This window comes from Aegilops tauschii, chromosome 6 (genome assembly GCF_002575655.3).
Source record: "Aegilops tauschii subsp. strangulata cultivar AL8/78 chromosome 6, Aet v6.0, whole genome shotgun sequence".
Lineage (NCBI taxonomy): Eukaryota > Viridiplantae > Streptophyta > Magnoliopsida > Poales > Poaceae > Aegilops > Aegilops tauschii.
In genome coordinates, this window is record NC_053040.3 from 2,005,360 (window position 1) to 2,077,448 (window position 72,089).

The window sequence follows — 72,089 nt, forward strand, 5'->3', positions numbered from 1 at the left end:
CCGGTGACCCTCAGGTATAAGTTCTTCGACAGCGGCCTTGCTCTACTGCCCCAGCTCCCCACGTGTCTGCATGTGCATCTTTTTCTACTCCCATCAGCTCTTCCAAAGCCACCTAAATTTTTAGTATTATTAGAGGTAAAGCTACTTCATGCATTCGAATCTAGGGCTTTGTTCAAAGAACGAAGAAAGGGGGGAAAGTTGTAGCATGAATCTAGGACATGATTCAAAGAGGAAATAATATGGTGAAAGTAGTAGAGACCGGATACCCAACCGGTCTCTTGGTTGAAAAGGGAAATAATGGGAAAACGCAGTACAAACTGGATAAGGAACAGATCTATTATTGGTTGAAAAAAGGATAAAAAGGATTAGATTTGCTGCCATCACATAGTAAAAGGTCTCCAGGATTAGATTTGCTGCCCTCACATAATAAAAGGTCTCAGGATTAGATTTGCTGCCCTCACATAGTAAAAGGTCTCAGGATTAGATTTGCTGCCCTCACATAGTAAAAGGTCTCCAGGATTAGATTTGCTGCCCTCACATAGTAAAAGGTCTCCAGGATTAGATTTGCTGCCCTCACATAGTAAAAGGTCTCCAGGATTAGATTTGCTGCCCTCACATAGTAAAAGGTCTCCAGGATTAGGTTTGCTGCCCTCACATAGCATGAACAAACTCGGCATCACCACTTTATGCCTCCTTGTAGGTACATTGTGCTGATGCGTCCACTGTCGCATGTCCTTATACCAACCTTTTGCTGTTGTTAATGTAAGGGCGCATGTAAAATGAAGCGATCACACTGTTACCTTAGGGACATGTCTAACCAGTGTTATTGTTAATCTAATGCCTCCAGTTATAAGATGCAATTAAACTGTGTTACAAATGGCACTCCTGCTGTTTTCCCTAGTATGATAAGTAAGTTGCTCCTTTACTCTGCTGAGTGTCCTGGTGACCCCACGGTCCCATGCCCTTAAACCAACTCTTTAGCTGCTGTTGATATACTGTGTCTGGTAAACAAGCAATGCCACCATTAAAGTAATCACATATTTGAGAAATCTCATTGTCGATCATAATGCTTCTGGTAACATGAAGCATTGCTGACGTTTTAAAATTTCTACTGTCCTTGCGTGATTGCCATGAACATAATTAAGATGCTTCTTTTCATTCTGTATATGTTTCGTATATTCTTATTGACCAGCAACTGTTTACTTTCTATCTTTTTGTGCAGATAGGGATATCCATTTCACCTTGTTGCTATTGTAACCTTTTGGTGAACTGCACAAAACACTTTTTTGGAATGAGTGTCTTGTGCAGTTCAACTAAAATGTTACATGGGCAACATCTCTCAATTTTGGTGGAACTGCACAAAATGGTGATTGGAGTTTCCAAAATCTTCGTCAAATTCTGCTGGCAATCTCGTGCAACATTTTATTAGCCTTTGCAAGATGAGTCGTAGCTGAATGATGCAATCTTTGCTTCATTTCAGGCGTACTGCAGAAAAAGTGGCATGAATTGAATCATCGGGTGGAGCTGCAGGTTGACTTCCATTAGTGCCAGTATTATAGTAATCATGCTCTTTATTATCTGCGTTGTGCAAACAGGAATACTCAACTACAGATGTTGTGACGGTCAAGAGCATTCGCCAAGTTCTTCGATTGTATGACATGGCTAGCCAAGATGGATTTAATCCCGATATTCACTTTATCAAAAGGCTCTAATGGGTTGCTTCTGAATCTTGCAAGCTGGGAATCAGTGAGATGTGTAGGCATCTTTGTTGTACTTATTATTTGAATCTTATTTGTTGGTTCTGAATCTTGCAAGCTGGGAATCAATGAGATGTGTAGGCATATTTGTTGTACTTATTATTTGGATCTTATTTGTTGGTTCTGAATCTTGCAAGCTGGGAATCAATGAGATGTGTAGGCATCTTTGTTGTACTTATTATTTGGATCTTATTTGTTGGTTCTGAATCTTGCAAGCTGGGAAACACGGCATGATGATGCAGAGCACAACAACCATAACAAACAGTTCAAACTTGGTAGTATTATCTTTGTGAAAGTGCAACAAATGTGCTGATCGTGAGCGTCCTGAGAATAATAATTCTAATTGTTGTGCATGTTGATCCTGTGGCACTGATAGAACGAGCGAATGCATTCCTTGTTTTAAGTATAAATTTCTATTAAAGCTAATTAAATTTATGTAAAGTGACCACTAACTCCTGTTATTACAGTACCAATACAGACCCGCTCGTGAACCGACGTGTGGCCGAGGGTGCATCTTCTGTCGGGTGTGCAGCGGACGAGGGAGGGGTAGTAACTGTTGTCGCCTGTACACACTCAGCTTACTGTTGAATCCAGTTCCCCAAGAGCTGAAAAACGAACTGCTGCCGCCGCCTACACACTCGTTCACTCGAAGAGACTCCAATGGCGATCCGAGGGGTGAGCCTGCTGGATATGGACTTCATAAAGGAGTTCCCCTTTGAGTTCGCTGTTCAGTCCTATGGCTGCACCAAGTTGAATGTGATGTACACCAACGATACGGACTCGGTGAAGCTCTGCCTCGCCTCAGTCCTATGGCTGCACCAGGTTCTGGAGCATTCGCCCGTTTCATCGGCAGCGCCGACTGCACCTTTGCTACAGTGGAGAGAAGGAAGAACGCGACGATTCGGCCATCTGGTGCAACAAGCTTGTCGACATCCAGAAGCAATACAAGATCATCAGCAATGGGCAAGAGAAGGACTCCGTGGTTGACCTCGCTGAGACCATCATCGACCCCTGATACGCCAACATGAAAGAAGACGACATGAACACGTGGGAGGTACCTCTGAATCTAGCCTACATAACCTACGCGGCCAAGGACGCATACGCATGCTACGACATGTACAGGCAGATCTTGGACATGAGGGCGTGTCTGCTTCCCGTAACCAACGAGTACACGGACAGCCGCAGCGTCATGATCAAGCGTGCCAGGAAGGTCTGGATGTTGTACTTTATCTGTTTATAAGCACCTTTATCATCTGAGTGTTTCATGCATTAGCCTATGTGTCGTAATTATCTGTTTTGTCCGAAATATTTCTTTTACGAACCCATTAACCTGATTGCTTTTTTTAGTGGCTATTTGCTTATGTATGTAAACTAGTTCACTTGTCCGTAAAAATAAAACTAGTTCACTCGGCTGCCGTGCTTTGAATCTCCTTCCTCCCAACATATTCCCCTCCTCAGGTGGACCCAGCAGGTCTCTGAATTTTCTCCCACTTTCTTTTTCGATGTAAACTGAATTTTCTCCTAGTACTTTCCCCTAGAACCAACTCAACTGTCCCACGTCTAGCCTAAAAAATAATAATACCCCACGTACTATTAACTCATCAAATTAAAATGATATTTTATTTCATAAGTTGAAAGTTCTTACAAAATAATAATAATAATTGTTTATATAGAACTTGGCAAGTTAACTCCTAGTGATTGCGTACATAAGCTTGCAAAGATTTCACTGGCGTGCAATCATGTGTTTATATTTTTATAACATTTCTCCATCTAGCCCAACATGATATTTTCACCCAGCCCAGCAAGTCCGCGGATATCGAGCAAATGCAAATGGGATTTAAACGGGCTGCATAGATGCTACATCATTGTTTCACCCAGCCCACCAAATGGACTAAAAAAACAAATGGACTGGCTGACATGTGGGCCAGTAGGTCGAAGCCTAAGAAGGCGTTGGAGTTACATCCAACGGCCGGCATTCTTCTTCAATCTCTCGTCTTCTTCCCCCAGCGCTGCCGGAACCGCCTGCTCCAGCCTTCGGCGTCCAGCGGCTTTGTTTTGCGCTCCTCAGCGAAACGCTACCCCGCCGACGGCTAGGCCATCCCTCCACTCCGCACCTCCTGTTATTCTCTGCCGAGTGTAGGCCCACCCCGCACCCGAACCAGTCAAGTTTCCCACTCCTCTCTGTCTGCGACTCCACTGCCGCGTCTTCCCCATCTCCGGGTCATTCCAGTCTGGGGCCTCGCCGTCGTCCACCGCCTCGGTGCGCTCGGCGCGGCGTGGTCAACATACGAGAGTCATCGGAAGAGGACTGTACGTGGAGAGTCTGACGGCTGGGACCCACAAGGTCCATGATCGCACGCAAGGAAAGTTCCTCCTTATTACGCACTGTACATGCACTGTACGTGGGAAGGGCTTCTGTATTTCGCGAAAAAAACGTTGCCCCCGCTGACAGGTCAGACCCACCAGCTATATCTTCGCACGCAAGGAAGTGCCTCCTTATTACGCACCAAAAAATGAATACCCCTGCTAGCTGGGACCCACCATAGTGGGTGGCTGACTTGTGGGCCTACTAAGTTGACGAGGACGGAGGGCTTTGTCCACTTAGTCAATATGAACGATTCTAGCTCCAGTGACCGTACGATGTCCATCCAACGGCCATAGTGCTTCTTCAACCTCTGCTCTTCTTGCTCCAGCCACCCAAAGCAGTGTCGGTCGTGCCGCGTGCTCCTGCCTCTCGTGGCCGGCTATGATGCCGCGGAGGCCTCACCGCCCCCTACTACTCCCACCGCTGGCCCAGGGTATCCCTCTACTCACCCACACCCCCTGTTATTCTGCGGCGACGGCAGCCTCACGCCGCAGCCGAACCAGTGAACCCTCGTACTCCTCTCCGCGTGGGCATCCACTGTCGCGTCTTCCCCGGCTCCGCGTCGTCCCCTTCCTAGGCCTCGCCGTCGTCCACCGCCTTGGTGCTCTCGGTGCGGCATGGTCAATGTGGTCAATGCCGACTTCCATCGGAAGAGTACTCTACGTGGAGAGGCTGACAGCTGGGTCCACGGCCATAGCCCAGTTTTTTTGTGATTTGCCAAGTAAGTCGCTTTGTCAGGCCTTTTGGGCTGCAAATCTTTCAAGACAAGGAGAGCTTCATTCGGCTGGCCGAGAAAATGGCCTATCAGTAATGAGAAATGGGCTGTACATTTTTAAAACACATCAAACCGGCAATTAGTTTCAAATATCTTTTTTTCATTTCGAGATTTTAAATTACATTAATTTTTATGCGTGGAGAATTTGTTGGATTTTATGTTGATATACATTTATTTTTAAAATCAGTTTGAATGTGAGTCGAAATTTCGGGTTTAAAAATAGTTCGGACCGCACCGAAATATGCAAAATTTCGTATAATTTTTTAACCGTGGCCACAATATGGGCTGTAATGCTAACAAAAAGAATATGGGCTCCAAAAAACCTTAAGAATTAGCAAATGGGCTGTAAATTATTAGAAATAATGGCAGATGGGTTGTATGTTGTTTTCCACAGATTTGAGGCTTTCCTAACATAAAGGTTGACGCACAAGCAGTGACTGTTGGATGTCCATCGAACGGCCGTCGTGCTTCTTCAATCTCTGCTCTTCCTGCTCCAGCCGCTCAAACAAGCGCCGGCGGGACTGCCTACTCCCTCCTCCCCGCGGCCGGCTGTGCTGCCGCGCAGGCCTCACCGCCCCACCGTACTCCCATCGCTGGCCTAGCCATCCCTCTACTCACCCACACCTGCTGTTATTCTCCGGCGACGGCAGATGAACCAGTAAACCCTCGTATAGTCGTACTCCCCTCCGCGTGGGAAACAACTGCCGAGTCTTCCCTGCCTCCGTGTCGTACCCTTCCTAGGCCTCGTCGTCGTCCACCGCCCTGGTGCTCTCGGCGCGGCCTGGTCAACGTGGTCAACGACCGACATCCATCTGAAGTGGACTGTACGTGGAGAGGCCGACAGCTGGGTCCACGGCCGCACGCAAGGAAATACCTCCTTATTACGCGCAAAATAATGATTCCTCCACCTGACATCAGGGACCCACCGAAAGGGCCTCTGTATTTCACGAAAAAAACGTTACCGCCGCTGACAGCTCGGACCCACCAGCTATATCTTCGCACGCAAGGAAGTGCCTCCTTATTACGCACAAAAAAATGAATACTCCCCCTGCTAGCTAGGACCCACCATGGTGGGAGGCTGACTTGTGGGCCTACTAAGTTGACTGGGACGGGGGCCTTTGTCAACTTTAGTCAATATGAACGATTCTAGCTCCAGTGACCGTACAATGTCCATCCAACGGCCGTAGTGCTTCTTCAACCTCTGGTCTTCTTGCTCCAGCCGCCCAAAGCAGCACCGGTCGTGCCGCATGCTCCTGCCTCCCGTGGCCGGCTGTGCTGCCGCGGAGGCCTCACCGCCCCCTACTATTCCCACCGCTGACCAGGCCTTGCAGCGACGGCAGCCTCACACCGCAGCCGAACCAGTGAACCCTCGTACTCCTCTCCGTGCGGGCTTTCACTGCCGCGTCTTCCCCGGCTCCCCGTCGTCCCCTTCCTAGGCCTCACCGTTTTCCACCGCTCTGGTGCTCTCAGAGCGGCGTGGTCAACATGGTCAAGGAACGACTTCCATCGGACGTGGACTGTACGTGGAGAGGCTGACAGATTGGTCCACGGCCGCAGCAAGGAAGTGCCTCCTTATTACGCGGAAAATAATGATTCCTCCACCTGACAGCTGGGACCCACCGGACGGGCCAATGTATTTGGGAAAAAAACGTTTCCCCCTGACTGTTGGGACCCACCAGCTACATCTTCGCACGCAAGGAAGTGCGTCCGGGCAAAAAAAATGATTCGCCCCCTGACTGTTGGGACCCACCAGCTACATCTTCGCAGGCAAGGAAGTGCCTGACAGTCGGGACCCACCTGGTCGAAGCGTACGTAGCGTTGTCATTCTGGTCGCGAACGTGTACGTACATATATACTGGTGGATGTAGAGGCGCGCACGTGTCGTAGTAGAGGCGCGTACGTGTCGTAGTAGAGGCGTGCACGTAGCATGTACACGTACGTATAGCGGCCAGGGTGCAAGAAAGAAAATACGGCCACGTATGTGTACATACGGGCGGGGTCTCGAATGCCTACTCGCGCATACGTACGGCGAGGGCTCGTGTACATGGCTGGGTCGGAACGGAGAAACAGCATCGTCGTCGTGTTCATGGAGAGGCAACGGAATGCGCCGTGTTCATGGGGAGGCAACGGAATGCGTCGTGTTCATCGGGAGGCAACAGAACGCGTGGGAGCCAACCGGCTGGGTCGGAACGGAATGCGTCGTCGTGTTCATCGGGAGGGCTTGGACGGAACAGCCGATGGAAACGAGGCCTGGCGTACCGCAGAACGGAGGAAACGGCCTTGTGTTCAATCGGCCACGTTTGAAACGGGATCCTGTTCATCGGGAGGGGTCTGGCATACCGCAAAACGGAGGAAACGGACCTCCTACGGTCGAAACGGGGTCCTGTTGATCGGGAGGGGTGTGGCGTACCGCAAAAGGAAGGAAACGGACTTGTGTTGGAGCCCTACGGTCGAAACGGGGCTCCTGTTCATTGGGAGGGGTGTGGCGTACCGCAAAACGGGACTCCACGGGATACTGTTCATCTCCACCGTCGACACCCTCCAGCCTCCACGGTCTACTGTTCATCCACCGTCGACCTCCTCCAGCCTCCACCTGCGACTGTTCATCCACGGGCTCCTGTTCATCCAGTCTCCACCATGCGCTACTCCACCGGCTACTGTTCAACCAGCCCTCTCCACGGGCTCCTATTCAACCACCCCTCCACGGGCTACTGTTCATCCAGCCCTCCACCATCTACGGTTCATTCTGCCCTCCACGGGGTGGTCCTGTTCATCCTGCCCTCCACGGGGTCCTGTTCATCCAGCCCCAACCGGCTCGATCGATCGGGGTCATGTTCATCCAGAGGCAACACCACGGGGTCCTGTTCATCCACCCCCACCGGGAACTGTTCATCCAAACCCCCCCCCCCCAGCAACGCTCACTGTTCATCCAGAGGCAGCATCAATCGGCTTCAGTTAGGAGCAGTAGCGAAGGAATCGCTCGATCGGTTTCAGTTAACAGCCATCGATCGATCACTCGGGTTCAGTAATGCGTAGCCTGCAGTGCAATCGCTCGGGTTCAGTTAGAGCCCAACGCCTCACTCGGGTTCAGTTAGAGCCAACGCCTCGCACACACGCACGTACGTGTACGAGAGAAACGCGCATCGCTCGGCCCCCGACCTCCCACCGTAACCGGGAACTCCCCGAAATTTTCCTCGCCCTCGCTTCTACCACGGTTTTTTCCGTCATGGACGGCCCAAAGAATGTCATGCAGCTGCGTCTCCGGCCCGCCCAGGACGAAAAGCCCATTTTCTGTCATGATTTTTTGTCATAGAAGTAGGAGCCCACCACATCTATGATGATACCGGGTTTTGTCACAATTATCATCATAGAAGTGTCATATGTATGACAGAAAAAAAAATTGTTCGGCCCAAAATGTCACGGATGTGTCTTTTTTTTGTAGTGTGTGCGCCTTGAAACGTGAAATACTTACCGCATTGGCGGGACGGGCCAGGGCGTGCCCGAGGTCCTCGGTTATCTCCGACGGCATCTCGTTGCCCTTGAAGAGCAACTTCCAGATATCCTCGTGCGTGGTTCCGAAGAACTGTTGCAAGATCTGGTGCTTGGCCGGATTGAACTCCCATAAATGGCAGGTCCGGCTCTGGCATGGAAGGATCCGGCGAACTAGCATCACCTGGATCACATTGACAAGCTTAATGTTCTTGTCCACCATGCTCTGGATGCGCGTCTGCAGCGCTATCAGCTCGTCCGACGAAGACCAATTCAGTCCCTTCTCTAGCCAGGAGGTGAGCCGCATTAGAGCTCCGAACTTGAATTCGGGAGCCGTGGCCCAGGTGGCGTCGCGGGGCTCTGTGATATAGAACCATAGTTTCTGCCACTCTTTGACAGTCTCCACAAAAGTACCTTTGGGCCATGTGATATTGGGCATCTTGCTCACCATGGCACCTCCGCACTCTGCGTGTTGGCCGTCTGCCACCTTCGGCTTCACGTTGAAGACTTAAGCCACAGTCCGAAGTGGGGTGGAATGCGGAGGAAGGCCTCGCACATGACAATGAATGCCAAGATGTTAAGGAAGGAGTTTGGGGCTAGATCATGGAAATCTAGCCCATAATAGAACATGAGTCCACGGACGAAAGGGTGGAGAGGAAACACTAACCCGCGGACAAAATGGGGGATGAACACCACCCTCTCATTGGGCTTCGGGGTGGGGACGATTTGCCCCTTGGCCGGAAGCCGGTGGGCGATTTCTTGCGCCAGGTACCCGGCCTCCCGAAGCTTGGTGATGTCCTTCTCCTTGACGGAGGAGGCCATCCACTTGCCTTGCGCTCCAAATCCGGACATGGTTGAGTGCTTTCTTGAGGCGGAAAAGATGAGGACTTGGGAGCTGGAGCTCGAGAATGGGAGGGCAGAGAAAGAGAGAAGGTGTGGGTGAAAGAAGGGAATCCTTATCTCCTTATAAAGGCAGTGAATATCAAGCGCCTCCCCACTCGCCTTAAAACTCGCCTATTCCCAAGGGTTGTGCAAATGGCATGGTTGGATTACCCACTCCCGTATTGATGAGAATCCCGCAATAAGGGGACACGATCTCTGCTTTGACAAGACGTGCCAATGAGACCGCATCTCAAAGCGGCAGGCCGAAAAACGGTTCGAAATAATGACCGGGTGATGACATGGTGTCACATTACCAAAAGTTGTCAGCGGATTGGACTGGTGAAATATTATACTCTCTGCGGTTGTGTGTGGAATTTGTTTTGCAGAGCCGGACACGTTCGTTGCTTCCGAAGACTGCGTTGGAGTATTCGGAGAAGGAACCCGCCTTGCAATGCCGAAGACAATTTGTGCGCCGGACACCTCGTCATTGAAGCCTGGTTTAGGGGCTACTTGGGGAGTCCTGGATTAGGGGGTCCTCGGGCGTCCGGACTATGGTACGTGGGCCGGACTGATGGGCTGTAAAGATACAAGACCGAAGACTATCTCCCGTGTCCGGATGGGACTCTCCTTGGCGTGGAAGGCAAGCTTGGCGTCCCAATATGAAGATTCCTTTCTCTGTAACCGACTTTGTACAGCCCTAGTCCCCTCTGGTGTCTATATAAGCCGGAGGGCTTAGTCCGTAGGGGCAAGAATCATAATCATAGTCATACAGGCTAGACTTCTAGGGTTTTAGCCATTACGATCTCGAGGTAGATCAACTCATACTCATATTTATCAAGAACAATCAAGCAGGAAGTAGGGTATTACCTCCATAGAGAGGGCCCGAACCTGGGTAAACATCGTGTCCTCCGTCTCCTGTTACCATCGACCTTAGATGCACAGTTCGGGACCCCCTACCCGAGATCCGCCGGTTTTGACGCCGACAATGACATCTTCAAAAGCTTATAAAAAAGAGTTGAAAGAGAGAGAGAGAGAGAGAGAGAGAGAGAGAGAGAGAGAGAGAGAGAGAGAGAGAGAGAGAGAGAGAGCATGTTTTATGTCAGAACTATAACATCCCAATTTTCAATTTGGATGTTATCACTAAGTGTCATTCATATGCATCCATATTCTTCATGCATTTTGAGCTTTATTTGATTTCCCTTGTGAATTGATTCAATACTTTGTGCAACTAAATGACCACTTGAGAGAAGATAACATGACATCTTCAAAAGCTTATAAAAAAGAGTTGAAAGAGAGAGAGAGAGAGAGAGAGAGAGAGAGAGAGAGAGAGAGAGCATGTTTTATGTAAGAACTTCAACATCCCAATTTTCAATTTGGATGTTATCACTAAGTGTCATTCAGATAACATGACATCTTCAAAAGCTTATAAAAAAGAGTTGAGAGAGAGGGAGAGAGAGAGAATCCTGCAATAAGGGGACATGACCTCTGCTTTGACAAGACGTGCCAATGAGACCGCATCTCAAAGCGGCAGGCCGAAAAACGGTTCGAAGTAATGACCGGGTGATGACATGGTCTCACATTACCAAAAGTTGTCAGCGGATTGGACTTGTGATATATTATACTCTCTGCGGTTGTGTGTGGAATTTGTTTTTGCAGAGCCGGACACGTTCGTTGCGTCTGAAGACTGTGTTGGAGTATTCGGAGAAGGAACCCGCCTTGCAATGCCAAAGACAATTTGCGCGATGGACACCTCGTCATTGAAGCCTGGTTCAGGGGCTACTGAGGGAGTCCTGGATTAGGGGGTCCTCGGGCGTCTAGACTATGGTACGTGGGCCGGACTGATGGGCTGTAAAGATACAAGACCGAAGACTATCTCCCGTGTCCGGATGGGACTCTCCTTGGCATGGAAGGCAAGCTTGGCGTCCCAATATGAAAATTCCTTTCTCTGTAACCGACTTTGTACAGCCCTAGTCCCCTCCGGTGTCTATATAAACCAGAGGGCTTAGTCCGTAGGGGCAAGAATCATAATCATAGTCATACAGGCTAGACTTCTAGGGTTTTAGCCATTACGATCTCGAGGTAGATCAACTCTTGTAATACTCATATTCATCAAGATCAGTCACGCACAGTTCGGGACCCCCTACCCGAGAGTCACGCCATACAACTGATCAAACTTGAGAAGGCATGGGCGTAGTGGCGGCGGGGGTTCTGGCGGTCTCACTATCGCCTCAGAGCCTTGGAAGGTTCAAGAATATTCATATGTCTTTATGTGTGGGGTATGTCCTTATGTAGCTTGATGCAACAATAAAAAAGTCTTTGCTTTACTATTTGACACCGTGCACACAAGAAGTGTGAACCAAAACCCATAACTATTGCGCACCGACTATTTGGGAAAGAAAACAAAGGATATCCAGACAGTGTGACATGGTTTCTTCCATGCCGACAAGGGAGCAATCTGAATTAGGCATCTCCCTCCATGGAGCGGAAACGGTACATGGATCCGAGTGACGTGTCATGTGCCTTGTGTCGAGAAAAGACGAGGAATAACGAGGACAATAGAAATGAGTAAAGTAAAGTGAAAAGGATGGGGAGATCATAGGTGGGACCATGGTTGGCGGAAAGCGCATATACGTGCTCGTGTCCAAATAATGAAAAGGGGGGGGGGAGTGCAGAAGGGTCTATGTCGCGACATGGGTGACCGTTGCGTATTAAGGTTGAGTTTTTTGTTCCCCTAAGAAAAAGGTTGAGTTTTTTGTACAATCTGATATGTGTAGTTTCAAAGTCAGAACGAAGAATCTTTGCGCGCCAATTTTTCGCGGAAGGATGCAAAGGATACCGAGCTTGTCGATGACAAGTCATATGGTTTCTTTGGTACCAAATTAAGGAGCAATAAAGGTTTGGGAGAGGATATGAAGGACACCGAGCTAGGCGATGATGTCATCAAATGGTTTCTTTGGTACCAAATTAATCAATACCAAGAAAAGAAAAGGTACGCCATGTATTTAGCAGGATACAATGTATTGCGCTGCATCCAAAGCGGTTAATTACATTAATATATTTTAGGATGTAAAACCAACTACAAACAAAAAAGGATGTAAAACCAACCAATGAACGAAGAGCAACTACGTTCGAACCTGATCCAACAAGAGCAATTTTTGGCACCTCATTAAACATTGACCAGACCAGCAGCTACAAATGCCCATCCATTCCCCGTTGATTCTTCATCCCAGTCTCGCTCCGGACGGTCATCCATCCATCACCAAGCTAGCTAGCTTTCTCCGGCCGCCCGCGGTGCGAGCAAGCATGGAGGGGTCAGACACTATGACCGTGCGCGAGGTGCTGTACATGTACAGCATCGCCCGGGAGGCGTACGAGCGGTTCATCTCCGTGGGCGGCAACCCGGAGCAGGCCCAGAACGCGGTGGCGCTGCTGGTGTGGCTTGACCAGGGCACCATCTCCGCCATCCACCATGTCCCTGCTCTTGAAACTGGCGCCGTGTCCATCGTCGCCGAGGAGGCCAACGCCGTCCTCGAGTGCCTCCGCTACCCGGTGCCTGTGCTCCCGCCCATCCCGCTCATCTCCACGCTCTGTTTGCAAGGCGGCGTCTACATCGAGCCCGGCTTCTTCGCCTTCCACCAGGACTTAGTGGTCCGTGGGGTTGCCCACTTCCTTGATGGCGCCGGTAAGTTGGTCTTCAACGACCGCTTGAATGTATTGCTCAAGAGGTATGAGACTGGACTGGTTGGCAACCCGCCGGAGCTCATGGCGCCCTACAGCCCCCTTCCGGTGGTGGTGCCGGAGGACTGCCGCTCCATGTTCATCACCTTCTCCAAGGACATGCATCTCCATCGCGAAGAGATCTTCGACTACTTCAGGGAGTAAGTGCACTACCAAGATACTACTAGATCTACTCATTAAGTTTTGACTTGTACTTGAATCTACTAAGATCTGCATGATGCATGCATGCATGATTTGGATTGAATCTTGGTATCATTGATGTCTGATGATCGGCAATTTGTCATGGGTGGATGCAGGAAATGGGGTGACTGCGTGGTGAGGGTGCTCATGGAGAAGACGATAGGAGGTAACGTGCCCATGTATGGCCGGATCATCTTCAAGACAGAGGCGGCCGTGAAGCTGATGCTCAATGGTGAGAGGCTCGTCAAGATCTCCATCGACCACCGTGAGATGTGGATGCGCAAATACATTCCCAGGCCAACCAACGTCACCGCCTAGACCGATCCATCCAGGAATCAATCATCGTCTTGTCTCATTGTTCGTGTTGCTTGTTAGCCAGATCTACCGGATTTGTGACATGCCATTTCAAAAAAGATTTGTAACACAATGTTATGTTGGAGCCAAATTTGGAGAAATTTAAAACTGCTTGAGAAAAAGTTTGTTGCTCCTTCGTTTGGTACTAAATAAACCATATGAGGACATCATTGCCTACCTCGGTATCCTTCCCTTCCTTCTCCCAAACCTTGGCGCGCAGAAGTTCTTGATTTTGATTTTAAAATTGTGCTTGTTAGACAGAACAAACAGGCACGCAAAAGTTCTTGGTTTATTTTTGAAATTGCGCAAACGTTAGACAACGGCCACCAATGTCGCAACATAGCCCCCCTACCCCTCTCCCCACTCCATTATTTGGATTTTGATCTCCTTCATGCACTTTCCCAAACCGTGGTCCCATCACCGATTATTTTCCCTACCATTTTAATTCATTTGTAGTCCTCTCTACAATCCATATATTTCTTGTCTTTTCTTGCATTCACTATCCTTCTGTTTCTTTCCCTAGTTGTTGGTTCATGAAAATTCTAGGTTTTGATTTCACAATGAATATTCACAAACACCCTTATTTTCACTTCTTGCATACACTACTTCAAATACTAACCGAAGTTCTTTTTTCGTTTTCATTGGGTCAAGCCTCGTATGGACATACGGACATACCCCACATGCATTGCATGTTTTCAATACTTGCATATGCTTTCTCTTACGAAAATGTTAAAAATCTGACGTCAGATTTTTAAAGTTCCCAGCGAACAACCTTATGCGCATTGGATCCCGCGCACGAATCATATTTCGCTCCAAACACATCCTCTAAGCGAATTACAAGAAGACAAGAGTGATTCGTTCATTTAGGATGACAATCTGAGCGAACACATTCGGGGATGGAAATTTCTGTTTTTAGGGCATGGCAATTCTCACAATTTAACATTGATGTAACATGAAAATTCCCTTCAGCTGGCATGGCAGTCCTCGGCATGGTAATTTTCAACATTTTTGTTTTTTAGTCTACCAATTCTCCATGCTACAATCATGGCAGTCTCCAAAAAATGTATGGCAAGTACTCTTCTCCAGCATGGCAATTTTCTGACAATCTTTTTTATACAACATGCTTTTTTTTACTTTAGAACATGGCAAATTTATCTATCTCGCATGGCAATTCTGGAGCATTTGCTGAGAATTTTTTGTTTTGGAACAAAAAAGTTCGCTCATTTTCGGCTTGCTAGGAGAACGATAGTTCACTTGGGTGACCTCCCTGAGGGAACGTCAATGAGTTATTGGAGTCATTATCTTATGTAAGTCTATACTCGCATACACCTTCCCTAAAAGTTCATCTACCACCAGGGACCTCGTCCGGGGCGACACCAACTTCGTTGACTGCGATGACAAGTTCGTCTTCCATGACCACCTCCACGTCCTTCTCAGGAAGTCCGAGACCAGGCTGATGGGCATATCAGGCTCAAGAAAAAGGCATGGAAATGTTCTTGGTTTTGATTTTTAATTGTGCATTTGTCATGGACGGATGCAGTAAGAGGGGCGACTGCATCCTGAGATGCTCATGGAGAAGACGGTGGGAGGAAACATTATGATGTACGACCAGATCATCTTCAAAGTTGAGGTGATCGTGAAATGGGTGCTCAATAGCAAAAGGCTTGTCAATATCTCCATTGACCATCGTTAGATCTGGTTCCACAATTATATCACCAGGCCAAGTAACACCACTGGTTGATCCATCCATACAGGATCTCCATCCTTTCAGTCCTCATGCTAGATAGCCAGATCTACAAACCAATCGATTTGTAACACAATGTGGTGCCCTAAACAAGGTGAGATAAAGAATTTCTTGAGAAAAAAGTTTGTTGCCCTTTAATTGGTATTAATAAAACAATATAATGACATTGTTGTTATTTGGACACTGACCACTTTCTTGCACCTTCACCCAGACATGGTCCATCTCTACATATTTTCCCCATCCATTTCAAATTTAATTTAACCCTCCCTACAATCCTTGTTATTCATTATCTTTTCATGGTGTATGACACCATGTACTGTATCCTCTCTGTAGAGGGAGACATGCCTAATTAAGGTTATTGTTCCCTTGCCGGTACGGAAGAAACCGTCTGTCCTCGCCTCAATATCCCTCGATTTGTTTCCCAGGTTGTTAGCACATGAAAGTTCTATATTTTCATTTGACATTTCATATATGCAAGCTCCCCTAATTTACACTTCTTGGATACACTACTTCAAATAGTAACAATAGAACTGTTTTTGTTGTTGGGTCAATCCATGTAAGGACATCCACATTTACTATGTTTGCATGTGCTTTTCTTATGTTCTATACTCACATACACCTTCCCCAAAAGTTGTGCCAAATATAATTACAAGGACTTTTAAATGTTTGGGCTTTGGGAAATTTAATGGAAATTAAAATATACATGAGGCTATACAAAAAGATTGTTGCTCCTAACATTTGGTGGCACTGGTAAGTCATTGCCAGGCTTGGTATCAGTCGCTTCCTTTCCCAAAAAACCTTGGCTTGCAAAAGTTTTTTGTTTTGATTTGAAACTGCATATTTCCCAAAAATATTGGCTCGCAAAAGTTTTTGGTTTTTATTTGAAACTACATATTGGACCGGACAAAAAGCACAACCGTTATACAACGGTCAACCATGTCGTTGGTAGATCACCAGCTTTCACTATTTGGATATTGACCACCCGTGTGCATACACCTCCCTTCAATATTCCACTACCTAATTAAGCTTGTTGTTCCTTTAATGACATGGAAGAAACCGCACTTTAGTTTATTTACCAAATGGTTGGTGCACGAAAGTTCTAGATTTGTTAGCCACCCTTCTTTGTGTATATTGTTGCTCCCTTGCCGCCACTACAGAAACTACATGTCCTTGGCTTGATGTTATTTGCTTCCTCACCCAAACACTTTGTGCGCAAAAGTTATTATTATTTATTGAAACTACATACCAAACTGAACAAGAAGCACGATCATTACATAATGGCGGGCCCATGTTTGGACACTGACCACATCTACATACCTTCCACAACGTCAACCGTTCAAATCACCCCCACCACCACAACCACCATTAATTTTCGCTTATTCTTATCCTCTCAATAGTCCATGTTCTTCCTTGTTTTTTCTTGACGCATCACACCTCATTCGAAGCCATGTACTACATATGCAAAATCACATAGAGATCTTTCGGTGGTCATCGCAATCCATAGAGAGGTTGACACCTCAGGCTAGAGTGGTCACCAGAATGACCAACACCGACGGTGGAGCATGCCAGTGCCGACTACCACCTCGCTGGAGAGAGCCTTCCCAGGCCTATCGGCCCAATGTCCAACATGACCAGAACTACAATACGAATGGAAGATCACCACCACTGACATGTGACAGCATAGAGCTCAACTGCTGCTAGATCAAGAGAACACAACCACCAGATCGGTGTCGCGCCTCTTAGCCTGAGCACTGTGACTGCCTCGAGCATGCCTACCATCGCGCCTTAACCGTGCCATCACATCATCATCTCACATCAGTGCCACCGCCGGAAGCTCACGATCAAACAATTGTGCGCCATGGCGAGGCCCACACCCACGCAAAGCCGAGACGTACCCCGCGAGAGGATGAGCATCCTCGCCGTAACTGACACCGCGCGGGCTTCGCCGGTGATGCCTTTAGGCAACCACGAGGGAGAGGAGGGTATGTGACGTGGTCTTGCTTTGGCGGCACTAGGAGTAGATTGGTCTTAACTATTATGATTCAGTATTCCGCAAATTGTCCTATGTGATTTAGTAAAAAAATGTGACTACAAGTAGATTGATTAATTTTCGCAAAAAAAAGTAGATTGATCAATTACTTGTTTGGAAATGTGTCATGAATTTTCATGTTTTTTAACATGGTTGCCTTGTTTGACCCAATGAAAACAACTTGTGACATTAGTAAATGGCTTGATTGTATTTGATATGTTTTCTTGATGACTAATGAAATAACGGTTGTTTTCTGCAACATATTTACAAAAGTGTGCCATACTTCCCTCTCAAAATGTTTAGTTTGGATGTTCATGTGTAATGCTTAGTTTCAACTGATATCATGTGATGTTAAAGAACTAATACTAGAGGCATGTCCACAGGTTGATATATCTCAATCATTTTGCTAGCATCTTTGGTACACAACTCTTCCTGCAAGTTATGATGCTTAGTTTCAGCTATGATAGTTTTTATGTCATTAGATCATGCCCGCAAGTTGTTTCACCTGTTATAACTCTAAACCGGTGGGCACGAGGATGGTAGACTAGGTTATCGGTGGGGAGGACTTAGATTTAGGATCACATGTATTGAACAGATTTTAATGCCTTCTCCGATGGTTTCACAGGAGAACGATCAAATTACCCATAATTACCTAATTATGATGTAAGGTTCCTAGACATGTTGGAATAGGAGAATCGATGAAGGAGCCCCATTATGGATCTTCCAACTACATACAGAACCCATTCCTACAAAAGTAAAAGAGCTTAAACTTAGGATATTAGCTTGTCTAGATGAGCACTTTGTCGTGAGTGATATCGTCAATGCGGTGTTGCAATATCCACTACCAAGCCTGCTCATTTAATATTAATAGCTTTCTTCACTACTTGTTACTTGCAACTATCAGGTAATTCAACTCTCATTTACTTTACTTACAACTATCACCGCTGACAAAACTCCCTTATAGTTACTACTAGCTAAATACTTGCGTGTTGCTATGGAACAAAAAACATCTTGAGAGATCGAGTGGAGGTACTTTTGTTATCAGCATGTGTGTGAAGCTAAATATTTTTACCACGTCACAACAAGTGGCCATGTCCTCATCTCTATCGACCATGTCTCACCTCTCTGCATTTGTTTTTCTAGGCCTACATCTTATTCCTAGCTATAGCAAAACTAATTGGTATTTAGGTTTTACCACTGACTAAGCCAATATACATAACACTATCATTGCATATGTCATATTCATCCACTCATCATCACTCTGTTGGCATTTTGTACTAGCTAAGAGCATCAACTCATAGAGTTAGTTCCACATTTCATGTTTGCCTCATGTCCACATGAAACTACTTAGAGTCCCACTCCCCTTAATACTGATGCTTACTTTAGGTACCCTCTTGTCTACCCACTCACTACATGAAACCATTGCTTCTTGCTCCTTGAAACTTATGAGAAATAGTATGGTAAAACATGTTGGGGTGTGTTGGATTATTTATGTTCAAAGATGCTTATGTGTGAATAGCCTAACATCTGAGGGCTGAATTAGAAATTATGAAGTTTCCATAAACCCAAGTGTAAGATTTAGGGACTAATACATTAATGTGGTAAGTCGTAGGATTTAAATGCCAAATGGCAAAATTATAAGGCTATCTAGAATGGATGGTTGCCACTTTTTGTGAAATGGAATGAATAAAGAAATTTCATTAATTATCATTGTTATTTCATACTTGTTATCATGCATGAATTATGTATCAGTTTTGTTCCTCGTTTGTGCGAGGCAACAATTATATAATTAATATCCTTACTTAGTCATGTTATTTCCTTACTTATCATCAAGCATTAATTGTGTATTATTTCTTCCTTATTTGTTGGATTTATTACTAGCTTATGTACCTATGCTACTTTGGGCCAACTATTGTATGGGCCATGAGAGAGAGAGGGGGGGAGGGAGAGAGAGAGAGCATGTGAGTTGGAGAACTAACCATCACAACATGGAACATCAATTCCCCTTTAATACTAAATATTGTGTAAGATTTTCTTCCACATTTGTTGAACTTATTACATGATTCTTTGTTTGGGCTAGCTAGGATGACAAAACAATTGTATGAGCCATGCAATTGGAGGAAGAAGAACAAGTGAGGTGGAGAACAGACTATCATGACGATGACCACAAACTCCCCTTTAATAGTAAAGACTAAGAAAATCCATCTAGCTACTGTTATAGGTGTTCTTGCGAGTACACCTAAAGCTAAACTCTTATCAATATTTTGTCGCTCATATCGTGTTGTACCTAAATTTGGGTCAAATGCTTCCCAACAAAGACTACCTTGGTCCCCTTCACTTACATGTATCAAGCTTCCACATTATCCCAAATATGTTCCTCAAAAAGTCCACTATATCTACCTAATTCCATAGCAATTTGTGTTGTACTGCAATGCTTGAAGATGAATAGATCGAAAGTTTTCTCGCAAAAAAGAAAAAGAAAGAAGACACTACCTATTACATTCCATGCCTAGCATATTTCGTTTGGTTTCATCTTGGTTCGTATTGACTTGATTGCCATTTGCGTGACATTACTTTGATAAAAGAGTTATTGCTTTTGATCTCATAAATTTGACCATTATACTATACGCCTTAGGCATTGAAGACAGAGATATAATAGAATGATCACCTAGAATGCCATGGTTACTTGTCTATGTATCTATGTACCTGTATTGAACAACTACAAATGATTAGAGATAATTGTCCGTGTATACAATATTATTAATTGAGTTCTTCTGGTGAGGCATGAGAGAGAGAAAGAGAGAGAGAGAGAGAGAGAGAGAGAGAGAGAGAGAGCATGTTTTATGTAAGAACTGTAACATCCTAATTTTCAATTTGGATGTTATCACTAAGTATCATTCATATGCATCCATATTCTTCATGCATTTTGAGCTTTATTTGATTTCCCTTGTGAACCGATTCAATACTTTGTGCAACTCAATGACCACTTGAGAGAAGATACCATGACTTCTTCAAAAGTTTATAAGAAAAGAGTTGAAAGTCTCTTGAATCAATTTTGAAAGTTAGCCAAAGTGAGGTTCCAAATTTCCTTTTCCATTTATTAAAATAAAGATAAAAGAGAAGAAAATATGATTTCTTCAAAGTGGCATTAAAAGTATGGATAAAGGGTTTTGGACAAACTTTGATGCATTTGAAATTTATTTGCAAATAATTTTATTGCATATTTAGAAAGCCTAGTAAAAAGTTTATTTTAAAAAACTTTCATTTTTAGGCCAAGAAAAAGTTCACATGATTCCATATCAATAGAGAGATTTTTTTGAATTTTTGTGGAATTTTTATAGTCTATTTGCTATTTTATTTTAAACCTAAACTGTCTATTTTTATTAAATAGAAAAACTTCTGTAAAAAAGGAACTCTAGCAAACCGATCCAGGGACTAGCACAACAAGCACAGAGACTCCGATAAATTTGGGTCGGGTCGATACAAGAGCTGTGGTGAGCCCGCCAGTGGTGAACCGATGGCTATTGTCATTGTTTTGTAGTACTATACTTTGATCCTCTCTATAGTCCTTGTTCTTCTTTGTCTTTTCTTTGCACAGGACATCTCAGTGGGAACCTCACCACTCCATGAAAGGGGACATGTCTAATTATACTTGTTGCTCCCTTTCTAGCACGGAAGAAACCACACGCCATTGCCTCAATATCCTTCGGTTTATCCCGCACCATTGGCGAACAAAGTTCTAGGTTTTAATTTCACACTGAAGACATATCCCACATGCATCATATCTTCTCCATATTTGCACCCACCTTACTTGTACTTCAGTTACCCTAAGACTATTCCTAAAGCTCAACTGTTAAATAGCCGCTGCAAAATGGCCACCCATGTTCTACGTAGATCCCCGGTCAACTGATTCCATTATTTGGACAATGGTCATCTGCATACACCTTCCTGCAACCCTTGTCCTGCCCCCTCATTATTCCACGCAATTATATTTCCATTTGTTTTAATCCTCCCTATATAGCCGGCACCAAAGAAACCATGTGGCACTGCCTTAACTTTCTTTTGCATTTACATGTTATTACTCAAAATCAGCATCCAACCGTCACCATACACACCTCACTCTAAATATAATTAATCTAGAGACAAATAAAGGTTCTAGTTGCATGTTGGCAAAATTACACTCTCAATATAGATTGATGAAAAATTCAAGTAGTCGGTAATTAGCTAGCCGAACTGGGACTTTATACTGATAAAGATCCATCAACACACAAATTTAACAATAATAATGCAAAGTTATCGGGGTTGCCACAAATTTAACAGCAATACAAATTTAATCATACAACATTTATATATCGATGGACATAATTCATTGTTCGGCAAAATTTGAATCCTCCACTCTCGCTCATACATATGCTTAATTATATGTATAATAACGCGGTTGAACGAGCAATCTTCTCAATTATGTATGTAGGGAGAATCAGGTTGCGTAGTTCTGGACAATCCCGGAGAGGGATGAGTATGTCCCCACGCAGGCGCAGGTAACCCCTACGGCGATGATGAATGAGCATGTCGCAGTCTGTAAAATAGTTTTTAGTTAGGCTCCTCACCATAAATAGGTGCTTTACATAAATTTGATTGGCAATGCATCGCAATATGACTTCAGAACCTTCTCCGTTCTGCTAGATACAAGTATAGTTATAACAAAGAAATGTGACGTTGGAAATATTTGTGTACCTGATACCAAGTCGCTTTTGCCTTGAGGATGGCCAGAAAGCAGGCGCAAGGAAGAATGTAGGTCTGCAATGAAAACATATTTTAGCCTCTCACGAATAGCTTACCAAGTTGTTATCATCTGATGAAATAATCAGCGAAAACTTACCACAAGCATCGCGAATAAAGAACCAATCAGAGCCATCACAAGCGCTGTCAATTTACATGTAAAATGAACAATGGTCACTGAATGATTCAATCTATTACTAATGCTGGCATATGCTGACTAAAGAGAGCAAACTAACTTACCAAAGAAGGGAACTGACAGAGCAATGATGAGGGTTGACACCACCAGGGCTGATCTAAGCAAAATTATGTTGGAGTACTTCTGCTGGCTTCGCGGCAGCAACTCTTCCAGACTCATGGCCAGTGGGGTTATGGTCAATGCATATGTGATTCTTTGTTAAAGACATTGCACAATAATCATGAGCATCAACAAATAATTTCAGAACGTTATTAAGCGTGTAATAAAAAGATCGGCGTATATTCTAGAGAAGCATTGACAAGAAACAGAATTTCTCTATGTCTCAGTTTGGAGATTAATATCCCCTTTCAAGAGAAATAATTGACAAGCCAAGGATATTTGGTTATTGGATTTGCCACCTGCAACAAATGCCAAGAGATAAGTCAACATGATTGAGAATGAAGTTACATAAAACATACTTGCTACAGAACAAATGGATCTGAAATAATTTAGGCAAAAGCAGCTTACCGTAGCCCAGACGGCAATCTTGGAAACAACCAAATTCTCTGGTAAGTTGAGGGTGAACTGAGACTCGGTGGCTTCGCCGAACATTTTGTATCCCATCACCGCGGCGGCAGTAAACAAAATGGTAGAGAACCCAATGCTGAAATTACAGAAGCATCAAACCAAGAGTGAGTGCTGAACTTCCCAAAAAAATATATGATATGGGGCATGGATGGACTGCATATAGGTTGTCTCAAAGTGGCCAATTTACCAGGTGAAAAGAATGGAAGGAAACTGGTTGCGATTCTTCAGAGAAGAGTATATGTTTGGGAACACCCCATGTCCCGAGTAGCAGTAACCGTACAGTCCAATCGCGATAGGAATTCCCGGGAGGTTTAACGCCGTCCCTTTGTTCTCAAAGCCGACATGATCGACAACCCCAATCCAGCATAAGCAGATGACCACAAGGATTGATGCAACCACACCTCCAGCTACAAAGCACAAACAGAACAACATCGTGAGAAATGGTGTGTGCTACATGGACATGGCACTGGATGTAGCTGAACTTGATGCAGAGCATATGCACAAGCAGGATGAAAATAAAAGCAACAAGTGAATAGATTGATACCTGAAATATAGCTCAGACAGGTGAGGTCACGGAGCCAGGTGGTCGGCATGACAACAAGCGTCGTCAAGATTGCGAAGAACACATGCGAGTTTATCGTCAAGCCCCCAATGCTCAGGTGTACATTGGGAAACAACTTGGATAAATTGTCGCTTTCCAGTATCAAATACTCGATGCAGCAGGCCTGCAACAACAGATCAAGGACCGGTTAATTCGTTGCAGATTCTTTCAGATGTTGTGATGACTCTTTGGATTTAAATGGCTGGCTGGTACGGAGTACTTACATACAGTTCCACATACAGAATTATCTGCAGATAGTGAAGCCACACACAAGAAGCAGAAATAAGTTAAGTTAGCACAACAACTTTCCCTGACAGAAATCTGCCCAAACTGAAGAACTTAATCTTACCGAGATGGCTATGCGACCCGTGGTTCCAAAGGCAGCATGGCCGATATCCGGGTACGTCTGAAGGCCCTCCTTGCTGTCTAGGCAACGGCGCAGCAGCACACCGGTGTACCATGCGAGCAGAGCAAATACAACTAGTATCACGAGTCCCAGCCACCCCCCTTGCTTGATGGCATAAGGCGTCGACAGGATTCCGACACCACACAGAACATTTATTCCTGCATATATTAGAAACAAGAGCATTTTATCATAGGAATCATCAATGATGAGTAACTATTCTTCAGGTTCAATAAAATTTATCGCAGGAAAGTTGAGACATTCAGAATATAGATCCAATTAAAATAGATTACACACAGAAAAGCTTCATTGTTAACTCAGGTCAACTCCTTGGTTTGATATTTCCACATTTTCTTGAAAGGGATCATTTCTGTATAATTCCATGGCAAATGGTTTTGTCTTGAAGCAGTGGGACAGCCTGCAGATCTCGATGCGACAACATGTCACATGGTTTGGTTGTGCTGACTCATCAACCATGTGATGTCCCTATTAATACGGAAGAACAAGAAGAAAAATCGAAATGTGTGATGCGGCGCCTCAACGACGCGAATAGACAGTGCTCAATCATGCATAATTGACCACTTGGTGTACTTGATGGCCTGATTCTCTGTGCTTAAGTTAACTGCCAGCAACTCATTTTGTTAAGTAGATCTGATCAGAACATTCTAGGAGCTAATTAATAATTTCTGTCAACCTTGGGTGCTTGCTAAACTGTAAGAATGGCACAAAAAACAGTGTGATTTGTATGCAGATCCTTCAAAAATTTATGCTCTTAACTTACGGTTTGATGTTTTGGGCTAGTGTAAATTGTGTATCAGTAACCGTCAGCACGGTGCTACGGCGCGTGAAAACTCCTAACTGGGGCATCGGTACACTGAACTTGGACATCGGTCTGCTATGAACGTGTCTAGGTTCACCAAGTCTGATGTTCAGCAATGGTACATCACAAGAATATGCTGCAGTGCCAATAATTGAGGGGCCCTAGAAACACCATACGTACGAGCATTGACAATTTGTAGTCGGATTTTACCTATCGATTTACTTGTATCAACCAGCCAAATCTAGCATTTCATTTCACATTCAGAATGGGAAATTCATTCATAGCCATGTTGCAGGTGCTTACCGTTCATAGCTCCCTGGGTGTAAGAGCACTGCTGGTAGGGAGAAACCTCATGACCAACCACCAGCGGCTTCTGATCCTCGGGGATCTGCTGCAGCGACGGCTTCCTCGACGGCAGGAGGTACTGCGAGCTCTTCCGGATATCCTCATGCTGCTGTTGCTGTTGCTGTTGCTCGTCGCTTGTCGTGGGGCGTATGAGCGGCTTGACGAGGTTGGAGACGATCTCGGGGGTTTTGCCTCGGAACGAGTTGTTGAGGAAGGAGCTGTTGAGGAAGGAGTTGGACAGCCGGCTCAGCGTCGGGGTCCCCAGGAACCCCAGGCTCGGCGACTGCACGTTGCTCAGAATGTCGATCGATTGCCTGTGAAAACACAAGAGAGGAAAAAGAAAGTATTGTTAGTGACATGAGAATAAGCAGAGCAAATTGTGTGATTTTTGAGCATTGTAACAGAAGATATAGTAAGATTCAGTCCATTTATACTTGACAAAATACAGTAAGATTCAGACAGAAATGATGACTTTGAACAAAACAAAAACGCAGGGCGATGTGAACTCTTCCTGCGAAACAAAACCGTCCGAGTGAAAAGAAATCGCAATTTGGAGGGAAAAATCCAAGGAAAAGAAACAGCTGGGGAGATGATGAAGATGTGACAGGCAGGTGCTGGTCCACAGGCCTGAGCTGTATCGCCCCACCCCACCATGGGGTAACATCCTTCCAAAATAAATAATAATAATAATAGTAGTGCTTGTTTGGAGACAGGCAATGGATTGGGACTGGTTGGCAAACACAATTCCAACTTTCCCACTCTGAGGATGTATATTCACTAATTGCCACATCAGCACCATACAGATCCAGAGATGCAGAGGGGGGAACATAACAGAGCAGAACATGATGAGCATGCAGGTTGGTTTGTGCTGTCTGTCTCTCTGTCTGTCAGAAAGGTACTATTACTTGTTTCCCCGCGGAAGGCGGCGGATCGGAGCAAGCGTTTGCTTGGTAAGACTTGCGTGAACAAGACATGGTGGTGGTGCTGAAGAAACTACTGGGTAGAAGGAATGGAACGCCATGTGATTGTTGTAGCAAGGGGGGCCAAAGAAAGAAGCAGCGGCAAGTCTGAATTCTGAATCCTTGTCTTTTAACTGAATTCTGAAGGGAATTTTCAAGAAGCAGGCAGGGAATCTGAATGCTGAATTGGATCGAGTTGAAAGAAAGACATAGAGAAAGGGAGTTGAAGGAGATGGATGGAGATGGGATGATTACCTGTAGCTCTGCGGCCATTGGTTGGTGTAGGAGTTGGGCTGGCTGTCCCCGCCGCCGCCGCCGCCGCCGCGCGGGGTGGCGCACGACGACGAGTCCGACGACGACCCATCATCCCCATGGCCAACGCCGTCGCCCCTGTGGGCGGGATCCTCCTCGTCGTCGTCGTCGCTCTCGATGATGAAGCTGCGCTCCTCCCCCAGCAGGCTCCTCATCCTGCTTCTTGTCGCCTCACCGCAGCAGAGCAGAGCAGGGGAGAAGACAGGGATGGGTCTGCCTGATTGCTTTGGCCTCAAGTGTTTATATAGCCTACAATTCAAACAAAAAACAAATCCAACTTTCGCCCTAGTAATAAGGAAACCAGTAAAAAAAACCTTGGCTGTAAAAACCCTAACAATCTCAAAAAAAAAGAAAGAAATTGTAGCTCTGCCTTTTCGGTCTTGATTAAAAAGGAAAAACATTTTTGCCTCGCTGGACGGCGAGCTGTCGACGTATAAAAACATTAATTGTTGCAGTTTTAAGGAAAATACTTAAAGGCATTGGCATTGTGATTTTGTTTTAATATTTTTTGCGGGTGAAATGGCATTGTGATTTGTTAGAGAAATGCTGCTCGCACTGGTTTAGGTTGCTAGTTTTTCTCTTTTTTGATAAACACGGATGATTTCGTATAAAAATTTGCCGACCGAACGTCTCCCTCCCGTGAGATCTCTCATGTGCAGTCTCCTCCCCATCTTTTGTGTTGTGCCGTTCCGTCTCCCCTTACAGGCATTGTGAATCTCTCTTGCCCCCCTTTTCCCGCCACCCGTGGACGGTAGCAAGATACGCTGCTGACTGGCCCAGGACCCACCTACCGTCACCGATTTGGCATACTCCACCTCATGGGGGAAAGGAGAAGTGTGGAATAAAGAAAAGGCGTGAACGATACCAGAAAAGGAAGAAGAAATGTCATGTTCTGCCATCATTTTCATGTCGCCCAGGGCCGTCGACGCACTCCTGCGGAGACCTCCCTGCAAAACAAGGAGGTGAGCCTGCCACAACTGTTCATTTGGAAAGCTTTGTTTGTCGGCCTCCACTGACAGCGACAAGGAGTCCAGTAGGGGGAGAAGTCGAGGGAGGCGGCGGCTAGGGTTTGCATGAGCCCCTGGTGGCGGTTGGACCTTATACGCAAACAAAAAGGACCGGATGGGGTATAAGAGTACATTTTACACCAGGACCCTCGAAGAATCCAAATTATAGGCCACTACAGGCATTAAGGAGAAGTCGAGATCATGAAGCAAGATTATAATTCCGTCCTTATAACAGTCTGCACCACTGACTCAAGCCCATCAGCGACGGGGATGAAACCACTTGGTAAGATGGGTTGGCTACTGCTCCGTCACGTGCGGCTAACTGGATGGCAGAGAAGTAGATGGTAAGTTGCATGGAAACTGCCTCCCGTGTGGCACGACGACGGGAGGAATGAACAAAGGTGGCTTTAGAGGAGGTCGACGCTCTAGTTGGTCGTCATTCTACTAGAAGATACAACAGTGGGTCATTAGAGACCGGTTGTCGGCCACAAGAGCAAGATTCTCCCCAAAGGGAAGGGTGGTCCTATTGGCACCAGATCCTGGTAACATGTGAGCTTATTGACGATATTACAATTGGACCCCCCCCCCCCCCCCGCCCCCTTCCGCAACCGCCAGACCTGAGCTCTAACACGACATTACGGTAGCCATATCAAAGGGGAAAACACAACCTACTCCTACCATATATACATGGCAGCCTTGCACACCTCTCCTTCCTCTACTCCAACGAAGGACACCACTAGTGAAGAAAGTCAATTGGGCAAGGCGGATCTTAGGGGGGAGGGCTCACTCTCAAGGGACCTAGAGCGGTGGGGGAGAAAGAGAATTGAAAATGCAACCGCCCATTCGGCCGATATTTGTCTTCCTTGGATCCGGTTTTCGTTCGTGTGCATGTGTGTGTCTGCAAATTGGATCCTTTCGATCTACGCTTCTCTTTATCGGCAACGCTTGTTCTTCTGGTGCGTTGGTCCTGTGGGGCCTTAGCATGACAATTTCCCGACTATCTACTGCAACAAGGTTTGCCCGGCTTCGGTGGTGGGGGGTGATGACGGGGGCTCGCCTTCAGCCCGCTCTAGTGATTGTAGTCGTCACGAAGTGGTCTACAGACCTGGATATAACTTTTACTTTTGGTGTTCTTTTTACTACCTTTACAATTGACGAATAGATCAGAAGTTTTCTTGCAAAGAAATAAAACAAATATAAGACGTTTTAGGTCAATAAAGTAGTGATGTAAGATGTCTTATAAAAGTTTACAAAAGGAGTAGTTTATAGATCACTATGTTTGTCTTCTTTTTATCCTTTTGGGGCCACCCTTGTTTAAAAAAAATTTCCCCATGAATCCATCTACCCACCGTTGTTAAATACAAGTCTTTTTAAAGATTTCAATAAAGACCACATACAGATGTATGTAGACATATTTTAGAGTGTAGACTCACTCATTTTGCTCCATACGTAGTCCGCATTAGAATTTATAAAAAGACTTATATTTAGGAATCGAAGGGAGTAGTTCATTTTGGATTTATCAAACTTTACAAAAATGGTTGGAAAGCAAAGAGCTTCCAGGGTGCTTGGATCCAAAAATGCCCACTCAACAACAACCAGCAAGGCACTAGCTAGATGAAACGAGAGGCGCTCGTGGGCCAGTTAAGCATGCATCCACTTGCTTGGGATACGTACAAGATAGATAGCGCCTTTCAAGTTTGTGTGGCATCTTGCAGGGGAGGCTGGATGGGTTCTTATTAGCAGCAAGAATCCAAAGCAAGCAGAGCAGAGCAGAGCAGGGGAAACATTATGATTATGATTAGTAGCAAGCTTAATTAATCATCATCATTATTGATTGATGTCGTTGTTGCTGTTCGGAATTACTTGTCACGAAAATGGATGTATCTAGAACTAAAATACATCTAGATACATCCATTTCTGCGACGAGTAATTTCGAACGGAGGGAGTACTAATGATGATGATGATCGCATGCATGGAGACAAATACAGTAAGTAATGTTGGTGGGGGGCATTTCGTTTCTGGCCGCAGATGAGACGACAGCAGTAAGGAAGAGAAGAAACAGGGGCATGGCTGTCACTGATATATTTTCTTGGCAGTTGTGTTGGCATCATCGATCGGATCTGAGTATCTGCTGACAGGATCTGCTCAGAGCTAGCTGGGCTAGCGACGATTATAGTACTGGTGTGCGTTCGCGTTGCCTGAATGATTGACTGATTGCCATCCGTGGAAATTTATTTGTTTATAATCGTCGTCGTCAGCGGCCGATCGGATCCCATGGATGCATGCAAGGTTTATTTATTCATTCAGATAAGCTAAACTGAACTCAGCCTACATGAGCAAAAGTGAGAAAAGTGTGGGACAACCTACCTACATGAGCAAAAGTGGGAAAACACTTGACACTTCCATAAGAAAATTCCGGACAAAAAACTGCAAAAGCAAAATCTAATGGTTGAGGATGTGGTTTATTCTAATAGAACATTGTGCCATGTGAATGAATAATGATTAAAAAAACGACTGTAATTTTTTAGATTTTTTGTTTTGGTTGAAAAAATATTTTCTTATTGCCAAACAAAATTATTTTTAAAAGAACCACCAATTTTTTTGGTTTATAATATTGAATTTCCCTCTGTTTAATGAAGTTTTTTTAGGGGTCTCTGCTTAATGAAGTTGGATTTTTCTTCAAAGGTTTAAGTTTTTCATATTTAGATGGGCCCTTACTAGACCAGGAAACCGAGTGTTTTCTAATTTTATTTCCTTGAAATGAGGTTTTTCTAACAATTTGAGATGACATTATCTCATCAATTCCAGTCCACATGGCGAGTGAAGAAAACTTCTTTTTAGGGAAAGAAGTAAAATTTATGTCTTAAAATTCTCAGGGTTTATAGGACCGAACAAGGCTTGTTGGTTGGAATGAATTTCAAAAATTCCAAAAGATTTTTTTCTCATGATCTTTTGTCCTACAGGTTCGTAAGATTAGAAAACCAACCATATGACTCCTATGGTCAACTGTACTTTGTATGCAAAATCCAAAGGGGGTTATTTAGTTAATTCAAACTCCTATAAGAAAGAGAAATCAGGGGTTGACAAAATGTCCTGAAAACTATGCAGAGAGGGCACCAAGACATAGAAAAAATACAAGAACGTCCATAGGGGTTCCCGCACGCACCGAAACTAACGATTGTAGCCAATACCCAATGCCGGCAAGGCGTTCACCGGAGAAGAGGCACAAACATCCACTATCTTCAGATCCAAGGGACACCATCGCCATAAAGGATTTTAGAGTCGATGATTAGGCTTGTTGCAAGCAGCAAGGCACATGTCACTGTGGCACGCGGGGTACTTTTCCATGTTAACCTAGTCCCGGATCTGCCGCATCCTACTAACGCAGTCGGGAAGAACGCCAGATCCGCCATGGACAGGGTTGTCGTGATTAGGAAGAAGCCAATGCTACTTTATTTGACGTGGCACTGTTCTCATCCCTCTGCGCCACCTCCTCTTGAAAGACTAACTCCACCGTGTAAAAAAGCACATGAGACAAAGAGGACCCCTTCCCCTCCCCCACCCGTCATAGGAGCAACAAGCAGAGGAGGCTGAAAACCACGGTATCGCCAGCTTTTGCCAAGAGGAGGAACCGTCGCCTAGAATCGCCATTTTCCTGGAGAGGGAGGGAGTGAATATGGCTATTGGCATCTGAGTTAGTCGTTCATACGATTCTGATGTAGTGCAACCAAACAATTTCCATTGCACACATATTCTTGAGTTTTGGTTTCATAATGTAGGATTCATTATACCTTGAAATTTGAGATCCATATATTTGCCTATAATTATGCAAAAAAACAAAACGAATGTGTATCTCAAAAAAAGATTTTTGTTTAGAGAGAGAGAGAGAGAGGGGAGAAACGAGAGTGAAATGGGCTTCGCCAGTGGGCTTAGCTTAACTTTCACTCGCTCATTAGTGTAGCCTCCGCCTCATGGGCTGCTGATCCGGCCCTCGGCGTGGAGGTTTCTCCCTCGGCCGAGTCCCCTTCCTCGCCGATCTCCGCCGCCGCCGCCGCCGCCGCCGAGGGGAAGCCATCCATGGCTCTCCGCCGCGCCATCGGGTCCCTCGCCGTCCGCTCGCAGGCATCATACTGCCTCCGCCGCGCCGCCGCCTCGCCCCCCACCCTCACGCCTCCTCCGCCCCCGCCTCCGTCCTTCCGCCGCCCGGTCATCGTCCCACGCCGCTCCTTCGCCGCCCCGCCCCAGCACGTAAGTCCCCATCGCTCCCTCCCCCATCCCTCTACCCCCCTAGCTCCTCCTCCTCTCAACGCCTGTGGGTTCTTGTGCTCGGAAGGTCAAGAAGGTGGCCAAGCACGACGACGACGACGCCGGGCCCCGGCTCAACAACGACATCACCGCTCCCTTCCTCCGGCTCGTCACCGACCAAGGTGCCGACGACGCGCCCACCCACCCCCCACTCCTCCATTCACCATTCCGATGCTGAAGATCCGATTTTTTTCCCGATTTTTGCAGGGCATGATGTTGTCCCCAGGCACGAGGCCCTTCAGATGGCTGCCAGGATGGGGCTGGACCTGGTTGAGGTACTACCTCATTTCCATTTCTTTTTCAGCTCTGCCCGAGCGTCGGCATCTTCGTATACTTCTTCAGTTGTGCCCATTTCTCATGGTTACCTCGTCGCAGGTTGACCGGAAATCGGACCCTCCGGTTTGCAAGATCATCGACTTCCACAAGGAGAAGTACATCAAGGATGTCAAGGACAAAGAGCGCCTAAAAGCCAAGGTATGTATCCGCGATAAAATCATCCTCGGTGAATCTGTTGTCCCATCGCTGCTGGAGTTGAGTTGAAATGCTTGGAGCAGAGCATGTTTGTAAACGTGTTCAGATCGTAGGATTGTGAACTAACTAGTGGTTCATTGGTCCGTGTTAAGAAAACCGTTTGTTACACAGCAATTAGTCTTGCCTACAGAAACTATCGCTCACTCTAGTGCTAGTATCTTTGTCTTGTACACAAACATATTATGTTCATATCAATAGGATGTGCTAAATGTAGCCTTATAAACTGAGCAAGGGAAAACAGTTTTAACCATTGTATCTCCTTCCATGTTTATATTACTTCTGCATAAGTCATGATAACGTGCACCTTCAATGGGCTTTGATCTCACATCTTCATGAAAATAGCTAATCTCTCTCCTTATTTTGCATCTGATTTTCGGCAGTCTGCTATTACTTTGCGTTGTGGAGATATCAAAGAAGTGCGGTTTAAGGCGAAAACAGTAAGTTTTCTTGCTTGTTTTAGCCTTTCGTTAATAATTGCAGATTATCATCTTTCATGATTCTTTATTTTTATATGGAATGCATGCTTGACTACTACTACTCCCTCTGTCTCAAAATGTAAGACGTATTTTGGGAGTATTTCAAAGGAAAACATTGGTAGTTGCTTTCTGGCAGTAATAATGAATGTTCTGTTGTTCTACATAACGTTTTTGTTCAGATGTGCAATGCATGATTGATTGCCACCTTTTAGCTGTAGTAACAGCTCGATTGGACTGCTACACCCTTTTTTCATGTTCGTTTGGGCCTATACCTAGTTGAGCTCACTCATTTCCAAAGTCATAGATATATTGTATTCAATATGGAGGCCTTGTGCCATGGGGTGTTGTTGAGGCACATAAATTATTGTTCGCAGGAAATTAAAGACTTGAAGGTGAAAGCAGATGCAATTACCAGGCTGATGGACCGTGGTTACAGGGTGAAGGTAAGAGCGCTCACATGCTTTTTAGTTTTATTTTATTGTATGGTTCTGCAAATCTTTGGTGACAACCCAAGCAACCGCAACACGAATATTAATACATCTTATCTGTGGGTTTTGCTTTTTAACTTCTTTTTATACTAATGTTTACTGGGCAATCCCCAAGGAAACCTTATATCTGGACAAGGGGAACCAAACAGTGTGCAATGATTAGGGGGGCTTTTGTCGCTCCGAAAGTTATGGATATATAGGAACCAATGATTATGATCGGGAACCAATCATGGGTTTCAATTCAGTTATGTAAGTAGCTTAAGTGTAGCAAACTCTTATTGTGCCTATATAATGGTAAGAGGGATGAAGTAGTTTATTATCCAGGAGGAACTTTCTGGGAATAAACCTGTCTGTCATATATCTTGTTTCTGGAGAATCACAATAACATGTTGTCCCTTTCTCTTCACCTGAAGCAATAAAATTTTCTGTTCGGTCTGAACTGTTCATGGAGAATCACAATAACATGTTGTCCCTTTGTCTTCACCTGAAGCAATAATTACCTGATGGACTTGGTTTTCATTTTTACCTAAGACGATAGTATTTGGCACAATCTTTTGAACTGCTAACCAACATCTTGAACTGGATTTTCGTTTTCGGACTATTAAAACCTTCATATCTATATATTGGATCTGTTGATGTTCATATGCATGTGTTTACCTTATTATATTCTTGGGTACAACAAGCTGTGAAGAACTGAGTGATGCTCCTGTTTGGCAGTGCATGGCGATGCCCGCAGGTAACGAAGCCGAAGATTTAGGCGGACCGCTATCTCGCTTATTAGGACTGGTGAGTACTCCCTTCTGTACTGTACTGTACTGTTCCCGGCCCCTTTTTTATCCTTGACTACAAAATTGACACTAAGAATTGCTGCCTATGAAAGTTTATCTCTTTCTATGATTTCACTGATTCAACAGATTCAAGATGTCTGTACCGTGGAAAGCGGGCCGCATTTGGACTCCAAGCATGCATATGTTATTGTCAGGCACGTGAAGTTTGCAACCAAGAAAGGTGGAAAGAAAGCAAGCAAGGCCATGGAAGACGCAAGCAAAGGCAGCCCCCGCACCGCTACCTCCGAATCGCCACCCGCTGCTACTGATAGCGGGGACGACACAAGTGAACATGGTCTGGAAGCTGAGGATGTTGACAAAGCTCCCGCCTATACCCCCCGTGAATCTTCACCGCAAAAGAAAGGGCAAGATAGAGGGTTTAGAGGCAGCAACCGCGGTAACTTGGACAAGAGCACTGGTGCTGGAGGAAACAGGATTAACCCTGGTCAGGGTGGACCACAACCATCGCAATATGGACTTGGTTCCAGGAATGGTAGTCCTGAAATGGAAAAGCTAAAGCAGGCTAAGGCTAATGAAGGCATGACACCCGAGCAGACAAACAGGTATGCCAGCCGTAGGCAGCAGCCCGGAGGCGTAGACAGCCAAGGCAGACCACCACAGCAGGACCCTAGGAGAGGTGAACATGAAGGCCGCTATCAAAGGCCTCCTTTGGAACAGCCGAGCCCACCACCGCCAAGGTTCAACCAAGGAAGACCCCCGCAGCAAGACCTGAGAAGAAACGAGAACAACGAAGACAGGTATTGCCGTCCCCAGGACAACCAAAGGCCACCTCTGCAACAGCCTGGCCCGCCGCCCCCAAGGTTCAGCCAAGGCAGCAGACCCCCGCAGCAGGACCCGAGGGGAAACGAGAGAGGAGGCCATGTCCCGCCGTATAGCAGCCAGCGGCCGCAGTTCCAGCAATCGAATCCGAACGCCGAGCCATCAGCAGGGAACCCTGCTTCGACAGCAGCCAGAAGCGTGGGCGTATTCAGCAGCCGAAAGCCAGGCACGGCATCCGAGCCGAAGAAGACGGCGGACGGCGGTCTGTCTGGTGGTGCCGGTAAGCCTGCCGATACCGGCCCGGCCAAAAGCTTCGGGATATTCAGTAAACCTAAAAAGGGAAGCTCATGAGAAAGAACGAGGTTGGCGGCGACGCTTGCGAAGAACGATACTAGGTTTTTGTGGCGAAAGCCGCGATACAAGAGAGGAAATAACTAATATTCTGCCTTTGAGGATGTGTTTTTCGCGGTGGCTGTCTATTTGACACGGGACGGTTGGAAATTGACTAGCAAGCAATGTACTACCATTTTGTTGTTATTATTCATTTGGCCTAAATAAATAATTGATGAACATCATTATTGGTTGATCTTTATGCAAACACAAGATGAACCCATGCAGTGTCTGTGGTGTGTGTCACAGCTATTTTTGACAGCAGCAAGCAATACTTGTTGAATATGTCTGTGTTTGTGTCATGTGCTAACTGGTTTTGTGTCATGTACTAACTGGTGAATTAATTGGCAGGGAGCCCAGAGGACATTAATTATCTTTGTCTTCCCTAAGAGCATGATTTATAATACAATCAATAATCGGCTATAAGGCGTTGCCACGTCATTTAGAGCCAATCTAATAGTCGGCTTGTACAATTGTAAGTTTTAAATATGTATTATTTTATTAATAGTTGGCCCACCTTACAATCTCACAAAGTGTCTTGTGTCTCGTGCTATAGCCGGCTCTTATTCAACAGCCCGCTTTCCTTCTCTCTCCTCTTCTCTCTTTTCCAACTAAATAAAAATATAATATTTTAATCTTTATAGACAGTTTATGTCACCTTATTGTAACTGCTCCTCCTCTCTGAATGTGCGTGCTACGTCTTTTCTCCTAGATTCTTTCTCAAACCAATAAGTCAAGTGAAATTTCAAGACTCTAGCTGCAAATTCGTGGGGTTGGCGATTTATTTTTCTAAGCTGGGAGCATCAACCCTAAAATCCACTGTAACTAGATATGCCACATGTGATTTTATTTTTTGCAGTTGGTTGTATCTTGCCATTTAAGATTCAGAGATATATAAAAGATAAAAGAAGGAAATGATTTTTTTGAGTCTAAGAAGATAATTGATGCGACAACCCAATTTTCCTTAAGGCGTGCCTATAGCTCATCGCGGCGAGTGTAAGCGTCGCCTCACCTCAGTGTGACACGTTAATGGGCCGGCACATTAGTTGCTAAGAATATTAGTTAATTCGTTCCCTTTGTTTCTTTAGTTTTGTTTGTATTTTCAAAAAATTGATTATATATATATATATATATATATCAAAACTACTTTACTTCAATTTTAAAAAGCTTTTGCATAATTTAGAAAAAAAGTTTCTTACCGTTCAAAAAATGTTCACACACTTCATAAAATGTTCATACAATGTAAAATAAATGCAAAGTTATTTTAAAAAATGTCTTACCATTCAAAAAAGGCACTTGACATTACAAAATGTTCACACGTCCGAACAGAAAATGTTTGTGACATTTTTTTATCCCGTGTAAAGAAATGTCCGGCTAATACGAAAAAAATGTTTCATGATATCATCCAATCCTGGCGGTGCCCACGTCCCTCATGTCGCAGAGGCGATCTCGGGCTGTGAGCCGACTGGACTGTATCCGCCACCATAGACCAGCTGTGGATCCTGTTGCGGGACTGAGAAATTGCTATGTTCTGCTCACCTGCCGCCCGGAGCAGCGCTCGAATCTGCATCAGACCTCTTCCAGCCTCTGTTTGGGATGGCTGGATCGACTCTGCTATATGGGCTGCAGCGGTAAGATTCTGAATCAGAGTGCGGTATACCTGAGGTTCAGGCGGGAACAATTGTCGCTGACGTCGACTGGATTCGGGGATCTGTCGCCGAGCGCGCTCATCGAGTGAATGCTCAAGGTTCCCCAGCCGTGCGCGCTCAGCCAAAGTGGCCAGGCGCGCAGCCTCCAAGGCCCGAGCCTCGGAGGTCTCCCCAACGATGGGAGTGTGGAGTGCCTCCATTTTGCGACAGTGTAGTTCCTCCCTCTGCTGCGAAGTGAGGGCTTCGGGTCGGTATTCCTCGTGAACACGCGACGGATCGCCGCCACCATCGCCGCCGTCGCTGCGACGGAAACCAGGCGGGCTGCGCGGCGTGTCAACCATCAGGACTTCTGCCGCGGGGTCGCTGCTGTCGCACTCGGACAGGGTCTCGACAGAGCCACTCGACAGGTCGAATAGCCAGTAGAGAGATTCGTCGGGCTCGATTGCCGCGACTTGAGGGGTGGCCGACTGACGAGCCACCATATGCTTCACCCACCGCTGAAGCCGCGATCGACCAGATCGCTTATGACGACGAGCAGCGGGGAGCGAAGACGCCGTGGGAGCCAATCGATACTGAGTCGACGGCTGCCGTAGAAGGACGCCGCAGACGCACGCGCGAAAGTGTGTCACCTCGCGGACGGGGAGCGTCTCGACGTTGAGGGGGGCCTCCTGGAGCCAGGCGGAGTCGTCGACGACGAAAACGAGCGCGCCGAGACGGATCTCGCGGCCCTCAGCCAAACCGCCACCGGAAACCATGATGAAGGAGATCGAAAAAATTGCAACCTCACCGGAAATCGCTAAGACACCTGCCCCACAATGGGCGCCAACTGTCGTGGGAGTAAGTCTGATAGTAGAATAGGGGGTACGTAGGAGGCAAAATCCTAGCTACGATGAGGTTGTGCACGCAAGATTTACGAGTTCAGGCCCTTCGCGGAGGAAGTAACAGCCCTACGTCTCGGTGCCCAGAGGCTTGGTCGACTGGATTATGCGTGAAGTTACAGGGGGTGCGAACCCCTGTGCCAGTGGAGGGGGGTGGCTTATATAGAGTGCGCCAGGACCCCAGCCAGCCCACGTTACAAGGAGTTCAATGTACATTAAGGTGAGACGTTACTGGTAACGCCAATAATAAAGACATATAAATGATCATTAAGACTACGGAGTGAACGCCTAACTGTTGCCATCCTGAGTGACTTTAGAACTTCTGTACTCCGAGTGGTTTCTGGTATGGTCGAATGACTATATCCTTGTCCAATGGAATTGGGTTATCCGAGTGGAATTGTTGGTCGAGTGGGTTGCACTCTGAGGTGATTTCAGTTGGTAGATGCTGCTGTACTTTGAATGCCTTTGACTCTAGGGCAGCGTCCTTGGAAAGGGTGTCTAGCTCAGGCCTATTACCCTACCCTAGGTACATGTCATCGTAAGTCGATGCTATGTAGGTCCGTCGGATCTTACATCAAGATCCGTGCAAAACTTTCTTTTCAGATTTTCATTTTTCTCTCTTAATTCTCAGTCTAGTGAGACATATAGCCACGCCGTAGAATAGGGGCTCGAGCGTCATTAATGAAGACGTTGGGAGGGAGGTGCGCGGCGGGTAGAGGTCAAAGGGCTCTCCTCCCGATGAGCACGCGCAGGGGTCTGATCGCACGCCTCCCGTACTCAAATAGCTACCCCGCATGGCACCTCCTAGCCAATAAAAAAAGGGACGCGTGGCGCACGTAATTGGTAAGTAGAACATCCACGGTTTCAATAATACTTGTCTTTCAGATTTGTAACGTGACATCATTTGTTCCAAAATGACTTTGTTGATTGTTAATGTGTGCGCCTTCGCAAATCGGACAGAAAAATTACCACAGCATGTTGGTGCTATGTCATGACACCAAGCCAAGTTGGTGCGGGAGAAGGCAATGTACGTATGTCATTTCGCACACGGGGGTGACACGTTCCCTCTCGGAATCACGAGTCTTCTTGAGGGAACCTCCGGTTTGCAAGAAGTTTACATCAAAGCTTGTCCCAATTCGGCCAAAAAAATTAAGGTGCCATGTCATGAGACCATCCCAAGTTTCATGATTTTCAGGCTTGTTTTGGATTTACATGAATTAAAAAACCAAGTTTCTCAATTTTTACGGCGGAGCCACGACGCCCAGATGTTTGAATTTCATTCCCATTTCTTGCATGGGACCTAAAAATTCATCCAAGGACACACATGTGATTTTTCAACCAACTTTGATGCACTGTAGCATGTGCTTGTAGTTTAAATTTGAATTATGCATATTAAATGCCCAGAAACTCAATTAATATATAAAAAAGGCCAAACGAACCCGGAATAATTCTAAAATTTAGCACGATACTTCTATTTGGTCTAATCTGCCTGTGTAAAAAAATTAAGGCGGAAGAAGGCAGCGTACGTATGTCGTTTCGCACACGGAGGTGACACGTTCCCTCTCGGAACCACGAGCCTTCTTGAGGGAAGCTCCGGTTTGCAAGGAGCTTACACCAAAGCTTGTCCCAATTCGGCCAAAAAATTTACTGCAGCATGTTGGTGCCATGTCATGTCATGAGACCATACCAAGTTTCATGATTTTCAGGCGTGTTTTGGATTTACACGAATTAAAAAACCAAGTTTCTCAATCTTTCCGGCCGAGCCACGATGTCCAGATGTTTGAATTTAATTCTCATTTCTTACATGGGACCTATAAATTCACCCAAAGACACAAATGTGATTTTTCAACAAACTTTGGTGCACTGGAGCGTGTGCTTGTAGTTCAAATTTGAATTATGCACATTAAATACCCAGAAACTCAATTAATGCATAAAAACGCCAAACTAACCCGGAATAATTCCAAATTTAAACACGACACTCATGTACTAGTTGCATATTCACTGTACGTAAATGTTCTAGCAATTCAAACACCATCCTTTCCCTCCGTAACACCATTTTGTCTTTCAAAACATAATGAAAAAAAGCAGGTGTACCACAAACAGTTTGCTAGAAAGAATCGTGTGGGATGTGATATAAAATATCTTGGCGCACCGTCTTGTCTGGCTTACGCAAGAAGCTTCGTCGTCTACAGTCCACCGCCCCCGCTTGAACCACACTTGCGCGCCAGTTTCTCGCGGCACCGAGCGAAATGTTTTTGCCACCGCGGAAATATCTATCTCCCCGCCCCCTCCTTCCACCAAAAGCCACATTTCCACTATTCCTCCTTACTTTCCAAGTTCAAACCTTCACTGCTGCTTACTGGCAGCTCAGCCTCCTCGCCGGCGACCCTTCTTCTTGCAGCGCCGCCTCCTCGCCGGCTACCATTCTTCTTGCAGCGCCGCCTCCTGACCGGCGACCCTTCTTCTTGCAGCGCCGCCTCCTCGCCGCCGACCCTTCTTCTTGCTGCGCGGCCTCGTCGATATGGTCAGGTAATCCACACTCCACCCACACCATCCTCCTCCTTTCCCGTCCCACATGCCCCGACCGACGGCGCTACACCTTCCGCCGAAATCACTGCCCCCTCCTCCAATTAAGCGCCGCCTGCTACCTCTTGAGCACTGCATTGGTTTTTCCCTTGAAGAGGAAAGGGTGATGCAGTAAAGTAGCGTAAGTATTTCCCTCACTTTTGAGAACCAAGGTATCAATCCAGTAGGAGGCTACGCTCGAGTCCCACACACCTACACAAAACAAATAAGAACCTCGCAACCAACGCGATAAAGGGGTTGTCAATCCCTTCACGGTCACTTACGAGAGTGAGATCTGGTAGATATGATAAGATAATATTTTTGGTATTTTTATAATAAAGACTAAAAGTAAAGAAAGCAAAATAAACGGCGCCAGAAATAGCTTGTTGACGGGAAATTAATATGATGGAAAATAGACTCGGGGGCCATAGGTTTCACTAGTGGCTTCTCTCAAGAGCATAAGTATTACGGTGGGTGAACAAATTACTGTCGAGCAATTGATAGAATTGAGCATAGTTATGAGAATATCTAGGTATGATCATGTATATAGGCATCACGTCCGTGACAAGTAGACCAACTCCTGCCTGCATCTACTACTATTACTACACACATCGACCGCTATCCAGCATGCATCTAGAGTATTAAGTTCATAAGAACGGAGTAACGCTTTAAGCAAGATGACATGATGTAGAGGGAAAAACTCATGCAATATGATATACACCCGATCTTGTTATCCTCGATGGCAACAATACAATACGTGCCTTGCTGCCCCTGTTGTCACTGGGAAAGGACACCGCGAGATTGAACCCAAAGCTAAGCACTTCTCCCATTGCAAGAAAGATCAATCTAGTAGGCCAAACCAAACTGATAATTCGAAGAGACTTGCAAAGATAACCAATCATACATAAAAGAATTCAGAGAAGATTCAAATATTGTTCATAGATAAACTTGATTATAAACCCACAATTCATCGGTCCCGACAAACACACCTTAAAATAAGATTACATCGAATAGATCTCCACGAGAACCGTGGAGAACTTTGTATTGAGATCCAAAGAGAGAGAAGAAGCCATCTAGTTAATAACCATGGACCCGAAGGTCTGAGGTAAACTACTCACACATCATCGGGACACATCAATAACTTTTGGATCTTCATCTTTATTCTCATAAAAATTAGAAGAACACGCTTTCACAAAGCAATCTTTTTAGCACGCATCCTAGCGGTTCTTTCTTTGCACTCATCAATGGAAATTCTCATAGCCTTGAGAGACTCATTGATATCATGCTTAGGAGGAATAGATCTAAGTTTCAAAGAATCAACATCAAGAGAAATTCTATCAACGTTCCTAGCAAATTCATCAATCTTAGGCAACTTTTCTTCAAGCAAAGCATTGAAATTCTTTTGCGAATTCATAAATTTTTTAACACTAGTCTCAAATTCAGAGGGCATCTTATTAAAATTTCCATAAGAGTTGTTGAAGGAATTACCATAATTATTAGATGAATTACTAGGATACGACCTAGGATAAAGTTTCCTCTATACGTGTTGTTACCAAAATTATTCCTACCAACAAAATTCACATCCATAGATTCATTATTATTCTCAACCAAAGTGGACAAAGGCATATCATTAGGATCAGAAGGAACACTTTTATTGGCAAATAATTTTATAATTTCATCCATCTTTCCACTGAAAACATTAATTTCTTCTATTGCATGCACCTTTTTACTAGTAGATCTTTCAGTATGCCATTGAGAATAATTAACCATAATATTATCTAGGAGTTTAGTAGCTTCTCCTAAAGTGATTTCCATAAAAGTGCCTCCCGCGGCCGAATCTAAAAGATTTCTAGAAGCAAAATTCAATCCGGCATAAATTTTTTGTATAATCATCCACAAATTCAAACCATGAGTAGGGCAATTACGTATCATTAATTTCATTCTCTCCAAAGATTGTGCAACATGTTCATGATCAAGTTGTTTAAAATTCATAATATCGTTTCTAAGAGAGATGATCTTAGCGGGAGGAAAATACTTAGATATAAAAGCATCTTTGCACTTATTCCAAGAATCAATACTATTTTTAGGCAAAGATGAAAACCAAGCTTTAGCACGATCTCTAAGCGAAAAAGGAAATAGCTTCAATTTAACAATATCATTGTACACATCTTTCTTCTTTTGCATATCACACAAATCAACAAAGCTATTTAAATGGGTAGCGGCATCTTCACTAGGAAGGCCGGCGAATTGATCTTTCATGACAAGATTCAACAAAGTAGTGTTAATTTCACAAGATTCAGTATCGGTAAGAGGAGCAATCAGAGTGCTAAGAAAATCATTGTTGTTGGTATTGGCAAAGTCACACAATTTAGTATTGTCTTGAGCATAAGTGGCAAGCAAGCAATCCAACACACGAGCAAACAAGAAGCGAGCGAAAAAGAGGCGGAAGGAGAAGAGAGGGCGAATAAAATGGCAAGGGTGAATTGCGGGAGAGGAAAACGAGAGGCAAATGACAAATAATGTAGTGCGAGGGATAAAGGTTTGTGATGGGTACTTGGTATGTTGACTTTTGCGTAGACTCCCCGGCAACGGCGCCAGAAATGGCTCGTTGCTGGGAGTCAAATCTTGACTTGACTTGGCGCGAATCTCCCCGGCAACGGCGCCAGAAATCCTTATTGCTACCTCTTGAGCACTGCATTGGTTTTTTCTTTGAAGAGGAAAGGGTGATGCAGTAAAGTAGCGTAAGTATTTCCCTCAGTTTTGAGAACCAAGGTATCAATCCAGTAGGAGGCTACGTTCGAGTCCCACGCACCTACACAAAACAAATAAGAACCTCGCAACCAACACGATAAAGGGGTTGTCTATCCCTTCACGGTCACTTACGAGAGTGAGATCTGATAGATATGATAAGATAATATTTTTGGTATTTTTATAATAAAGACTAAAAGTAAAGAAAGCAAAATAAACGGCGCCAAAAATAGCTTGTTGACGGGAAATTAATATGATGGAAAATAGACCCGGGGCCATAGGTTTCACTAGTGGCTTCTCTCAAGAGCATAAGTATTACGGTGGGTGAACAAATTACTGTCGAGCAATTGATAGAATTGAGCATAGTTATGAGAATATCTAGGTATGATCATGTATAGGCATCACGTCCGTGACAAGTAGACCGACTCCTGCCTGCATCTACTACTATTACTCCGCACATCGACCGCTATCCAGCATGCATCTAGAGTATTAAGTTCATAAGAACGGAGTAACGCTTTAAGCAAGATGACATGATGTAGAGGGAAAAACTCATGCAATATGATATAAACCCCATCTAGTTATCCTCGATGCCAACAATACAATACGTGCCTTGCTGCCCCTGCTGTCACTGGGAAAGGACACCGCAAGATTGAACCCAAAGCTAAGCACTTCTCCCATTGCAAGAAAGATCAATCTAGTAGGCCAAACCAAACTGATAAGTCGAAGAGACTTGCAAAGATAACCAATCATACATAAAAGAATTCAGAGAAGATTCAAATATTGTTCATAGATAAACTTGATCATAAACCCACAATTCATCGGTCCCGACAAACACACCACAAAAGAAGATTACATCGAATAGATCTCCACGAGAACCGTGGAGAACTTTTTATTGAGATCCAAAGAGAGAGAAGAAGCCATCTAGCTAATAACAATGGACCCGAAGGTCTGAGGTAAACTACTCACACATCATCGGAGAGGCTATGGTGTTGATGTAGAAGCCCTCCGTGGTCAATGCCCCCTCCGGCAGGACGCCGGAAAAGGCCACAAGATGGGATCTCACGGGTACAGAAGGTTGCGGCGGTGGAATTAGGTTTTTGTGGATGCCTCTGATGGTTTGGGGGTACGTAGGTATATATAGGAGGAAGAAGTACGTCGGTGGAGCAACGTGGGCCCCACGAGGGTGGAGGGCGCGCTTGGGGGGGGGGGGGGGGGGTAGGCGCGCCCCCTGCCTCGTGCTCCCCTCATTGACTTGACGTGGACTCCCAGTCCTCTAGATCACATTTGTTCCAAAACTCACGTTCCCGAAGGTTTCATTCTGTTTGGACTCCGTTTGATATTCTTTTTCTGTGAAACACTGAAATAGGCAAAAAACAGCAATTTGGGCTGGGCCTCCGGTTAATAGGTTAGTCCCAAAAAAAATATAAAAGTGTATAATAAAGCCCATTAAACATCCAAAACAGAATATAATATAGCATGGAACAATCAAAAATTATAGATACGTTGGAGACGTATCACCACCCACAACCATTTTGCACGAAGTATAACGTGGAGCTTAGTAGCATGAGGCCGCACGCGCGCACGAGGTGGCTATGGCTGCCATGCATGCCGACCGCCAGATTTTGGATGATCACCTCGTCTTCGAGGCCACCATCGACACCGCCACATAGTTGTCTACTTTAAAATACAGTTCGTGATGTTTTCTCGATGCCACCACCAGTGCCTTCTAGTGATTTGTCCTCTGTAATGTTAATATGCAATCTGATGTTCAGTTAACAGTTTGGTCCTCTGAAATGTAATGTTCAGTTAACACTTTGGTCCAACAATTGCTACATTTCATAATACTGTTCTCAAGCATTCTTTGTTTTGTTAATTGTCTAATCTTCTAGTACATGTTTCTATTCTGCAATGTCATGCTCAGTTAACTATTTTGGTTCATTTGGTCTGCTGTCCATTTAACTGTTTGGTTCAGTTCTGCAATTTGATTTTCATTTTTTGTGGGTACAATTTTGTATTGTTATGCATGTGAAATAAATCGAATTTGGCTGTACTCAATACATATTTTTACTGATAGTATGGCAACTCTCAGTTAACCTGATCAAGATCTTCCTTATGTGTGTTGCAGGGAAACAATGGGAGACACTGCCGTTTAACATCGATGTTTGTTCAAGCATGGTCTTTTGGCTAATAGCACATTATTGTGCAGTTGCAGGAATCATTCTAATATTTAGGTTTCTTACAATTTGGTCTTGCACATGTAGGTCCTGTTGTCAGAGGCTTAGACCCACTGTTCGACCCATTTTGCATATGGGGAAATGAGATGTCCATGAATATCAGTCAAGTCAAGAAACTCAGAAAGATTGTTAGAATGAAGAAACTTGCGACGAATAACAGCAAGATCTTTGTTTGCCCAATGAAGAAGACATCAGTCAACTATAGGATGTTACTAACTCTTTTACCTTGTTTTTACCCCTTGCGCCATTTCAAAATTTATAACAACGATTTATGCATATCTTTGTTTTCAGTACTTTTCAAAGCAGTTCATGGATGATTACCTCTCAAACCACCTGCATGGTCAAGAGGCGAGGAAAGTATTCATTCAACACTCACAGTACAATATTGAAGTCTTGCTGAAGAGGACGAAGGTTGGGCGGGCAATTATCCATAGCCACTGGCCTAAAGTTGTGAGGATATTCAACATCACTGAAGGCTCAATATTTGCCTTCCGCTTCTGTAGTTTCCCAGATGAGATTCATATGTCTATTTACCATGTATGATGCTACTTTCCAAAGGTTTTTGATGTTGCATGTGAAACTTGGTGCTGTTGTGTAATGGCGTAATTGAGTGCCGAAGCTATCTGATGTAATTCGATCATGAAATCCTGGTTGCTGTTATACGGATATGAAATAGCTGCTGTGTTTTATAAGAAATATCAATTTGATTAGTACATGGATTATCAATAATAGGCTAATTACCCTGCTTATTGGGTTTTCTATTGCAGACGGTTACTCAGACAACACCGTGGGCGATGAATTCAAACAACCCGCACGATTTCTAGAAAGTAGGCGTGTTCGATCAACTAACAATCACACACGGTTTCCGGCAGTGAACTGTTCGCGTTAGGCCACCTTGCACAAACGTTTCCACACAAAGAACTGTGTATGATATATATATACGAACGGAAATGATTTTCTGGGATTCACCGTGTGGGATGTACATACGAACGAAAACAATTGGGTTTCGATGCCCCGCCACAGATCGCACACGAGCTCATTTTGCCCCAGCTAGTGAGCCAGGGGGGCCTATCCCCGACGGTTTCTGGGTCGTGTGGGAAGGACCCCCCTATCGCCCACACTCACTTGGCGATGGTTCCAAACGCCGTCGCGGCAAGGGGTTAAAAACCGTTTGTATAACACGTCGCTGTACCAGTGCATGTAAGGACATCTTGAATGCATGACGAGCTTAGAACAGGGAGAGTATATGGCCAGCAAACATTCGATGTGCTTGATGTAATTACATCTCTTAAGTACCGTTCAAGCATTGAGACCTAATAAGCAGTGATTCCCTATATTAGCATCTCACTTGTCCTACATGGCAAGAGACCAGTTTTCAACATCTGAAAACCCTTCAAGCATCAGCACTGGAGATGGCCTTAGCGTTCGATGTTTGGCATGAGCTTCGTGCATGCAAATACATTGATAAATCAATGCTTCAACCCAGGCAATTATTGAGTTCATTTGCAAAGGACCTGCACATGTGTGCTTCCGGTGTTTTCAATTAGATTTCTACGTGGTCTGTATTACTGCCATTTCTTTTACTGACCAGGTATGTACGCAGAAAAAAAAGGCTGTGTGCATCGCTCAATGCAGAGGCCGGGAGTCATTCTCCTTTTTGAAAAATATGTATGAAGAAAAAAGCTCTATAAAGCTCTTATCAGCGATATACACACGTAGTGGCTGCTCTCGCTGAATTTAAACACACCTTCCACATATCCGATAATTTTCAGAAAACCATGGTAAGTACTCCCTCCAATCAAAATTAATTGACGCAGCTTTAGTACAATTTTGTAGTAACGATGTACTAAAGCTGCGTCAATTAATTTGGATCGGAGGGAGTACATAGTTTTTATTATGAGAACCACCATGGTACAAAGTTGTGATTAGAAAGTTTCAGGTGCAAAAGAAAATCAGAATTCCAGATGGGGCACGTAGCCAAACCACCGCCGAGTGGGGGAACACACACCGCAATTCTTCAAGCCGGCTGTATCCTGAAGCTTCAAGCACACCGTCGTAGCCATGAAACATCGCCTCCGCTAACCGGATTCTGGCCTTTCGCCGGCAAGCAGAAGGTCCAGTTACCACCAGCAGGGAGCCGCGGGCAGCAAAGCTCCACCTTGCCGGCTGTGCTTCTTGTTCAGTTTGGTCTGCGGTTTCAATAAATAATAATAACTTTTGCCCAGCAAGGTTTTTGGAGAGGAAGTAAAGAACATCGAGGCAAGGACATGTAGTTTATTTAGTGGCGGCAAGGGAGCAGCAATGTACGCAAAGAAGGAATGTGGAATAAAAACCTAGAATTTTTTTAGCACCAACCATTTGGTAAAGACACCGAAGTGCGGTTTCTACCATGTCAATAAAGGAGCAACAAGCTTAATTAGGTAGTGGTATGTTGGAGGGAGCTGTATGCACGCAGCTGGTCAATATTTAAATAGTGGAAGTTGGTGATCTACCGACGACATAGTTAACGTTTTATAATGGTTGTGCTTTTTGTTCAGTGCAATATGCAGTTTCAAACCAAAACCAAAAATTTATGAGCCAAGGTATTGGGGAAAAGAAGCGAAGGATACAGAGCCTGGCAATGACGTTATACGGTTTCTTCAATAGCAGTGCCATGAAATATTAGTATCAACAAGCTTTTTGTTAAGCCTCATGTATTTCTTTATTTCCATTAAATTTCCTAAAGCTAAAACAATTAAATGGCTTTGTGATTAAATTTGGCACAAATTTTGGGGAGGTGTATGTAAGTATAGAACATAAGACAAAGCACATGCAAGCATAGAAAACATGGATATCCTTAGATGGATTGACCCAACATTAAAACAAATTATGTCGTTACTATTTGAACTTTTGAAGTACTGTATGCAGGAAGTGGGGATATGGGGAGCTTGCATATATGCAATGTGAAATCAAAATCTAGAACTTTCATGCTCTAACAACCTGGGAAAGAAACTGAGGGATATTGAGGCAACGACAAAAAGTTCTTCCGTACCGGCAAGGGAGCAATAACCTTAATTAGGCATATCTCCCTCTGCGGATCGGAGAGAGTACATGGTGTCATGGACCCTGAAAAGACAGTGAATAACAAAGATTGTAAGGAGGGTTAAATTAAAGCTGAAATGGATGGGGAAAATATGTAGAGATGAACCACGTCTGGAGAAGGTGCATGGAGGTGGTCAGTGTCCAAATAACATAACGGGGGCAGGGGGTATGCGGTATGTCGGAACATGGGATGATGTCATTACATTTATTTAGGATTTATTTATTAGTACTCCCTCCTTAAAGAAATATAAGTGTTTAGATCACTGCTTCAGTGATCTAAACGCTCTTATATTTCTTTATAGAGGGAGCACTAATTAAAGGAGCAATACTTTCTCAATAAATTCTTTATCTCACCTTTTTAGAGCGCAACATTGTGTTACAAATCGATTGGTTAGTAGATCTGGCTATCTAGTATGAGGTTTGAGAGTATGGAGATCCTAGCAGGATGGATCAGACGGTGGCGCTGGTTGGCTTGGGGTATGTAATTGCAGAACCAGATCTAGCGATGATCGTTGGAGATATTAACGAGCCTGTTGAGCACCAACTTCATGATCGCCTCGATCTTGAAGATGATCCGGTCGTACATGAGCATATTTCCTCCCATTGTCTTCTCCATGAGCACCTCACGACGCATTCATCCCATTTATTGCACCCATCCATGACAAATGTACAATTCAAATTCAAAACCAATAACTTTCCCAGCAAGCCTTGAACGAACAACGAACGAATGTTTTCGATGGCTAAGAAAAATAACTCCCAGCAAACACTCCAGAATTGCCATGCCAAAACAGATAAATTTGACTATGTTGTTGTATATGGATTTGCCATGTTATAAAGTAAAAAAATTCATGATGTATAAAAAGATTGTCATAAAATTGCCAAGCTGCAGAAGAGTACTTGCCATGCATTTTTTTGGTGATTGCCATGATTGCAACATGGAGAATTGCCAGACTAAAAAAACAAAATGATGATAGAGGGAATTCCACGCTATATCAACGTTAAAAGGTGAGAATTGGCATGCTTTAAAAACAGAAATTTCCATCCCTGAATGTGTTTGCTCAGATTGCCATCCTGAGCGAACCAATCACTGCTGTCATCTCATAGTTTGCTCAGAGGGTGCGTTTGGAGCGAACGCTAAGGGTGTTCGCTGGGACTCCTTAAAACTCTTACATCAGATTTTTAACATTTTGGCAAGAAAAAGCATATGTATTGTAAATGTGCGATGCATGTGGGGTATGTCCATATGTGGCTTAATCCAATAGTAAAAAGTTAAGGAAAAAATATCTTAGGTTACTATTTGAAGTAGTGTATGCAAGAAGTGAAAATCAAGGGTGTTTGTTAATATTCAATGTGAAATCAAAACCTAGAATTTTCATGGACCAAAAACTTGAGAAAGAAACCGAAGGATAGTGAGGCACCGACACATAGTTTCTTGCAGGCCGGCATGGGAGCATGAAGCTCAATTAGGCATATCACCAAGAAAAGACAAGAAATATAAGGATTGTAGGGAGGATTACAAATAAAATTGAAATGGACATGGAAAATAATCGGTGATGTTAACACGGTTTGGGAAACGTGCCTGAAGGTGATCAATATCCAAATAACGTAGTGGCTATATGTTGCGACATGGGTGGCCGTTGTCTAATGTTTGAGCAGTTTTAAAATAAATGAAAATGTTTTGCGCACCCTTTTGTTCTGTCTGATATGCACAATTTTAAAATCAAAACCAAGAACTTTTGCGCCCCAAGGTTTGGGAAAATGAAGATCTAAACCAAGAACTTTTGCGCGCCAAGGTTTTGGCAGAAGGAAGGGAAGGATACCGAGGTAGGAAATGACATTATCATATTGTTTATTTACTACCAAACCGAGGAGCAACATTTTTTTTTCAAACAGTTTTTTTATTCTCTCTTAATTTGGCCGCAATATAATATTGGGTTACACATCTTTTTTGAAATGGTACATGACAAATCTGGTAGATTTGGCTAACAAGCAGAACAAGCATCAAGCATGGAGAAGATGATGATGGATTCCTGGATGGATTAGGCTCAGGCGTCGACGTCGATTACCCTGGGAATGTATTTGCGCAGCCAGATCTCACGGTGGCCGATGGAGATCTTGACGAGCCTCTCACCGTTGAGCACCAGGTTCACGATCGCCTCTGTCTTGAAGATGATTCGGCCGTACGTGGGCATGTTTCCTCCAGTCGTCTTCTCCATGAGCACCCTCACCACACAATCACCCCATTTCCTGCATCCATCCATGACAAATTGCCAATCATCAGACATCTATTATATGAAGATCCAATCCCAATCATGCATGCATGCATGTAGATCTTAGTACATTCAAGTATAAGTATAAACTTAGTGAGTAGATCTAGTAGTATATCTCGGTAATGAACTTACTCCCTGAAGTAGTCAAAGACCTCTTCACGATGGAGAGGCATGGTCTTGGAAAAGGTGACAAACATGGAGCGGCAGTCCTCCGGTACCGCCATTGGAAGGGGGCTGTAGGGAGCCATGAGCTCCGGCGGGTTCCCAACCAGGCCAGTCTCAGACCTCCTGAGCAATACATTCAAGCGGTCGTCGAAGACGAACTTACCGGCGCCTTCGAGGAAGTGGGCGACGCCGCGGACGACAAGGTCCTGGTGGAAGGCGAAGAAGCCTGGCTCGATGTAGACGCCACCATGCATGCAAAGCGTGGAGATGAGCGGGATGGGCGGAAGCACAGGCATCGGGTAGCGCAGGCACTCGAGGACGGCGTTGGCCTCCTCCGCGACGATGGCCACAGCGCCGGCATCAATGCCTGGGACGTGGTGGATGGCCGAGATGGTGCCCTGGTCCAGCCACACCAGCAAGGCCACCGTGTTTTGGGCCTGCTCCGGGTTGCCGCACACGGACATGAACTGCTCGTATGCCTGCCGTGCCACACTGTACATGTACAGCACGTCCCGCACAGTCATAGTGGCGGCCGGCCCCTCCATGCCTGCTCTCGTTAACTGGTTTGTTGCACCAAGCGCCGCCGGCTGGCCAGAGAAAGGTAGCTAGCGAGGTGATGGATGGATGGTACCCGGAGAAGTTAGCAAGAGAGGAGCAAGAATGGATGATGGGTCGATGGGGAATGGATGGGTATTTGTAGCTGCTGGTCCGGCGACGGGCTGCGCTCTGGTGGACGGTGGTTTAATGCTGCAGTTCACACTGCTAAAAAATGGAAGGAAACATTATTCTTCTTTTCAAACGCTGTTCTTATCCATATTAACTGCCAAATTTATTTGGTGCTTTGTATTTGTATCTTTTCTTGGAACTGTTTAATGTTATACCATATATCCATGCTCCAGCTGTGTGCTCTGCATACCTTTCTGATTTCATATAGATATATAGAACATTGATCATGCCACATAGCCACCTCCTTTCCACGGTCAATGGAGCACGCAACAATTTCCACTAAAAATTGGTATTGAGTTGATAATGGCTGTCACCAGAAAGAAACACATGGGGATGCCGCATGTGGAATGATGTGATCGGAATAACATTCCCACACTAGTATAAAAACGGGCATTAGCAGCAGCCCTTGGAAATAGTTGTGACCAAACAGAATGTAGGCGTCTGTAATAACCCTACTGGAGGCTGTCAGAACTCCAAAACTGCCTACATAAAATATTGCAGGCGGTTGGTACTATGGAACCGCCTCTAATTTCACACGAGTGCAAACGGCTTTACTCTAGAAATCACGGCAGGGGGGGGGGGGGGGGGGGGGTGGGTGGGTACCTCGGGGCGCAACCTTTGCCTCTCTTTCTCTACGGGTACTCAAGCACCACAACTTCATTTTCCGTCCATTTCTTCTCTTCTTAGTGGCAGACCTGCCCAACCTTGGTGGCGGCGTGGTGGTAGATCCTGTCGCACTACGAATTCCGCACCACTCACCTCCATGGAGGCCTCCCCATTGAGACTCCAACACGATGAGCTCCCATATTTTTGCAATAATTTGAAATTTAGAAGGATCAAATTGAGTTGATAGTTTTCGATAGAGCTTCACTACGACTTACATTGGTTGAACTACTAATTAATGAAAACTAACTTGCCTAACTAATTTCATCCACGACCGTGACCACCACGGCGGCGGTGCCTAGATTACTTGACAGGGTGGGGGCGGGGTTGGCGAGGAATGCAGCAATGCCGGCCCCACTGGTCTAAAAATGGGCATCGACGCGCTCATTCTAGGTCGGCCATGCATCGACAGCTGGGCCTGGGACGGGGCGGGTGCGTGGTCCCCAATAACCAGTTCTGTTTCCATGTCTTACTGAGTGAGCTCCTCCAGGGTTAAGTTCACCAGTTAACAATAGGGGCAGAGGGGATCTACCGAGTTCTTCTCCTTCTCATCATCTCCAAAATCGAAGATGAGCGGGAGCTTCTCCCGTGTATCCATTCAAGAGGAAGAGTTCAACTAGATTTGGAACCTAAATAATGTCATTAAAAGTAAGCATTTCATTAATATCCCCTGGCTCTTTTTGATTATCAAGTGATCGAAATATTGTAGGAGTAACTACTTATCATTGTCACCAACATAATATTATATAACCAGGAAACAATATTAACTCGTGCCTCATCCGCACATGGTCGATATATATTAGCAGATGTCTACTCGTCTAATGAATGCATCAATTTGAATGTGATTACTTTGGCCCATTGTTGGCTTTCAATCAGCATACCTGAAAATATGGAGCTATTGCAAATTATAATGAGGGCAGGAAAATTACAAAGCCACGGAGATTTTTTTTAATCAAACTGATGTGTGCAAAACATACGGATATACGAGTGATCAAGATGCGTACACTTAGATTCGTGAAGACAGTCGTGAATAGATCATTGTTGCGGTGGAGTAAAAGACTGATAATTAGGTCAGTGATCAGGGTTATAAATGGAGATTGCGGGGAAAAGAGAAGGTCAGGGGCACCTAGCGGGTCCCATGCAGCCTGGAGAAGGGGCCACAAAATGCTACCCAAGTGGGTCTCATAGGCCTCCTCCGTGTCCCATTGTTAACGCAACTTATATATATTTTTTGAAGTGTGGGGGTTCGTGTACTTACAGATACAAAAACATGCAACTGGCCTTCTGGCACTTGGTCGATATGATAGTCTAGATAAAGTTGTAGCTTTACATATTTTTATAAAAAAATGGCATAATGTTCCAAAAGTTATAGATAATGCATCTTGGATACATCAGGCTCGTGCAAGCAAGTGACACAATTAGGGAACCGGGATACTTCCTACTCCAAGTAATTACCGTGTAGGAAATTTTTGGGGCAACAAGTGCTAGGGTATGCAGCAAACGGCAAGATTTCCCGTTGGTCAAGAAATTAAGGTATCAATCCATAGATGCAACACCCATAGCCTCAGTAAACCAATGTCGCAACAAAAATTAAGTACTGACTTGTGCCCCAAATAATTCTAGTGACATTATCAATTTCACTAGCCTTCCGTGTTGCAGCTATTTAAGAGCGTATATAGTGGATGGAAATATTTTTGTATTTCTAGAATAAACATTTTTTGAAAATAAAGTGCACTTAAAAGTTAACGGTTGAGTTTTATTTGAGGAATACTGAATGTTCATAGGTTCACTAGTACCATCTCTGAAAGCAGCGGTGACATACATACAAGTGTGTGTGTGTGTGTGTGTGTGTGTGTGTGTGTGTGTGACGAGGAATAAAAAATGCATTAAAATAATATCATATGTTTTTGTAATATTATACATGCATTTTGTCCATAAATCCATAGAATGAAATCCCTTTGCATCTAGGACCATCACATCCACCTAGTACTAAGTAATAAAAGAGAGTAGGGAATGGCAGGGCAAGAAGGTCATAAAAGAAATACTTGTAGAAACGGTAGATGTGAGGGCGCGCCCAAACTAAATGTTTTGGCCCTCTTGTTCGTCCCTTCTTCTCATCACCTTATTTCTCCCATTCAACCTTTAATAACATGAACTCCATAACTTTTTTACCATGTGCATGAAATGTTTGTCCTCCTACGTCATAATGATCCAAGCTTAAGATTTCGGTCTAGAAATTCATATTGAATAACTTATCATCTTCTATAGTAGATACCGGCAATGACTACCCTTTCATCCTTCTTAAGGAGTTCAAGTATATACCCTATAGCCCATACGCCATAAACAAGTGCAATTCAATAGTGTTTCAGCTTAAAAATAAATTTAAACAGAGCGATTTCACATTGCAATAAAACTGATTTAATCTCCAAAAACTCAACACTGATTGATGAAAACCGTATAGCAATTCAGCATTGATTGGTATAAAATCTTAGCCTAACAGTGATGGACCTTCTGCTGATGGGCGATGTTACTATAGGTGCACACATCTGTTCCTTCAATGAGAGGATATTGGTGACATGCGCTAAAGGAGAAACCTACCAATGGGGGGGGGGGGGGTTTAGGCGCCCATAAATAATAGAATATTCGACAATCGTGGTACATGGCACCAAATGAGGTGTCAGGCACCAATAAAAGGCAAGGACGAACATGGACTATAGAGACAATTATAATAAGAGGTTTGACATTATAGGAAGGCATAGGTAGGTGTGATCAATGTCCAAATAATTGGACCAGATCGATGTCGCGACATGGGTGGCTGTTGTGTATTGGTTGTGCCATTTGTTCAGTTTGATATGCAAGTGCAAATAAGGAACAATAGCTTTGTGCACGAAGGTTCTGGGAAGGAAGCAAGCGATATTGAGGCAATTACATGTAGTTTCCTTAGTGGCGGCATGTCTCTACGCCGCTTGAGAAAAAAGTAAAAAAGCTCTTCCACTGTTATTTGAGGAGGTGTACACAACGAAGGGTGCTCACAAAGTCGCAAATATGCAATGTGGAATTAAAGCTAGGACTTTCGTGCACCAACCGTTTGGGAAATAAATCGAAGGATATTTTTACATTGGCACACGATTTGTTCCATGCCAGCAAAGGAGAAACAATCTTAATTAGGTTGTAAATGTTGGGGCAAAGGTGTATGCACGTAGGTGGTCAATGTCCAAGTAGTGCAACCTGGCGATCTACTCATGACATGGTTGACTGCACATTATAGAACGTTTGGGCTTCTTATTCGGTTTCATATGCAATTTTAAGATAAATCCTTGAACTTTTGCACCCCAAGGTCTTTTGGGCGGGAGGGGGGAGCGAAGAATGCCATGCTACACAATGATATCATATGGTTTGTCCGATACCGGTGATTTCCTAAAGCACCAAAAAATGGCCTTGTAACAATTTTTTAGGCGCAACTGTTGGGAAACCCTGCGATAAGGCAAACCAATGCAAGTATTTAAAAAGATGCATGTTGGGTATGTACATACATGGTTTGACCCAATAGTCAAAAATAAATCTTCTGTTCTATTTGAAGTGCTGAACGACAAGTACTGGTAATCAAGGGTGCTCGTAAATATGCAACATGAAACTAAAACGTAGAACTTTCATGCGCAAGTGAGAAACCAAAGGATATTGAGGCACCATCATGCGGTTTCTTCCGTTCCAAGAAGAGCACATCAAACTTAATTAGGTAGGTCTCCCTCTGTAGAGAGACATAGTACGTGCCTCCGAGGTGTCATGTAATGAGAAAACGACGAGGAATAACAAGGATCACTTGGAGAGTCAAAGTAAAGTTGAGATGAACAGTAAAAAAATCACCGGAGATGGGACCATAGACGGGGGAAGGAGAAGGTGGTCAATATACGAATAACAAAGGGCGTAGGACGGGGGCGGGGTATCTCATGGCATGGGTGACCGTTAAGTAATGGTTGAGCCATTTCAATATCAAAACCAGGAACTTTTGCGCACCTAAATCGAAATCAAAACCGAGGGATGTGATGCCATCATCATATTTTTTCTTGAGGACCAAATTAAGGAGCTCTCAAGCAGTTCTTAATTTTTTTTAATTTTCCCAGAGCACAACATTATGATTACAAATCGATAGGTAGATAGATCAGGTTGCCTAGCATGAGGATTGAGCAAAGGCGAAAATAGACTTCACGCATGGACAAATAAGTCTGTAGCATCAGTTGGCCTAGGGACGTACTTGCACAGCCAGATCTGATGGTGGTGGATGGATATCTTGACGAGCGTCTCACCGTTGAGCACCAGCTGCACTACCGCCTCTGTCTTGAAGATGATCTGGCCGTACGTGGGCATGTTGCCCCCTGTCGTCTTCTCCATGAGCACCCTCACCACGCAGTCACCCCATTTCCTGAATCCATCGATGACAAATTGCTCATCATCAGACATAAATGGCATCCTGCTGGTCCGATCCCAATCATCATATGCATGATGCACGCAAATCTTAGTAGTAGATTGATAATCCAATCCCAATCATTGTGTATGCATGCAGATCTTATTATATTCGAATATAATTATAGGCTTAATGTGTAGATCGAGTAGTCCATGTACTGCCTGAAGTAGTCGAAGATCTCCACGCGGAGGAGAGGCATGCCCTTGGATAGGGTGATGAACATGGAGCGGCAATCCTCGGACACGTCCACCGGCAAGGGGATGTAGGGCGCCATGAGCTCTGGCGGGTTACCCAGCAGGCCAGTCTCAGACTTCTCGGGTCGCCATTGTGTAACGGATATGCTTCTTGTTCAGTTTCGTATGAGGTTTCAATAAATAATAATAAGTTTTGCTCACCAAGATTTTGGCAGAGGAAGTAAAGAACATAGAGGCAAGGACATGTTGTTTCTGTAGTGATAGCAAGGGAACAACAATGTACACAAAGAAGGGAGGATCCAAATATGGAATGTGGAATAAAAACCTATAACTTTTGAGCACCAACCATTTTGCAAAGAAACCGATGTGCGGTTTCTTCCATGTCAATAGAGGAGCAACAAGCTTAATTAGGTAGTGGAATGCGGGAGGGAGGTGTATGCACATAGGTGGTCAATATTTATATAGTGGAAGTTGGTGATCTACCAATGTCATGGTTGACCGTTGTATAACGGTTGTGCTTTTTGTTCGGTCCAATATGCAAATTCAAATAAAAACCAAACATAATTGTTGCTTGGGAAAATATGTAGAGATGGACCACGTCTGTGAAAGGGGCATGGAGGTGGTCAATGTCCAAATAACATGATGTCATTATTTTATTTTATTAGTACCAATTAAAGGAGCGACAATTTTTTTCTCAAGCAATTCTCTATCTCACCTTTTTTAGAGCACACCATTGTGTTACAAATCAATTGGTTTGTAGATCTGGCTATCTAGTATGAGAGTTGGAAGGATAGGCGGTGGCGTTGGTTGACTTGGGGGACTAATTATGGAACCTTACCTAATGATGAGCGGTGGAGGTGTTGACGAGACGGTCGTTGCTGAACAGCAACTTCGTATCGCCTTAATCTTGAATATGATCCGGTTGCACATGAGCATGTTTTCCTCCCATCGTCTTCTCCATGAGCACCTCATGACGCAGTCATCCCACTTACTGCGTTCCATCCATGAGAAATGCACAATTCAAACTGAAAACCAAGAACATTTCCGTGTCTTTTTGTTGAGCCTGATATGCCCATCAGCCTAGCCTCGGACTTCCTGAAATTGACATGGAGGTGGTCATGACAGACGAACTTGTTGTCACTATCAAGGAAGTGGGTGTTGCAGTGGATGAGGCATCGAGTAGTAGACAGACTTTTGGGGAAGGTGTATGCGAGTATAGAATTACATAAGAAAAGGACCCAGATAACACACTGAAGTTCCCTCAGGGATGTCGCTCGAGCGAACTATCCTTCTCCCAGCAAGCCAGGAATGAACGATGTTTTCGTTGGCTAAGTAAAACAATTCTAGTGAACACTCTAGAATTGCCATCCGGAAACAGATAAATTTGCCCATGTTGTAAAGTAAAAAAATTGTCATGCTGTATAAAAAGATTGTCATAAAATTGCCAAGCTGCAGAAGAGTTCTTGCCATGTGTTTTTTGGGGATTGCCATGATAGAAGCATGGAGAATTGCCATACTAAAAATCCAAAATAGTGAAAATTGCCATGCTCAGGACTTGCCATGCGGGATGAAGGGAATTGCCATGCCATATCAACGTTAAAAAGGTGAGAATTGCCATTCTCCAAAAACAGAAATTGTCATCTCCAAATGTGTTTGTTTAGATAGCCATCCCGAGCGAAACAATCACTGTTGTCATCTGGTAGTTCGCTCAGAGGGTGCGTTCGGAGCGAACACTTAATGATTCGTGCGTGGGATCCAATGTGCCTAAGGGTGTTCACTGGAACTCCTTAAAAATCTGACGTCAGATTTTTAACATTAGGGTAAGAAAAAGCATATGCAAGTATTGAAAACGTGCAATGCATGTGGGGCATGTCCGTACGTGGCTTAACCCAACAGTAAAAAGTTAAGAACGAAAAATCATCGGTTACTATTTGATGTAGTGTATGCAAGAAGTGAAAATCAAGGGCGCTCGTTAATATTCAATGTGAAATCAGAACCTAGAATTTTCGCGAACCAACAACTTGGGAAAGAAACGAAAGGATGCTGAGGCACCGACAAATAGTTTCTTCCATGCTAGTATCGGAGCATGAATCTTAATTAGGCGTATCTAAGTGTGCAGAGCAAAGACAGTACGTGGTCATGCACCAAGAATGGATTGTAGGGAGGGTTACAGATAAAATTAGAATGAATAGGTAAAATAATCGGTGATGGGACCGGTTGAGAGAACATGCCTAAAGGCGATCAATATCCAAATACCGGATTGGGAAGAGGGGCGGCTATGTTGCGACATCGGTGGCCGTTGTCTAACGTTTGAGCACTTTCAAAATAAACCACGAACTTTTGCGCGCCCTTTTGTTCTATCTGATATGCACAGTTTTAAAATCTAAACCAAGAACTCTTTTCACGCCAAGGTTTGGGGGAGAAGGAAGATCTAAACAAAGAACTTTGCACATCCTTTTTTCTACAGTTTTAAAATCAGAACCAAGAACTTTTGCGCGCCAAGGTTTGGGAGAAGGAAGATCTAAACCAAGAACTTTGCGCGCCAAGGTTTGGCATAAGTGGCAGAAGGAAGGGAAGGATACCGAGGTAGGAAATGACATCATCACATAGTTTATTTAGTACCAAAAGAAGGAGCAACAAACTTTTTCTCAACAGTTTTTTTATTTCTCTTTATTTGGCTGCAACAGAATATGTTACAAATCTTTTTTGGGATGATACATGACAAATCCGGAAGATTTGGCTAACAAGCAGCACGAGCATTGAGCACGGACAAGACGGTGATAGATTCCTGGATGGATTAGGCTCAGGCGTCGACATTGGTTGCCCTGGGAATGTATTTACGCAGCCAGATCTCTCGGTGGTCGATGGAGATCTTGACGAGCCTTTCACCGTTGAGCACCAGGTTCACGACCACCTCTGTCTTGAAGATAATTCGGCCATACATGGGCATGTTGCCTCCTGCTGTCTTCTCCATGAGCACCCTCACAACACAATCACCCCATTTCTGGCATCCATCCACAACAAATTGCCAATCATCAAACATCTATTATATGAAGATCCAATCCCAATCATGCATGCATGCATGAAGATCTTAGCATATTCAAGAGTAGATCTAGTAGTATATCTTGGTACTCAACTTACTCCCTGAAGTAGTCAAAGACCTCTTCGCGATGGAGAGGCATGGTCTTGGAAAAGGTGACGAACATGGAGCGGCAGTCCTCCGGGACCGCCACCGGAAGGGGGCTGTAGGGCGCCGTGAGCTCCGGCAGGTTCCCAACCAGGCCAGTCTCAGACCTCCTGAGCAAAAGAATGAAGAGGTCATCCAAGACAAACTTACAGACGCCATCGAGGAAGTGTGTGATGCCACGGCAACAAGGTCCTGGTGGAAGGCGAAGAAGCCTGACTCGATGTAGACGCCACCCTGCATGCAGAGCGCGGAGATGAGTGTGATGGGCAGGAGCACAGGGAACTGGGCCGGCCTTTTTCACAGGAATGGGCCACTGTTGGGGCTTGCCACGTGCCGACGTATCATAGGCACCTCCCGTACTATGAGTGGACGACATCTGTCCCAACGCTGAGCCGACACGTGGATCCTCCGGCGAATGAGAATTTTACACGCGGAAAATCCCCATTGGTCGGGACTGTTAACGGATTATCGGATCCAAGCCGCAACCCGATAGCTTAACGGCGACCTGTTACGGTGGATGCCACATGTCGGTTACCCTTGACGAAAGCAATTCTATGACGCGCGATTTATCATCATGGAAGTGGACACTTCCGTGATGATAATTTTGGTAATGTCATGCAACACTTCTACAATAGCACATGTATGACTATCTTGATTCTGTCATAAAATCGTCATGGATGTACATGCATGAAAGAAAACGTGACCTACTGTGACAAACATGTATCATCACGGATGTATATTTTTTTTTGTAGTGAAGATTTCCCGTTGGTCCAGAAATCAAGGTATCAATCCATAGGTGCAACACCCATAGCCTCAATAAATCAATGTCGCAACACAAATTGTCTATGATTTCCCGATTCATTAAATTTGTTTGTTTTTGTGTGTATTTATCTATGATTGAAGGGGCTTTCAAGTTCCGGTCAATGCCCACTTCTGCATTTGAGTCCGCTCTGTATTCGCTCCATGTCGATTTCCGGTAGTATCAGTTTCGGTATTAATCTCCAGAGTTTCTGTATTCGTTTCCACTTCTAAAAACAAATATGAAAAAAATGTGGTAGCACTCAATTCCATCCGTCCCGCTCCGTTTTCATCCCTACTCGCAAATATGCAATGTGGAATTAAACAATAGAAATTTCATGCATCAACCATTTGGGTAATAAATCGAAGGATATTGAGACATTGGCACACGATGTATTCCATGCCGGCTAAGGAGCAACAAGCTTAATTAGGTAGTAGAATGTTAGATCGGAGGTGTATGCACGTAGGTGGTCAGTGTACAAGTAGTGCAACCTACTGATCTACCCACGACATGGTTGAATGGACATTATAGAATGTTTGTGGTTTTTGTCTTGTCTGATATGCAATTGCGAAATAAATCTTGGCACTTTTTGCGCCCCAAGGTTGTTTGGGGGGGGGGGGGAGCGAATACGCAATTACATCATATTGTTTCTACGACACTGACAATTTTGCGCCCCAAGTTGGGTATGTACATACATGGCTTTACGAAATTGTCAAAAATAAATATTCCGTTACTATTTGAAGCGGTTAATGACAAGAAAAGTAATCAAGTGTGCTCGTAAATATGCAATATGAAACTAAAACCTAGAATTTTCATGGAGAAGCGTTAAATCGAAGGATATTGAGGCAACATCATGTGGTTTCTTATGTTCTGACAAGGGAAAATCAAGCTTAATTAGGCAGGTCTTCCTCTGCAGAGCAAACATAGTATGTGCCTCTAAGGTGACATGTAACGAGAAAAAGACGAGGAATAACAAGGATTATAGGGAGAATCAAAGTAAAGTTGAGATGGACAGGAAGAAATCACTGGAGATGGGACCACGGACGGGGAAGGTCAAGGTGGTCAATGTCCAAGTAAACAACACCGTGGGGAGGGGGCTATCTCGCATGGGTGACTGTTGTGTAACGGTTGAGCCATTTCAAAATCGATACAAATAACTTTTGCGCGCCAAGGTTGGGGGCGAAGGGAAGGATAATTAGCTCGGCGATGGCATCGTCATATTGTATTTTTGGTACCAAATTAAGGAGCTACAATCTTTTTCTCAAGCTGTAATATATTTCTTCTAATTTGCCTAGGGCACAACATTATGATTGCAAATCGATAGGAAGATAGATCTGATTGCCTTTCTCGAGGATTGTGCAGAGACGCCAATGGAGTTCATGGACGGATCGATGAGCCTGCAGCGTTGGTTGGCTTTGGGACGTACTTGCGCAGCCAGATTTGACGTTGGTCGATGGAGATCTTGATGAGCCTCTCGCCGTTACGCACCAGCTGCACTACAGCCTCTGTCTTGAAGATGATCCGGCCATACATGGGCATGCTGCCCCCTCACCATGCAGTCACCCCATTTCCTGCATCGATACATGACAAATTGCTCATCATCAGACATAAATGGCATCAGGGTCTGATTCCAATCATCATATGCGTGATGCATGCAAATCTTAGTAGTAGCGATTGATAATGCAACCCCAATCATCATGTATGCATGCAGATCTTATTATATCCATATATAACACTTAATTGGTAGATCGAGTAGTCCACTTACTGCCTGAAGTAGTCGAAGATCTCCTCGCATAGGAGAGGCATGCCCTTGGAGAAGGTGATGAACATGGAGCGGCAGTTCTCGGGCACGTCCACTGGCAGGGGGCTGTAGGACGCCATGAGCTCCGACGGGTTACCGACCAGGCCGATCTCCGACTTCCTCAGCAGGACCTGGAGGCGATCGTCGAAAACCGTCGAGGAAGTGGGCAACGCCACGGACAATTATGTCCTGGTGGAAGGCGAAGAACCTTGGCTCGATGCAGACGCCGCCCTGCATGCACAACGCGGAGATGAGCGGGATGGGCGGGAGCACGGGCTTCGGGTAGCGCAAGCACTCGAGGACGGCGTTGGCCTCCGCCGCGACGATGCCCACAGCGCCGGCTGCAATGCCAGGGACGTGGTGGATGGCGGAGATGGTGCCTTGATCCAGCCACACCAGCAACGCCACTACGTTCCGGGCCTGCTCCAGGTTGCCGCACACGGAGATGAACCGATCGTATGCCTGCCGTGCGATGAAGTACATGTATAGCACCTCCCGCACCGTCATAGTGGACGACCCCTCCATGCTTGCTCTGCTTAATTGGTTGCTTGTACTGTCGATAGGTAGCAAGCAAGAGAGGAGCAATGGATGGGGAATGGGTGCCGGGAGCGTTGGTATTTGTAGCTGCTGCATGGCCTAATGCTACAGTTTGCACTAACAAAATTGGAAGGAAATAGAGCGTTGTTTATTTCAAACGCTTTTCCTTGGATCGATTTTACATCCATATATTACCTCATATAACTGCCACTTTCAAACTTCTATGTCCCGGCTCAACGTAGTTAACAGCTTAATTTGGTGCTTTGTATTTGTATACGTGGTGCATCTTTTCTTGGATCTGTTTAATGTTATACCATATGCATGCTCCAGCTCTGTGCTCTGCGTACCATTTTTATTTCATATACGTATAAAGAACATGTTATGATTTCATACTGCATATACTTCCTTTGGCCAGACTCGATTATTGATCATTATCTCTATATACGTGGATGTGTCGTTTCTACATATAGTCATAATTAACTGCTCCCATCCTCGCATTGAAAATTCATGTGATCACAGGTAATGTATACTCCATGCTTAGGGCATGCCCTCTTTTCTTGCCGCCGTTGTTGTTCCATGTCTCCTACCCATTGCCCACTTCCGTGCCTCTACCTTTATTCTTTCTCGACCCGCAATACATTGCATCTATAGTGAAATCATGGTTATATATGGAGATTGCGGGAAAAAGAAAGGGTTAGGGGCACCGAGCGGATCCTATGCAGCACGGAGATGGGGCCACAAAGTGCCAGCAAGGTGGATCCCATAGGCCTCCCCGTGTCCTGATGTCCTGCAAGTGCACGGGGCTGTTGTTGCCCTTTCGTGTGATAAGTAGAGTGTCGAACCCACAGGGAGCTTATAGGAAGGAACCGCCAACCCTGCAACTACGTTGTCACTTTCACGCAGCCACGTACGCACCCAAACCGGAGTATAGAAATAGTATACTCTATCGTTGCTAGGAAAACTAGAATAAAAGGGGTAATCAACTAAACTACTAACAAGAAGGCAAAAACAGGAATTAAAAGATGCTAAGTTAGTGGTGAAGGTTCTTGAGTAATAAAGCATTGCCGATGGTTCCGGAATCACTACCACTAATACGAACAATTGAATCCTCTATTCACTGGTCAAATGCATAAGTGGGCGGATCCGGGTACAGAGCACTTTCTACTCGAGTAGACTTCGTGCCACGCACGCCACCGTCATAGCCTCCCCCTAGGGTTTCAACTCATGATAATTAAGGGTTACCCCATGGATGCAGCCTCTCTATAGGTTCTTCGTACTCTCCTATCAATTGTGATGGTGAGGAATCAAAGGCTTCTACTGTCACCTCGAATTACCCCAAAGCCACAAACCTTCACAACAACAGCAGTTCCTCTACGACCTATCATGGCAATAGTGCGAGCGAGGCCTCCTCTCAACAGTCGTGAGAAGACTAACTTGAATCATGAACAGGTAATATTGGATCATACCATAAATGACATAGGGTTCAACCATATCCTGAAGAACTAGTACAACTAGTCGCCAACCCGTGCAATTGCACGGGCTAGTTACTTGGATCATGGCAACGACACATGAAGAATTTGGATTTCCGAGAATACAAATTGTAATAATAAATGACACCAAAATATTACTCCCTCCATCCTATAATATATGATGTTATTACAACCAATGTGCTTATCATATATTGATTGTAATAAAATCTTATATTATGGGACGGAAGGACTATGTTCATAGATAATATTATGGTACTGTTCATGGTCAAAAAATGCTCATAGATAATATGGCATCATCTTTATAAGATTTTCTTTTCTTTCAAGACAGCAGAACTAAATAAAAAACAAAACTAATTACTTCATTGTTCACCTAAGCATTAATTTTTCCACCCAATTTCAGAAGAATGCGGAGCCACATAATTGCTTACTTCGGTAGGTTTATTCATGTGTATACGCTTTGACTTTTATACATGTAATAATTTTAGAAATTTAGCATTGTTACAAGTTGTAGTCTGAGTACAAAAATACTAAAATGTATTAACTATGGCATGCCAGTTATTCAGAGATACCAAGACTATGACCCTTGCAATCTGATCCTATAAAAATCCATAAGAAGAAACATATACCTGCTGTACTGGCACTTCAAGTATTTCAAACTGACCAAGTAAGAAAAACAGTTTGTAACCAAATAATCTGCCTTATTTACCAGTTTAGGAATAAAGTAATGTTGCAAAAAACAGGTTGGAATTAAACAAAGACGAAAACTTATTCTATTTGGAATTTAACGAACATGAAAACTTAGAGAGAGCTTATAATGTGCATATAGGCACGACGTTATATATAACGAATTTAAATTCAATTAAAGTATAGATTTTAGATTGTATGGACGTACTACATAGGTCATTATATTAGGACACAAATGGTCTTGCACATTTATGTACAGACCAAGTTACCATAGGTTGCATTTTTGTTGACTGAACACGATAAGTGCTCCGTATATAGTTCTAGAATTTGTTTTAGGACCCTGCCATGTGTATCCTCCCGTACTTTTGAGCCGTCCAGCATATGAATGCACATCAGGATCATTAATAACTTTCAGCCACTGGCTTTATACAACTCTAGATACTTATATGTAGACATGCATTTTCCAAAGAACAGTTTAAGTCAAAGAAATTCTCATGTTATTTTTATCTAGTAATTTCCCTATCTAACATTAGTTACAAACAGGGTACCTCATCAAGCATCGATTGTCACAATCTTATACATTCGTCCTTGATTGTGACGCAATGTAACTTATTGATCTGGAAAGAAATATAGATTAAGGAGACATCAGACAGATATTAGTAGCATGTATGTTTGTGAGCTACAGTAGTAAGAACCAAATAAGACACAATATATGTACAGCTCAGCCATCCAGACAGGCCCCTTACCGGTGAAGTATATTTCTTCGCCTTATTGCGCTTATACATTCATCCATTGTAAAACTTCCAATTATGTGCCTGAAGTCTGAACGTACCTGCTGTCGGATAGAAGGGTCTTGAGCTTTCTCGTGTCTACGTGACTTGGCTGCGGCGACACTGTCTATCTACTAAGGTTAAGACATGAGATCTTCTTATGGAGAATATAACATGATACACTTTTCTTGCGGTCCAGAACCACCGTGTTGAGGTGTAAATTAATTCAGAACCATCAGACGCTATACTGCGTTCAGGAGTAGCCGATTGCCTGTGCTTACTGGAGTCGGCATGTTTGTAAAACTTACGTAGGTTTGGTAGGTCTTCGTGTAGCATGTAGGACGTGATGGCTGGAGAAGATTGCGGTATTAAAATTTTCATTTTTCCTTTTCTCTCAATTACGTGGGACTCAGACTCGCTGCTGGTGAAAGAACCACCTGCAACTTGTTATATTGCCAAAGGACCGGCTATTGTCCATATAATTGAACACCTAGACATGGGCAGAACAATCTTGTATAGAAAGCAATCAAAGTGGTTAGACGGCCAATAGAAAAGAGATTAGAATATTCAAGGGATAGCCCAAGGAGAAGAACAAATCTTCGAAATAAATCTGAAAGAGTGACCTGACCATGAAATATTTAGGAATAGAATGTGATTAAAAGAAATCAGATCCAAGTACAACAGGAGAAAATGAACTGATCTAGCAGTTTCTTGCTCTAGAACAGTCCATCCAAGTATTGTTGGCAACAAAAAATCTAACCACGTCCTGCATGAACTATAAATTTCTTGTTCAAAATTTCGTTAGTACTTGCAGAGTCACAGCCATAAGTAATATTCTTGTAGGCATATACAGCACACACCACTTCAATATATGATGTCTCCTGTGTTGTGCATAATACCAACAAAGTGAAAGATGAAATAAAGACATAAACATCTACAGATTACATAGCTTGCTCAATGATTTAGAGAAATCAAAAGGCCTATGGAAAAGAAAGATACCTACATGTTGGTGTGGCAATGTCTAGTTTTGCCCTTTGCGTTGCGTATGTGTATGAAGTCTTGCATCTTGCCTCACGCCAGATATTTGCAGAACCATTGCCCTAGGTGCATCGGAGCAGCACCATCACCCGCCATCCTGTGTTGAGGAGCGCCCAACAAACGGTCGGTGACCACCATGATAGAGACCTTATCAACAGCATCTTCACCTTCGATGCTGCGGCAACGACGGTCTTCTCAATCGAGGACACAGCGGGATCAGAGGTTCAGGCGAGGGTAGGATCTCGCTGGCAACGACGCCATCCTTCAGAGTATAGATCGACCACATCACTTCGTGTGGTTGAGATCCTGTCCGTGGTGTTTTTTGGTCCCCATGGCATAAGATTGGTTCAGGTTGTTTTTATACGGGAAGAGGAAAACATGGTGGATCAGCGTTTGTGGGCCTTATCTCTTCACGTATCTTTTTTTGAGGTTTTTTTTGTCAAACTGAGTGAAATTTTGGCCGAACACGTGAGCAGTTTTTTTAAAAGGTTCCCATCTCATCCCGTTTCTTTCTAAGGAAAACTTGGAGAGGCCAAGGTGAGTACGACTCACACGGCCATAACATCGTGAGCAGCCAAAATTTGATTTTTTATCTGATGAAGAACCCACGTCAATTTCGGAAGATCTAGACCGTAATAATTTGGTCCCACGAAGATTAACGGCTCCTAATTTCTGATTAACGCAGAAATTTCTAGGGAGTCACAAATTAGTATAGGTATAGAGGTATAGATAGATAGATAGATAGATTACTCAAACATATTCATGAAGGTTAGGGAGAAGTTACAACCCGGCATTAAGCCGGTGAAGGGAGAAGGCATGGTGGTGATGGCGGCGGCGCGGTGGTGATGATGGTGATGGTGATGACCGCACCCGAGGTGATGGATTTGGGGGCGCCACCGGTGGTGGCGGCGCCGGCGCGAGGGCACCGGCCCGATGGCCGGTGCTCATGGTGGTGGAGCCTCCTCCTGCTTCCCTTGACCTTGTTCCTTCCTCTCAGGTAGTAGAGCAGCAATGGAGATGGTCATGGATGTGTGATATGCGATGGAGCGTTTGAGAGATGGAGACGGCGGCTAGGGTTGTAGATGATATATATGGAGCCTCCCTAGCCTCCTCTCTTGATGGTCTTCATCCAAGTGCTCTCCTTGAGCCAAATCCTCTCCCATCTCTTCTTTACGAGTCAAGTATCCCTTGGGATCGAACGGTGACGAAATCTATGAAGAATCCCAGCTGGAAGGGCAACTTTCAGAGCCGTCTGCACGTCAAACGACCCCTCAAACAACCGCATGCGGTCGTTCGGATTGCCGTCTTTCAGTCTGTCCTCCTCTTCTAAAACGGCCGTCATTCCTTCATACGAACTCGGAATTTGACGTTCTTGGGCTCGTTGGATTCGTATGAATGGCGCCATTCCATTCTGTCTTAGATCTTGATTTGGATCACTTTAAACAAAAGACTTTTTCCGACTGCAAAATGGCTAAGTCTGCCCCCTGGGTGTCTCCCTATTGAACCCCTCATTTGCTCTTTCATCATGCTTGGTCCTAGGTTGCTCCAAAACACCTGTATTCGCAAGAAAACAAGGAAAACCAATAAAAACCAAATAAAACACTAATTGTGCAATGCTCACAATGATAAGTGCAAATACTGGTAAACATGCATAATGGAAAACTATTTGGTTCAATGGGACATGATATATAAAGATAACATGAAGAAAATGAGCTCTAAGAATGCATAAAATATAGAGCCATCATGTACCATCTTGACGTAACTTTTATATGTTTTTTGATGTGTGGGTGTTCGTACTTACAGATACAAAAACATGCAACTGACATTCTAGCACTTGGTTCATATGATAGTCTAGATAAAGTTGCAACATTATATCTTTTTATAAGGAAATGGCATAATTTTCCAAAAGTTATAGATACTAGCCGTCAACCCGTGCAACTGCACGGGCTAGTCATTTTTCAGTCGCTTACCTATCAAATTCATGATATTATATAGCCATGATATACACTTTTTTGATACATTATTTTACACAATATTGGTTGTAGGTGAATTTAAGATAATGTATACACTTGTTGAATATTAGAATGCAAAGACAACCTAAGATAGAGTTATAGGTTTTGAATTTGATTATTTTTTTATTTCCTGGTTTGAACTTAAAAATGAGCTTAGATATATGGAAGGACAACATGAGAACATTGCCTTGTTGATTGGATGTCTTTGATCCCATATTGGAAGCACCTTTAGCAGCTCCCAGTCCTTCGTAACAAAAAGACAGCTCTTATTTCCCCTTCTTCATCATGCCCAAGAATGGAGCAATGTAGGTAGAATTTTGCAGGAAAGCCAATTTTTTTTGACCAATCAATGTAATGACACAACAATAGTAGTAAATAATGTGACAGACTGGTAGATAGGTGTACATATTTATTTTAAAAACTATTCCATAGGGTAGCTCTGCTTCATCGACAATTATACACAAGTAAGAGAAAATGTTTGCAGGGATGAATCTAATAAAAAATATATACAAAACGCATGGATTTGTGCAATCTGAACAAAACAAATGCAATATAGAGTAGGCGGATTTACATACTTGCTACTTCCTCTTGTTGCTCACTCTGATTAGAACCCCCAGCTTTGATAACTTTGTAATACAATATGTTTTGTCAAACATTTAGACCTTTCCCCTTGAAAGACACATTACCTCAGAAAGTGGGAAGATTCTGAATTCATATCCTTGGTCGTGAGAAAATATATTTGATTGGACCTGAATGTGGAGGTAGAACATAGTAGTGTGAAACCACGCAAAAATGCGATGATGCACGGTGAATTGCAACACAACTATTACCTTTCTAATTCTAAAAGACCGCATATTGCTTCAACCATGTCTGATCTCAAATTTATATAAATCCATAGATAGAAATCTTATTCAGAAAGAAACGAATGTTTCAGCTAGTCGCACTTAGCCACAGAATTAAAGAGGAGATGTTAGTTTACCTGCAATTTTGTGATAAATGTGTGGCACGATTCGAAATAGTCGCACTTAGTCAGAGAGACTATAATATTAGCACATGATCCGCAACTATATCAGAAAACAGAATAGGTTGTGCCACAAATATTTGTAACATGTGATTACCTCATATATTCATAATTCTGTTATCAAAGGATCAACATAATTTATGCATTCTGAATGAAAACCTAGAGGCTCTTTCTTCTAGTATTCACACCGAGACAGGCCATAATATCTCATCTTACAAAGTTCCATCTTGACATAGAAACTAAAACAACCTGGCATGGTAAACTGTACAAATAAAATTAACTACCTTAAATATAATGTCTAATCACCAGATAATAAATGGCTCCACTGCTAGGATAATTCTGCTAGTGTAAATATAACAGTTAGGATAATCACCTTGGTGCTTTTTTAATTTAAACAAATAACAGCAAGGAATCCGCACATAATCCCGAATCTGGTCTGCAATAAGATTTCTCTATAAGTACCCAACATTCAGAAGTGGAAAAAACTCTTAGCCAAACAATGTAAGCATGAGAAATCACGCATAAACTGTTATTGCTATTGGTTGACGCTAGTCTTATTTGTCATCCTATGATCTAGTCTATGTGGACAACTTTTTCAACTGCAGTATAGTTTCTCCTTGCTCTATAGGTCAAAGCAGCCAAACCAGCGTATCAGGACACTCTTCGATACAACTTTCTCTCCATGTATGTCAAGGTCAAAGCAGGTGAGGTCATTATCATGCTGGGGACACCACTGTATAAGGTAACCGTAAATGAAAGTACATGAGAATTCTTGATCAAAATCATACCAAGTTTGCAGGAGAATTTACCATGTGCACGTAGATTGTATACCATGCATATACATTATTAGTAGAAAGATATTGTTTGCAGCAACCAATTACCCACCGGAGGATCCTAGTTCACTGATCACGATTCATTGCCTTGCCTACGTAAGTACTTTCTCGAGTGGGGCGACAGTGACGACAACGAAGCAAGCTGGCAATTCCTCTGTGATATAATCCTGTAGAAAGCAAACTCCATCTGTATTAATCGATCAGCAATGCGTCAATACACAATAGCTAGCTCGACCAAAAAGAAACAAAAAAAAAACACAATAGCTAGCTAGCTAACCATCAGATTTATCAATTCTGGCTAGAGACAACACACAACGCACGCACGCTGAATCATTGGGTTGATTACAGGCTTTAGTACTACTGGGAGATGCACATGTACAAAGAGTACGGAGGCCCGCATCCAACAAACACCACTACAGACTGTACATCTGAGATCGTCATCTGCGATGGGAACTGCTCATCATCTGAGTTCGTCATCTGCGATGGGAATATCCACTAATCCTATGATGCGGCGATGGGGCTGCTCCTGCTTTAACGGCAGCAGCCACTGAAGGCACCGAGGCACGACGATGGACAACACTGGCGGCCAAGCACCGTCCTATCAGACGGCGGCGGCATCGCGGGCTTTCTGGGTTGTCGCTGCGTATAGATCAAGAATATCAGGAGAACGTGGTTTGTTAGCGTTCATATTTTCTGTTAGCCAATCTATGGATAGATTGAGTACTAAAAAAAACCTATGGATAGATTGATACCGTAGTTTTTAAGTGAGATTTGTTTTTTTTCTTTTGCAAGGTACAAGCGTGATAGATTGACACGGGACTGATTTTCTTTTCAGTTTTTATTACAACTGAGGGGAAAAAATGCCCAGAATTTTATCAGTAGACCTACACCGTAATAATTCGGCCCCACCAGATGAACGGCTCGTAAATTCTAATTAACATGGTAATTTCTTGGGAGTCTGTAATTAGTATAGGTATATATATATATATATATATATATATATATATATATATATATATATATATAGAGGTATAGATAGATAGATAGATAGATAGATAGATAGATAGATAGATAGAATGCATCTTGGATACATCAGGCTCGTGCAAGCAGGTGGCACAATTAGGGAGTCGGGATACTTCCTACTCCAAGTGATTACTATGCAGGAAATTTTTGGGGCACCAAG

General features: G+C 44.2%; 4 protein-coding genes across 4 annotated transcripts; 2 read left to right on the forward strand and 2 right to left on the reverse strand.

Moving 5' to 3' along the window:
- Window positions 1–12,571: 12,571 nt before the first annotated feature.
- On the forward strand, window positions 12,572–13,717 carry LOC120967262 (uncharacterized). Its single transcript, XM_040393887.2, has 2 exons — window positions 12,572–13,146; window positions 13,303–13,717. Exons 1-2 carry the CDS (start codon window positions 12,572–12,574, stop codon window positions 13,502–13,504), a joined length of 777 nt encoding a protein of 258 aa, XP_040249821.2. The 3' UTR covers window positions 13,505–13,717.
- A 7,816-nt stretch (window positions 13,718–21,533) lies between these two features.
- Window positions 21,534–26,652, reverse strand: LOC109767681 (amino acid transporter AVT1C). Its single transcript, XM_073500750.1, has 12 exons — window positions 26,239–26,652; window positions 24,983–25,338; window positions 23,806–24,020; window positions 23,681–23,704; window positions 23,400–23,580; window positions 23,043–23,262; window positions 22,796–22,931; window positions 22,663–22,686; window positions 22,333–22,471; window positions 22,193–22,236; window positions 22,048–22,110; window positions 21,534–21,889 (listed from the first exon to the last, which is right to left on the reverse strand). The coding sequence occupies exons 1-12, from the start codon at window positions 26,448–26,450 to the stop codon at window positions 21,791–21,793; spliced, it is 1,713 nt and encodes a 570-aa protein (XP_073356851.1). The 5' UTR covers window positions 26,451–26,652; the 3' UTR covers window positions 21,534–21,790.
- A 4,592-nt stretch (window positions 26,653–31,244) lies between these two features.
- LOC109767680 (uncharacterized) lies at window positions 31,245–35,322 on the forward strand. Its single transcript, XM_020326405.4, has 8 exons — window positions 31,245–31,550; window positions 31,636–31,729; window positions 31,815–31,882; window positions 31,983–32,081; window positions 32,519–32,575; window positions 32,989–33,057; window positions 33,820–33,888; window positions 34,017–35,322. The coding sequence occupies exons 1-8, from the start codon at window positions 31,380–31,382 to the stop codon at window positions 35,058–35,060; spliced, it is 1,671 nt and encodes a 556-aa protein (XP_020181994.1). The 5' UTR covers window positions 31,245–31,379; the 3' UTR covers window positions 35,061–35,322.
- A 14,809-nt stretch (window positions 35,323–50,131) lies between these two features.
- Window positions 50,132–51,234, reverse strand: LOC120966412 (uncharacterized). The gene is made up of 2 exons (XM_040392436.1): window positions 50,657–51,234; window positions 50,132–50,501 (listed from the first exon to the last, which is right to left on the reverse strand). Exons 1-2 carry the CDS (start codon window positions 51,232–51,234, stop codon window positions 50,300–50,302), a joined length of 780 nt encoding a protein of 259 aa, XP_040248370.1. The 3' UTR covers window positions 50,132–50,299.
- Between the last annotated feature and the right edge of the window lie 20,855 nt (window positions 51,235–72,089).

Excerpts from the sequence above, each read along its gene's own strand:
- LOC120967262 (XM_040393887.2), top strand. The coding sequence starts at position 12,572 with ATGGAGGGGTCAGACACTATGACCGTGCGCGAGGTGCTGTACATGTAC. Across the intron at positions 13,147-13,302 it reads ATCTTCGACTACTTCAGGGA|GAAATGGGGTGACTGCGTGG; the intron begins GTAAGTGCACTA and ends GGGTGGATGCAG.
- LOC109767681 (XM_073500750.1), bottom strand. The coding sequence starts at position 26,450 with ATGAGGAGCCTGCTGGGGGAGGAGCGCAGCTTCATCATCGAGAGCGAC. Across the intron at positions 23,263-23,399 it reads CTGTCTGAGCTATATTTCAG|CTGGAGGTGTGGTTGCATCA; the intron begins GTATCAATCTAT and ends TGTGCTTTGTAG. Across the intron at positions 22,687-22,795 it reads AGATTGCCGTCTGGGCTACG|GTGGCAAATCCAATAACCAA; the intron begins GTAAGCTGCTTT and ends CATTTGTTGCAG.
- LOC109767680 (XM_020326405.4), top strand. The coding sequence starts at position 31,380 with ATGGCTCTCCGCCGCGCCATCGGGTCCCTCGCCGTCCGCTCGCAGGCA. Across the intron at positions 31,551-31,635 it reads TCGCCGCCCCGCCCCAGCAC|GTCAAGAAGGTGGCCAAGCA; the intron begins GTAAGTCCCCAT and ends TGTGCTCGGAAG. Across the intron at positions 31,730-31,814 it reads CCGGCTCGTCACCGACCAAG|GGCATGATGTTGTCCCCAGG; the intron begins GTGCCGACGACG and ends CGATTTTTGCAG.
- LOC120966412 (XM_040392436.1), bottom strand. The coding sequence starts at position 51,234 with ATGGAGGGGCCGGCCGCCACTATGACTGTGCGGGACGTGCTGTACATG. Across the intron at positions 50,502-50,656 it reads GTCTTTGACTACTTCAGGGA|GAAATGGGGTGATTGTGTGG; the intron begins GTAAGTTCATTA and ends GGATGGATGCAG.